Source organism: Sorex araneus, chromosome 1 (genome assembly GCF_027595985.1).
Source record: "Sorex araneus isolate mSorAra2 chromosome 1, mSorAra2.pri, whole genome shotgun sequence".
NCBI lineage: Eukaryota > Metazoa > Chordata > Mammalia > Eulipotyphla > Soricidae > Sorex > Sorex araneus.
Window position 1 is genome coordinate 19,715,490 of NC_073302.1, and position 62,991 is coordinate 19,778,480.

The 62,991-nt window shown below is 41.2% G+C and overlaps 1 protein-coding gene and 1 non-coding gene across 2 annotated transcripts; one reads left to right on the forward strand and one right to left on the reverse strand.

Moving 5' to 3' along the window:
* Positions 1-33,776: 33,776 nt before the first annotated feature.
* TNFSF8 (TNF superfamily member 8) lies at positions 33,777-60,402 on the forward strand. Its single transcript, XM_004621146.2, has 4 exons — positions 33,777-33,971; positions 43,432-43,474; positions 58,534-58,605; positions 60,008-60,402. Exons 1-4 carry the CDS (start codon positions 33,777-33,779, stop codon positions 60,400-60,402), a joined length of 705 nt encoding a protein of 234 aa, XP_004621203.1.
* On the reverse strand, positions 57,845-58,031 carry LOC129401109 (U2 spliceosomal RNA). The gene has a single exon (XR_008628115.1). It is a non-coding gene; the product is annotated as a U2 spliceosomal RNA (small nuclear RNA).
* Positions 60,403-62,991: the final 2,589 nt, after the last annotated feature.

The following is a 62,991-nucleotide window of genomic DNA, read 5'->3' on the forward strand; positions in this document are numbered from 1 at the left end:
GAAAAAAAGATGAGTAAAGAAAAAAACATGTATAGGCACAAGGTAAAGGATGCACATCAAATTGTTATTAGAGGTTGTCTGGAGGGCAAGATTAAAGCAGTAGGGGGTATTTTTTCTCTTATTCAAAATATTTCTAAATTTAATTTGCTTTTACTTTTTTGTGGGGAGCAAAGCAAGAGATTCCAGGGCTTTACACTGAGGGATCACTGCTTGTGAGCCCAAAGGTGCAGGGGATCAAACTTGGGTCAGTCACGTGCAAGACAAGATTTTACTGTTGCATCATTTGTCCAGCTTAACTTATGGTTTTAATTGACGTAAAAATTTCAAATCTTAGGTGAGCAATTTGATGAGTTTTCATGGATGTATGTACCTGCATGACCATCACCCAGAGAAAAATTTAGATTACTCCAATCATTCTAGATATTTTCTTTTTACTCAATTTTCCCAATTCAATCTATTTTTGACTTTCATCAATACAATGGTTTGGTACATTATGAACGTTTGTAACAATAATTGTAAATGATTGTATTTTTTTCATTCAACGAGGATAAGTTGGAATGTACTCATGTTTTGCTTCTTTGGCTTAAAATATTTCTGAGATTTATTCATACCATTGTGTATGGTTGTAGCTTTTTCTTTTGTGTGGAGCCCAGTGGCATATGTTATACCTTCATTTACTTTTTGACTGAGGCACATTTCAGTTTAACATCTTTAATGATATTCTTAATGACGCCAATAGATTCTTCAACTTGTACTTTTGTGGACTTATGACCTCAATTCTAGAACCATATTTGTGAATAGCAGTGTCAGGTCATAGGACAGGCATATTTTTAGCTTTAGTAGTGATTGCCAAAGAGTTTTCCAAAGCGTTTGCAACTTTTTCACTTCCCTCAGGAATTTATGATATTTTAGATTGCTTCACATTCCCACTCCCACTGATATAGTCAGTCATTTCAATTTTGGCAACTCTCATGCATGGGCAGTGGTATTTCATTAGGATTTTAGTTTTCATTTCCTGACTACTAATGACAGCAAATACTTTTCCATATACTTATTAAAGTATGGATCTCTCTTTTGCCCCTTTAAAAATTAAACTGCTTATCTTTATAATTAATTTATAGTATAGTTAGCATATTGTAGTTATGAATAATATGTCATATTATTATAATATGTCATATATAGACAATGAATATTTTCTCTGATGTCTCTTGATGAAGAAAAGTTCTTAATTTCATTGTTGTGGTGTGTTGGATAACATTGGGTTGTCCTTGCTCCTCCCCCAGGTACCTTTAGGTTTATTGAGCCACTCCCACAACAGTGCAACTGAGGCACACCCAATTCCATCAGGCACTAAGAATCCTATATTGCTTCTCTCTTTCCTTTATATCATTTGCATAGTTTATTTAGCAATGTCCCTTTTGTGTAGACACAGGAAGACAGTTGATGTTATGCTATGTAACATGAGAGTTAATTGACTCCAAAATAATATTTACTCCTGGGCATCCATATTTACTTGACTTAAGCCTCAGTTGCCCTTAGTTCCTAGTATTCTAAGAGCAGGGTCCTGACGAAGGACTGGTTGGATCCAAGGAAAACTGTGAGCTACCCTGGCATCGAAATGGGCCAGGCCAAGCACCATAATATTTAACTATAGTTAAGAGCACAGTCTTGGACAAACTCTGTCATGACCCCAAAAGAAGTGACTCAATAAGGACCCTGCTGGGGTTAGGAAAGACTAACCTGGCCTGAGGACTGTTATCTGGAATATATAGCAAGATGTCCCCAGGAAGAGCCAACCTTTTAGCTTAATATATCTCTTACTCTGTTCATACAAAATGACATTGCTAGAAATATTATAAGAAGTAAATTCACTATGATTGTTCAAATGGATTACTAGCTGAGGAAAGGAGAAAGCAATATATACCCTGGATGGATTCCTGCCCTTGAGTGGATCTCCTACTAATCTGGAGTAATATCCTCAAACAAGCTTTTGTCCTTGAGTTAATCCCCTGTAGGAGTGGATTTACATCTCTTTGTTGTTATGATGATGTTCAACCTTACCTTTGTATCCCCACCCTCCATGATTTCTATATTACTAAGCTGTAAAGGGTAAGAGGAGACGAGATGTTGGAGATGCTGAGGAGGAGATGTTGAAGATGTTGGGGACGAGATGTTGAGGATGCTGACGACTAGATGCTGAGGACCAGTTGCTGAAGATGAGACATTGAGGACTAGAAGGTGAACCACGAGATGCTGAAGATGAGGAGGAGAACGGAGACTTTGGAGACTTTGGGGCTAGAAGGAGAACCAGATGACGACCATGACTGGAAGTAGGGAACTGTGAGACTCCGTGGAGACGAGGAAGAGGGTATAGGAAGGAGAGGACTTTGAGGAGAAGGACGATGGAACTCTCATGACTGGGACTCCGGCCACAACTACGACTATGACTGCACCGTAAGGGAGAAATCAGACTAGGCCAGTGAGGAGAGAGAAATAAACTGACGACTGACCAGCCCTGGGCCCGGTCCCTTCTCTCCGTTCCCCTGTCCTTCACCCATCCATTCGCCACCATGGACCAGCCCGGGGAGGCGGCTCTCTGCCACCGAATGCTGGAGTCCTGCATGTGGGCCTCAGTGCGCCCTTTTTATTTTGGAAACTTATAGTGGTGGGGCTACCGGTCCTTTTCCAGGGGTGCCCTAGAGGCGAACTGACATCAGAGGCTGAACCAGGGCCTTTCCCAGGCAAAGCACGTGCTCTGCCACTTGAGTCACAGCTCTGGAAGTTCTTCATTTAAATGAATATTAATTTATCATTCTTTTTATCTACTTTTTGCGTTTTGTTGAGGGGGGCGGCAGGGTCACAACGTGTAGTGCTCAGGGCTTACTCCTTATTTTTCAGTCACACCTGGAAATTCACAGGGCTTGTTCCTGGCTCTATGATCAGGGATCACTATGGTGGGGCTTGGCGGGACCATATTGAGGGTTCAAAATCAGGTTGGCCACATGCAAGTCAAGTGTTCTATGTGCTGTACTATCTATTACTCTGGCCCCTAGAGAACATAGCACTGTAGCACTGTCATCCTGTTGTTCATCAATTTGCTCGAGCGGGCATCAGTAACATCTCCATTGTGAGACTTATTGTTGCTGTTTTTGGCATATCGAATACCCCACAGGGAGCTTTCCAAGCTCTTCCCTGTGGGCGAAATACTCTCGGTAGCCTGCCGGGCTCACTCAGAGAGACGGAGGAATTGAACCCAGGTCAGCTGCATGCAAGGCAAATGCCCTACCCACTGTGCTATTGCTCCAGAAAACATATTTTTATAAATTAGTTTTCAAGTGCTTTACAAACACATCTGAGTCTCGCACTTTTTTTGCATTTCCTTTTCTTGACTAGTCAAGTTTACTTTCTTTAATAGAATAGAGTGGTGCTAACAGTGGGATTTTAGAGTTTTTGTATTTTAAAACCTGTGAATCTAAAAGACAAGTAAGTTGATTCTTCTTCAGGTGGTGATATTTGGGGAAGGATATATGTTATTATGTTGGAAATTTGCGGCCATGTGACCTCTTATAGCCTAGTTGTCCCTCTCGAGAACCTGGCAAGCTACTGAGAGTATCCTGCCCACATGGCAGAGCCTGGCAAGCTCCCTGTGGCGTATTCGATATGCCAAAAACAGTAACAATGATGGGTCTCATTCCCCTGACCCTGAAAGAGCCTCCAATGCGGCACCGTTGGAAAGGACGAGGTAAAGAGAGGCTGCTAAAATCTCAGGGCTAGGATGAATGGAGATGTTACTGGTGCCCCCTCGAGCAAATTGATGAACAATGGGATGACAGTGATACAGTGATACAGTGATGTTAGGAAATTTAAGTACTCAAAGGGTGCGATGAAGAGAGCTCCTGAACAGAATGATAACTAATTTGAGGGTTGCAGAGATATACAGCGGAGATGCACTTGCTTTGCACATGGAAGACCCAGGTTAGATCTCTGGCACCACATAGGATCCCCCAAGCCCCACCAGGAGTGATCCTTTAGCAGAGCCGGAAGTAAGCAGCATGAGCACTGCTGGGTATGGCCTAACAATAAATCATATGAACAAACAAAACTAACTTTGTGGCTGAAAATCTAGATTGACTTCTTTTATTTCATTTGTTATTTAGATAGTCTTCAACTCTGACTCTCAGTGTCTCTAGGTCTAGGAAATGAGGACAATAATCCCTTCGTTTTAATGTATTTGCCTTTCTTGTATTTAAGAGAGTCTCTTGTCCGGACGCCTGGCTGTCTTCCCCAGGGCCCCTTGGAGGGGATGGGCTCCAGCTTCCCTCCCCACCCTGAGCAGAGTTCCCGGCAGCCGTAGACCACCGGAACCTAGCTACAGCCATGCTCGAGGGCCCTCTCCACACGTTCAAATAGGCCTCATGCATGAAGGTACTGTCAGAGGAACCCAGGTGTGTGTAATCCCATCAACCGCCAACATCCAGAGACAGACTTAAAAGCAAGCTCTCAGAAGAGCGTGGCCGCAAGCGACCATGTGATATCTTTAGCCTACTTCTCCCTCTAGGAGAACTGGCAATCTTCTGAGAGTCTCCTGCCCCTATGGGACAGCCTTGCAAACTCCCCATGGTGTATTCATATGCAAAATCCAGTAACAAGCTGGATCTCAGTCCCCTGACCCTGAAGAGCCCCCAGTGCAACATCGTTAGGAGAGCCAAGTCGAAATAGACTTCTACAATCTCAGGGAAAGGACAAAATGAGATGTTACTGAGCCCGCCCGAGAAATCGGTGATTAACGGGATATTGTGATTGATTGTGATTGTGAAGCTTTCTTCAGGGAACCTCTCCCATTCGCACAGTTTCTTAGCAGCTCATGGCATCTCATTTTCTTATATGTGTTCTCCTATTAAAGCTGCCTCTATAACAACCAGAAATTTTTTTCTGAAGTTGTCTTTACTAAAATAGCCTCCTTCTACCACCAAGCAGTAAAAAGTATATTCCTTGAGCTGGAGCAATAATACAATAGGTAGGGTGCTTGCCTTGCACACAGCAATCTGAAACCAATCCCTGATACTCTATATGGTCCCTTGATCTCCACCAGAAGTGATGCCTGAGCACAGATCCAGGAGTAAGCCTTGCACATAGCTGGATGGGGCCCAAAATATGTTGCTTCCCATGCTGCTCTGCTCGCTGTGCTCTCAGACCATGGTCTCAGCTTTTTCCAGCATCACCTTCCTAGGACCTCTGCTGCCATGAAATCACCTCACTCATCGCAAATGCATTCTATCTATTACATGCTTGTGGCATACTCATTTTGAGTCAGACAGGATATACTGGGTGAATAGACAGATGCAGTTCTCTATGAGTGAAGGAGACTAGCTTTAGAAAAATAACTATAAACATATAAGTGCAGATGTCATTTCGACTATACTTTTTTTTACCTCTCTGGGATATATTCCCAGAAGTGGTATTGCTCATTCAAATGAGAGGTCAATTTCTAGTTTTCTGAGAAACGTCCATACTGTTTTCCAAAAGGGTTGAGCCAGTCCGCATTCCCACCAGCAGTGTAGGAGGATCCCTTTCTCCCACATCCATGCCAACACTGGTTGCTTTTGTTCTTTAGGATGTGGGCCAGTCTTTGTGGTGTGAAGTGGTATCTCATAGTTTTTTTGATCTGCATCTCCCTGATGATTATTGATGAAGAGCATTTTTTATGTGCCTTTTGCCCATTCATATTTCTTCCTTGAGAAAGTTTCTGTTCATCTCATTGCCCCATTTTCTGGTGGGGTTGGGTGTTTTCTTCTTGTAGAGTTCAACAGGTGCCTTATGTCCTTGATATCAACCCCTTATCAGATGGGTATTGGGTGAATATCCTTTCCCATTCTGTAGATTGTCTTTGTATTTTGGTCACTATATCTTTTGAGGTGCAGAAGCTTCTTAGTTTAAGATACAGATGACTGGTTAAAGAAACTTTTGTACAATGGAATACTATGCAGCTGTTAGAAAAGATGAAGTCATGAATTTTGCATATAACTGGATCAACATGGAACGTATCATGCTACATGAAATGAGTCAGAAAGAGAGAGACAGACATAGAAAGATCGGACTCATCTGTAGAATATAAAGTAACAGGATGGGAGACTAGCACCCAAGAATAGTAGAGTTAAGTACTAGGAGCATTACTCCACAGCTTGGAAGCTGGCCTCACATGCTGGGGGAAAAGGCAGCTCAGATAGAGAAGGGAACACCAAGTAAAGTGTGATTGGAAGACCTGCTCGGGATTGGAGATGCATGCTGAAAGTAGGCTATAGATCAAACATGGTGGCCACTCAATACCTCTATTGCAAACCACAACACCCAAAAGGAGAGAGAGAACAAAAGGGAATGCCCTGCCACAGAAACAGAGGGGGGGAGGGAGGGGCGGTGCGGAGGGATACTGGGATCATCAGTGGTGGAGAAAGGGCACTGATGGAGGGATGGGTACTCGAGCATTTTATGACTGAAACACAAGCATGAAAGTTTGCAAGTCTGTAACTGTACCTCAAGGTGATTCACTAATAAAAATTTTTTTAAAAAAGAAAAAGAACTATAATAATATATTGTGACAACCTGGTTAAATAGGACCATTTGGCTACGACATTTATATCTTTTTCTTTGTCCAATAAAATGAACTAAAAAAAACTTGCTTAAACTTAATTTGATAAGAGAGTATCAAATTATTCACCTTTGGAAGACATATTTTGGATTGACTTAGCAGAGAGTAAGCATTTATTTATTCTAGAGAGGGCCTCGAGAGGTATACACTTAGCATAATCAATCAAACATAATCAATTTAAGCAAGGCTCTTGGAGACCTGATGACCCATAGAAACATGAACCAAGACATGAAGCTGCACACTTAGACACAAGGAGAGTTTCCATGTTCAGTCCTGCTTTGATTCCACAGAGGCTGAGGGGCCATCTGCCAGCAGAACTTGTGTCTGGAGAAATTGAGGAAACTCCAGACACATACATCAGGCACAGGACACCCATGAGGCAGGAAACTTAAGTGATCACATCCAGACACAGCACCATGACATTTTAGAACTTTAGGGATAAAAAGATGATTTTAAAAGTTTCTCAATGTTGAGGGGGCAGGGAGGAGGAATGTAGGTACAAGAAGAGAACTTACATAAACCAACAGGAATCAAAATTGCAACCAGAATTTCTTACTCCTGGAAATGCTGGAAACTTTAGAATAACTGGAGAGATCTTTCAAGATTCTAAGGAAAATTTAAATATAAAACTGATCACTCAGTTCTATCTTAACAAATGGTGCAAAACACAGAGATATTTTCAGACATAGCAAGACACAGGACATTTGCCTATCTTATAATCATCCACTTTTTTTACTGAATCACCATAAGCTATAGTTACAAAATGTTCATGTTTGAGTTTCAGTCATATAATGATCGAACAGCTATCCCTCCACCAGTGTATAATTTCCACCACCAATATCCCCAGGATCCCTCCCTCCCAACCCCTGTGCCATCTGTCCTCCTGCCTCTATGGCAATTTCCCTCTCTCTTACTCTCTCTCCTTACTGGTGTTATGGTAACACAGCTATTAAGAGGCTATCATGTTTGGTCCTTTATCTACATCTCCCATCCCGACTGATCCCTCCAACCATCATTGACTGATTTCCTTTTGAATATCACTTGAGAATATTCTTCGGTCAAGGAAGGAATAAGAAAAAAAGAGGAAGTTCAGACACCTCAAAAAAAGGAGTCCAAAATAGCAAAGCAGTGAGAAGAAATTCCAAGATGGTAGCAGTGTGTGATAAAAAGGGCAATTAGAATGGTCAGCAGCAGAGTTCAGGACTCCAGAGCATGGACTACAGGAAAATGAATCAACTCTAGCCCCTGGTCCAAATCCTGCTAATCCTTTTAATAAAGTTTTATTGGGACATAGCCATGCCCATTTTCATCTGTTGCTCTGTTACATAACTATGTTCCCATTTCCCTGCAGCTGTCACATCTAGTGATTGCGACAGAGATCGTCTAAATAGAAGGATGTAAATATTTCCTGTATGCTCCTCTGTAGAACAAAGTTGTCAACGCCAAATTTTAAGAAAAAAAAAACACTGATGAAATAATGGGGAAAACATAATAAACATAAGGGTGAAAAAATACTTGAACTCAGGGTGAATAAATAGCTGTGAACTCAGAAATTCAAAATTGTATAAGAAGCAGGTTCTGCTTAGAGTCTTCCATAAGCAGTATTGGTCTGATCATAGAAACATAAATGCTGATTCTGAGTGGTCAAAAGTACTGCTGTAAGTATAACAAGAACAAGAGAAAAGAAACTAGATGTGCGGAAGGTATCGATTTTCATCCACTAGAGTTAGAAATCAGTAGAGATCTGATATGGAAAAAGTCAATGATATTGAAAAAAACAATATCAGAAAATCAACCCTGGTTATTAATATTGAAAAGTAACATAACCTGTTTTAGTGAGAAATACAGAGCATATGCCATTAGAAGTAGCTAATAAAATTCAGAACTGATTTGTCAGGTGGGCAGAACCAAATCAGACAGAGGCTGATCAATGAGGCACTGCTGTTTCCTTACAGATCTTTCAGTATTGTCCATTTCCTTGGCTATTGTGACATACTGAGTCACACGCCTGGCTGAAGTGCTTTCATGGCCCTGATTTTTGTGCACCAAAGACCACACACATGTGGTTCTGTGATCCCAACAAGCAGTGCAGCTGGGTCTGTACTCACCAGTGTTGGGTGGTGCTGGGGATCAAACTCATCAGCCTCAGTCTAACAGCAAGGCGGACATTCTGCCACACAGAGTGTCTAAGTCCCTCAGTATTGTTTCTTAAAATCTTACATACATCATGTTTAATGATTAACTTTAAAAGCCACACCCAGATAACAGAGCTGATGAAGTCCCCAAACAAAATAATCTGAATAATAAAGAAGACAAACTATAAATACAGTTTAGTCTTCAGGAAAAAAAAGTGCTAAGATGCCATTTGTTGTGTAAAACCCTTACAGTATCTAGATTGCAAACCATAATGTCCAAAAGGAAAGAGAGTGGAACAGAGAAAGATAGAGGTAGAGAGAGAAAGAGAGAGAGAGAGAGAGACATTGGGGGTGGGGGACTGAAGGAGGGAAACTGGGGACATTGGTGGTGAGAAATGTACCCTGATGAAAAGACAAGTATTGGAACATTGGATGGCTGAAACACAATCACGGACAAATTTGTAACCTTATTTCATGTTAATTTTTGTTTGTTTGTTTTGTTTTGGGGGTCACACCCGGTGATGCACAGGAGTTTCTCCTGGCTCTGCACTCAGGAATTACTACTGGCTGTGCTTGGGGGACCATTTGGGATGCTGGGAATCAAACCCGGGTTGGCCAAGTGCAAGGCAGACACTCTACCCTCTGTGCTATCACTCCAGCCCAATTTCATGGTAATTTTTTAAAGAAAAGAAAATGTAAAAAGAAAGTGACATAGTAACATTTTAGAAAATACCATAAGTGTTGGTACGATGCTTGGAGACAATAGAGTCAGCAAATACTGTTATGTTTGTACCAGTTACTGGCATTGTAATACAAAATAGAGCAAAAATAAAGTTTCTGAACCCAGAGGATAAAGAGTAAAACATGACATTTAGACTGAGCCTGTCGGTCTATCTAGGGAGAGGAGCCAGTAGACAAAGGAAGTAGCATAGACAAAGGCATGGAGTTGAGATAAAGACAAGTAGGGTTGGCTAAATAGTGGATAGAGAAGGACTACGAGCAAAACAGCAGAGATGCCTTGTTTCCTTGAAAGTGTAATAGCCAGAATATAGAAACTATCCAAATGTTCAACGACAGATGAATGGATAAAGAAGTTGTGGCATATATATATGATGGAATATTATACAACTCTATCAAAAGATGATGCTCCAACTCTGGTTTGATTCTGACACCACACATGATCCCTCAAACACTTCCATGGGTTACTCCTGAGCACAGATCCATTAGTGACTGAGCACAGAGCCAGGAGTAACCCTGAGCACTATCAGGTGAGTCTCAAAAATGAAAGAAAGAAAAGATGACTTTTTTTTTTTTTACTGCAACTTGAGGGAATCATGTTAACTGAAATAAGTCAGAGGAAGAAGGAAAATACCGGACAGTCTCACTCATCTATAGTACAGAGACGAAACAAGGAATAGGCAGTGTGAAAAAATGACAAACCCTTGGCCTTGAATTAAAAAACTAAGATTAGGGGCTCGAGTGATAGCAGGTAGGGCATTTGACCCTCAGCATCCCATATGTTCCCCCAAGTTCTTCCAGGAGTGATTTCTGAGTGCTGAGCCAGGAGTAAGCCCTGAGCACCTCTGGGTGTTCCTCCCCACCAAAAACAAAACAAAACACTGTGAGAAAAAAAGAGGCATATTAGAATGACGTTAGGACAATAGGGGAGGCTCTTGGACACTTGGAGGCACTTGAGCACTTAGGTAGCAACTCTGTGTATGAAAGCATAAATGCTAGTGCTATTGTGACCATATTCCCTAACATATAATTAAGTTTTAAAAGAGCGGGAACATGCAGGAGAGAGGCCATATTTCAGCCATGGAACATGTGTATCCTATCAAAAAAGCCATGAATGGGAAGTTGAGAGATGAATAAATTCACAAGAAGGTTTTGCAAGACTGTGACTAACGTTCAGAGCATGTCTCTCTTGCATAATGTTTGCATAAAAGCAGATTAGCCTCACCAACCTGTCTTAAGAAGCTGCTGTGATTAGAAAGTTAAGTTAGACTGTTTCTGCTTCCTTAAAGTTGACTTTTCGAACTCATCCTTAAGCAGTCAGGGGAACTTCCAACATATCTGGTGGTGCAAGAAGTGACCACCGTTCTCAAATAAAGTCTTTTGTTTGCACAATTGTTTCCGCCATCGACGGAACCACCACTCCACTAGGATGTGGTTACAGAACCTTCTCCAATCTCTCCTGGCCTCCCACTTGCCTCTCAACTGCAATCCAACTCTTTGCCATCACTTGATTTGGTAAACGTTCTATTCTTTACACTCTGTTCCAGACATCTCCAAATGTGGAACTCTCTGGAAAGAACCAGAAAGTGTTTTTTCTCGACCACGAATAGACAGAGGGACTTTAGGAAAAGAAGCAATTTTCTGCAAATAGATGGCAGAATGACTGTGATTCCAACTGTATCACTTTTGGTCTCTGAAATCTTTCCTTTAGGTCTTCAGGTGGGAAAAAGCCACTACATATCTGTGGGCAGGAACCTTACGCTGTGGAATTTCAAGAAGTGAATATTTCCAATTTTTTGTTCCACTCTATTAATGAACCATTGTCCCTCAAATAATCGTGATTAATACTCGCGAAAACATGTTCTAGTTACATTTTATAATTCATGCCCTTGGGTTAAAGTGTGCCCAGGTGTAATTATTTTTGTAAAATTGTACTTAATTCTCTGCATATTAACTCTTGATTCCTGTTGAAGCAGCAGGAAACCTCCACTTTATTACTGCTGGCATTTTCCTGTAGAAATTGCTAAGAATTAATTACAAATTGTTTTTATTATACTGGGACTTGAAGCTTTAAAATAATAATGTCACCTACATGTTAATTTATTCAATAGTTCGCAGTCACTTTGATTTTAAAACTTTCTAGCTTTAGAATATTGAGGACCCAAGAAAATCTTGAATCTACATGCGTTTTTTAAGTAATTATTAATTATGCGATAGCACAGCTGGTAGGACATTTGCTTTGCACACCACTGACCCAGGTTTGATTCCTTCGTCCCTCTCAGAGAGCCCAGCAAGCTACTGAGAGTATCCCGCCCACACAGCAGATCCTGGCAAGCCACCCATAGCATATTCGATAAGCCAAAAACAGTAAAAACAAGTCTCACAATGGAGATGTTACTGGTGCCCGCTCCAGCAAATCGATGAACAACGGGACAACAGTGCTACAGTGCTATTAATTATTATTAAAAATTAAAACCTAAAAACTTTAAGACTTGTTATGTATTGACATTTTAAAGTTCAAATAATAAAACTTAAAAATTACATTTTAATTTTTAAGCTAAATTTTTTTTAATTTTAGCGTTTTATTGTATTGCACTAAAGGAACAGCAGGATGGTTATACAATGTTCTCTCTAATTCAGTTTTGAACATCTAAAGTACTTGCAAATTCTTAAGACTACCTTTACCACCAGTTAGAACAGTATAACAGTATAGTAACCAATTTAAGTAATATCTTACAACTTAAAACACATTTAAAATAGCTTTAAATACTTGCTGAATAAGCTAATTTTTTTTAATGCTGTGAAGAGAAGAATGGGTTTTGCACTTCTGCAAATATTTCCTAATTTGCTTCATAGGAGAGATAGCTAGATTCTCACAGTGGAATCTATCTCTCTTGCATGATGTCTTTCTAAAAGCAGATTCAACCGCCTGACTAAAGAAGTTACTATGTGATTAGAAAGTTAAGTGACTGTTTCCTTAAAGACGATTTGTCAAACTCATCCTTAAGCATCCAGGGGCCTTCCAACATACCTTGGTGGTGGAGGAAGTGACCGCCTTCCTTTGTTTCCATTTATATTAATTTTTAAAAGGCCAAACAATTATTGTAGTGTCTCGAGTAAAGCTTTTATTTTGCAGTTACATAAAAGTGCTCCAGGAATTCTCAAGGATCCCTGAACTACAATTTGGTATCTGTTGGACTAATTAAAAATGTTTACAAAGAGATGCTATAGCCATGCCACCGGACTCCACTCGGTGGATGTTTCATTAGGGGCAACCCGGAAGCGGGCAGGTGAGGCCCCCCTCACCCTCCCACCCCAAAGGAGCCAGACCTGGCAGCCGAAAACTCCCAGATCTCAAGGGCAGCCGTGCTCACAGCCATTCTCCAAACACTCGGGTCAAGCCTCATCCATGAGTGAACCTATTCTTGGACCACAAGGTCATATTTGTGGCCATATGATGTCTCATACCTCATACCACAAATATTCCAAGAGTAGTGCACCACATTTTATGGGGGTTAAAGTAGAAGGAAAACAATCTTGGGGGGAAGTATATTTTTACATAGATGGATAGATAGATAAATAGATGATAGATAGATAGATAGATAGATAGATAGATAGACAGACAGACAGACAGATAGATAGATAGATAGATAGATAGATAGATAGATAGATAGATAGATAGATAGAAGCACACGAGGCTCAGTCTTTAACAACATGTTAGTAATCTCTTATAGAAGGGCTTAATGGCTCCTGGGTGAAATACAACAATCTTCTCATAGTTTCCTCTAAGAAACCTCTTTTGGATCATTTTCGGTGGATTATTCCTAACAAGAAATACAAAATAAATTATTTCAGTTCTGCTTTGGGACAGGCGTTGGGGCTCATGATGGAAACACCCAAAATATGATAATGGAAAGGTATAACAGTGGTGGGATTGGTGTTCAAATATTACATGTAATTAAGTATTATGAACTGTATCACTGTATCACTGTCATCCCATTGTTTGTCAATTTACTCGAGGGGGAACCAGTATCATCTCTATTCCTCCCAGCCCTGAGATTTTAGCAGCCTCTCCTTACTCGTCTTTCCCAATGATTGGGGGCTCTTTCAGGGTCAGGGGAATGAGACCTATTGTGAAAAAGCTACTGCTACTGCTGACTGAAAAAAAATCTGCCTCCAAACCAATTGTGAACTACTTTATAAAAATAAAATAAAATTTAAAAACATGTTTACAAAGCAAAACCTATTTACATTCCCCATGAAGGTTTTTGCTCAATCGCTCAACCAAACAGGGAGAAGATATTTTTGTATCCCATTTCATATTTTTTAAAAGTGTTAGTACGAACATAGATGCTTTTGGTCTTAAACAATTGGATGCATAAGCTCAGATCTGTGGGTCTCTTTGGGTGAACATCCAATGGCCAATGCGATGTCATTGATAGTGATGTGCTTAACTTAGTAGTTTTCCTGTCTTTGAATAGTGAGCAATTCATTTAGATCTAATGTTAATCACCTAGCAATTCTATTCCAGCTATATAGAGGGACAGTTTCTATTTCAGAGAACAGAGTATCTAATTTGTGATGCCTCATCTTTTCTTGTTTGTACTACTTTGGGAATGTATCTTAAGAGCAGAAGAAAAAATCAGAGCCACATCAGAATAATTTTCATTTTGCTGAGCACTGGAGTTGATGAAGAGGAGACCCAAAACAAGAGGCAAAGTAGTGTTTGGGATAGGAATTAAAATTGTGTAAAAATATCAATATGGCTTCCCTTCCTTCCAAATATTAACTCTACAACTTGAGTAGAGTTTATGTACTCAATACAAGAAGAGGTGTGATATGGGATTCTGTGAAGCCTCCATATGTTCATTGGTAAGACAGGGGTAGCAATTCCAGTCTCCCAGATAGTGGAAGTGTGATCAGGCAAAATCCTTAGATTTGGACATGTACAAAATTACAATACCTTTACATATGATATTGAGTCAAGAACACATGCTATAGGCCTAAAAATGTAAATCAAGGATCTAGGCAAGTGAAAAATCACGTGTACAAGATATCTATGGCAAATATAAGTGAAGTGTGACGTATCAGTTCTAGAAGAATTATGCCTAAGGCTGGAAAATAGTGTCAGGAGTGTTACATCTGATTACAACTCTTTTCCCCTGACTAAAACCAAATAGAACCTTCTGCATGGTCCTTTCACATATGACTAGAAAACTTACCTTTATTCCTAAAGATGTAAACTCTTAAGTGCACATTTTCAAGCATTTATGGGGTCTCCTCAGTATGCCAAGAACGAATTACTCTAAGCTTCACAACATCTGAGAAGAACGTAACTAAAAAGGCAAGAGGTACTGAGACAGGACTCTAGGAGACAGAGGTTGTTTATCTTGGGTGTGCCTTAGCTAACTTAACGTTTCCCAGAGAACCCACAGATATCTGAGATGATTTTCAATGCCACTCCCGAACAATCTCCTCAAGGATGCAGGACAATCTGAACAGTTTGGGGCAGGAAGATGACTTAAAGGGCTAAAGTACATGTTTGGCATGCACAGCACCAGGTTTGGTCCTAGTACCACTTGGTCCCCTGAGCACTTCCAGGTATGACTTCCCCTCTTCCCTCCACCGAAAGAAAAATTATCATCAAACACACTGGGCTGTTTGATTGATGACAGCTGATTTGTTTTTCCAGAAAATGTGTCTGAGGTTCACTCCTAAACTGTGTGTAGTAGTTTGGGGGAGTTCTTTCTTTTTCATAAACCTGATAAATCTTTGTCAATTTAAGTAATCAATCCTATTTTATCTATAAATTAGTAAAATGCTGGTAACTGACCTAGTTTTACTTATATCTTTGATACCACTCTGAAAGTTATGAGACCAACTAAACTCACGTAAATGATCAAGATCAGAGATCACAGATTAGATAAACACACACACACACACGCGCGCTTCCCCCAAATGAGCAGATTACCGCTTACTTTTTTTTAAAATATCTTAAAGACACCTAGCTTGGTTTCAGCATAATCATAAATTAATCACTGTATCACTGTCATCCCATTGTTTGTCGATTTACTTGAGCGGGTACCAGTAATGTCTCTATTCCTTCCAGCCCTGAGATTTTAGCAGCCTCTCCTTACTCTTCTTTTCCAATGATTGGAGGTTCTTTCAGGATCAGGGGAATGAAACCTATTGTTACTGTTTTTGGCATATCGAATATGCCATGGGTACCTTGCCAGGCTCTGCCTGTGTGGGCAAATACTCTCTTGCCGAGCTCTCCAAGATATATAATATATATGTATATATATTAGATATATAATATATATGTATATATGTGCATATATATGTGCATATATACATATATATTATATGTAGTATTCTCTATGATTTGTTTCCTACTGTCTGAGCTCCATCAAATATGGTGTGGTAATTATGGAAAATGGGTAGGAAGTGTCTTGTAATGTGTTGGAAAGCAGCCTAGAGTATGGCAGCAGTTGGGTAGTGGAGGTTGGCTGCTGGGGCTGGGTCCCTTGGGGTGGAGAGGGTACTTACTTGCGCCCTTCTAGGGCACCCCGAGTGAAAATAGCCTGGTGCAGAGTCCCTTAATATGGAAAGGAAACGAGTGAGTAATAAACATTATGAACTACAGCCATCATTTTAAGGATAAAACATCCTGTTAAATTAATAACACCAGAAAAGAGGGAACTCAACTTTCACTGTGGCTTCCATGGTGGTTCTCAGATTACTGCTTCACACTGTTCGTCCAGGTCTATCTAATCTCGCCATGTTAAATAATGTGTCAAGCTCTAAATTAGTGGGTCTTCAAAAAAATTCCCAATGCCTCGCCATTTGCTCACAGTCTATCTTCAAATTTTGGGCTGCTTTTCTGCTTCCTTCTATGACTAACTTTCTGTCATCTTACCTTATCTTTCTCTGTATTTTTCTATCTTCTACCTATAAATGCCAGATGTGTTATTACAAGATTCAATGAAGGAGGTATTTTATGAATTTGCATTCAGGTGTACATTTTGTATCTCATGGACACATGAACTACTGCTACTCTGAATTACTGTTGCCTAATGCAGCTCGTTTCTTGGAATGCCTTTCCATCACCAGTATCTAAAATCTATCCTTTAAGATTCTGGTGAGCAACGCGGCCCGGAAAATGCTCCAGACCCGAATTGGGGCCAGCAACACTGGGGAGCCGGACGGAGGAGGTGCAGCCAGCACACCTTCTCCAGATGGAGCCCTGGCGACACTGAGCAGCAACTAACACGGCTCCGGGATTCGGGACTGGGACACATCCGAGCCTTTTCTAAAACCTGAAAACATACAATCTTTTAATGGAAAACTAATTATCAAATGCTTCCTTAGTAGGGCTACCTTGTTTGGGGGTATAACTCCCATAACAATAGTGAGTTTTGTATTGAAATATGGAACGTAATCAAGGTAAAGAGAAAATGAAGTGAAATTCATCAGTTATACAGTTGGGGTGGGGGGCGGGGAGTATACTGGGGATTTTGGTGGTGGAATATGGGCACTGGTGAAGGGATGGTGTTTGAATACTCTATAACTGAGACATAAACCTGAGAACTTTGTAACTTTCCACATGGTGATAAAATAAAAAAAATAAAAAATAAAAAAGATAAAATCTATCCTTTAACATGTCACTTAAATGTGATAACCTCTAAGAAGTCATACCTGTTCATCTCCACTGAAAATAATATGACATTGGTGCTCCATCCTTCTGACACTATTTTTATTAGTATTCTATGGACCTTTTTGTCAGACCCGAACACCTGAAGAATCTGCCACCAGTACTCATCAATACACTGGCTTGGCTCTTCACATGCTACCTGTCCAAATGCAAGGTTCCGTCCCAGTGGAAAATCGGCAGTACCATTCTGTTGTACAAGAAGGGAGACATGCACGACATCGGCAACTATTGCCCAATCTGCCTGTTGTCTGTTGTCTACAAGTTGTTTACTCGAGTCATCCTGAATAAAATAGGCAGAACACTAGACAAAAGACAACCATGCAAGCAACCCGGTTCTGGAAAGGATTCAGCATGATCGACCATATCCACACAGTGACCAAGCTCATTGAAGTTTCGCGAGAATTCAAGATGCCACTCTGTCTAATGTTCATCAATTTAAAGAAGGCCTTTGATTCTGTTGAGACTGAAGCGGTCATCGAAGCCCTTGACAAACAGGGTGTTCAAACTCAATACATCAGGATCCTCCATGAGCTGTATTATGGATTCAACACCAGGATCTCAACATTCTACAAGGAAGTAATCATCAACATAAAGAGAGGAGTTCGGCAGGGTGATACCATTTCACAAAAATTCTTCAGTGCCACCCTCGAGAATATGACAACTGGAATGGGAAGGAATAGGAGTGAAGATAGACGGTCGGCAACTACACCATCTCTGCTTTACTCATGACATCGTTCTAATAACACCAAACATTAGCCAAGCGGCACAAATGCTGGCCAACTTCGACTGTGAGTGTGGAAAGGTTGGACTGCAGCTTAATCTCAGCAAAACGATGTTCATGAAAAACGAAATGACATTCCTTTTGCTCTCAATGGAACAAACATCTCTAAATGCAGCAGTTATGTGTACCTGGGTGAAGAACTCAACATAAGGAACGACTTGGTGCCAGAACTGCGCAGGAGGAAGAGAGCAGCATGGAATGCCTTCAAGAGCATCAAAGAAGTGATTAAGAGGACAAAGAACCTCTGGCTCCAGGCACATCTTTTCGACTCCACCATTCTTCCTGCACTAACATATGCCTCAAAGACCTGGGCCCTATGAAAACAAGACAAGAACGCTATTCAGGTATTCCCAAAGAGGAATCGAAAGAGCTATGCTTGGAATATCACATTTCACTCAAGTGAGAAAAGGAATCCAGAGTTCTGACCTCCATCGATGATAAAGAATGAGGGATGCTGTCTTGTTTGCCAAGGTGTTGAAAATCAGATGGGCCAGACACATAATGCGATTCAGAGACGACCGCTGGACTAGAGCTGTTACCGACTGGATTCCACGAGACGTCAAAAGACCGTTTGACCACCCAGCTACGAGTTTGTCAAACTTCTTTGTCAAAACACTGAATGAACGGTTTGAGGCTTTTCGTGTTCCTGGAGCAAGCAGATACCATTGGGCTACAGTAGCACATGGCAGGGATGAATGGAGATGTTACTGGCACCCACTCGAGAAAATCAAAGATCAATGGCATGACAAATGATACAAGTGATTCCATGGACTCATATACCAACTCTTCCTGTAGGCTATGTAATGAATCTTATGTGCCATATTTGCTTCAATATTGTTCTCTCTGTGCTCATATCCCATACTGGTCCCAGAATAGAGTGACCTTAAACAAATTAATGAATTGGTCAATTCTGATCATGACACTCTTTTGCATAAACTCCTGATGTTGCTTCCTTTGTGCTCAAGTTTAATCCAATTTCCCTACCAGAATCTAGTGTCAAGTATGATTGTGTCTCATCTGGCACCACTTGTCCTTTATATGTGGATTCATAGACAAAGATGTATTGAGAAAAGAGAAAAGATAGAGATAGAGATAAAGATATAGAGATGCCATTACATGTATATTTTTTGTCCCTTCATATCCGATCTAATTTTACATTTTGTATATTTTGGAGTGCCTGAAATCATCTTAAAGCTATACAGTTCATGATGACTTTGAAGATGATTGTTGGAGGGGCTCACTGCAGCATTTCCAGAATCTACAGTACATACTAAGTCAATGACTATAGGCTAGCAAATGACTTCAGGCACACAAATAAGTCATAGGCACAATAGCACATAATTAAGCACATACACATCTCTGTTTCAAAGAGAGAACCTTCCTCTGCAGACTTTAAGAAATGCCAGGAAATTTTACATCAAAGTCAATTCAATAAAAACAAAATGCTGCCTAGCATAGAAAATCAAACTTAAACTTCAAAAGATCTCATCATTTTCTAAGAAGAGAAGAAAGAGAGCCTTTCCTATTAACCTTCTGTGAAAGTACTGTGAACCAGACTAGATAAGTTAATTCTGTATTATACAGAATTGTTATCTTCCCGAATCCACACTAATTTCAGTAAGGTTAAGTGAAACTATTCCTCCTTGAACTCTGTTCTCTACAAAACCTTGACTATTCCCACATAAAAAAAATAAAATGCTAAAAAACCCTAAATTCCCTCCTCCCAATTTTGGAGTTTGTGTATCTTCCAAAAGTCTAGATTTCTCTGTATTCATTATGAGGAATTCAGACACAAAACTTTTAAATCAGATTCTCCAAAATTTCATATAACCAGTGAGTGCATCTGGCATCTTCAAGACAGCCAACTACCTAACTGATGTATGTAGGATAACATTAGGTTTGTCCTTTCAGCCTTACCACAGGGAACTTAGTTTACCTTAGAGAAATGGCCTTTCTGTATGGACACAGGAAGACAGTTAATATTATGCTTTGTAACTTGGGAGCCGATTGACTTCAATAACATTTGCTCCTGGGTTCCTGCTTTCTCAACTCAGTTGCCCTTAGTTCTTAGCACCCCAAAAGCAGGGTCCCAAAGAGGGACAAAATAGACCCAAGGCAAGCTGTGAGCTACCCTGGCATCAAAACGGGTCAGGCCAAAGTGCCACAATAGTCAACTATAAGTTGAGAACATGGTCATAGACAAATGCTGTCATGATCCAAAAGTAATAAGGAGACTAGGACCCTGCTGGGGTTAGGAAGACTAACCTGACCTTAGAACTGTGGTCACAAAAATACAGTGAGATGTCCTCAGAAAGAATCAAACTTTAAGATTGATACATCTCTTACTGTGCTCATACAGAATGACATTGCTAGAAATATTTGAAGTAGATTTACTACAACCATATAAGTGGATTACTAGCTGAGGAAGGAAGAACAGGACACACCCTGACACACCCTTGTTTGGACTCCACCCTTGATCGGGTCTCCTAGTAATCTAGAGTAATCTCCTTAGATGAGATTTTGTTAATCTCCTGGAGAAATGGTTTTACCCCTCTTTGTTGATTTGTTAATGTTCAACACACCTTTGTGTTACTGCCCTATGTGACTGCTATATAAACTAAGACTGTGACAGAAGTAGAGAGAAGATACAGAAAAGAGGGAGAAGAGACAGAGGCAAGACAGAAGCAAGGAGAAGACACAGAAGCCAGGAGACAGAGGTCAGAAGAGACCAGAGGAGAGACTACAGAGACAGAGACAGAGATAGAGAGACAGACAGAAGAGAGCACAGCGACACACACAGAAGCAGAGCACAAGGAGGAGCTATCCCGATCCGGTCTATACACAGCAGCTCGAGAGCACCAAACGTGAGCGGGGGTGGGGGAGAGAGAGAGAGAGAGAGAGAGAGAGAGAGAGCACTGCCCCCAGAGCCCTCGAACAACGACACATCATCACACATCACCCCCCTCCCGAGCACGCGTATTTGTAATTTTTACACATGTAGATCTGCGACGTTTCCATTTTTGCCTCTCTCCTCTGTCCTTGAACCCAACACTCAACCATTCACTTTGATGAGAAGGGGGGACGGTCTTTTTCTTTTTAGAATTTTGCTGAATATACCTCCACGCACTTCATCTTTCTTTGAGTTTCACAAATATATATGTTCCATATTACCTCTCATTACAGGTACTTTATATTTACTGCTTCCTTTACTGGATGATGCATCTCCTAATTTTTCCAAATAATTCCGTAAAACCAAAGTAAATCTGCTGTCGATTACATTGTATATAGTATAACAATATTATATTATTACATAATGATTCATTATATATAACATAATATTTTCTATTAGTGTATATAACTATATCTTATATACAACTATATATGATATATATCATATTGGCCTAGACCAGAGCTGGTGGTCACAGAGAACAGTGGCCATGAGCCAGTTCCTGCCACTCTTACGCAGCCCCCACTCCTTACAACTCAGATCAATAGTGGTGTTTGTTTTCTTCCTTTCGTTATTTCTAGTTTTTACTATGGATTATGGTCTATGAGTCTATCCCACAAGTAATAAATTAAACCTCAATCCCAGTGCATCATGGACAATAGCTTCTACAATGTCTTATAGATATTAACTTTTCAGCATTATTTTCTCTCTGCTCCAAACAAAGCCTCATCACATCAAATCAAAGGGAAAAGAAAAGAAAAGCAAAAGTCATGTAAACCCAGGGGTAGAGATTCTCTTAATGTCATCTAGTGCAGAAGAATTGTACCAGTTTTGTTCAGTCTGGATCCTTCAAAGGACATTTGAGGGCAAAAGAAAAGCAAGATGTCACTCGAAAGCAGCGCGCTACACGAAGGCTAGATTGTACTCTTCTAAGGTCAAAAGAATCCTTTTGTTTAGTTTTGTTTTGTTTGAGGGCCATACCCAGCAATGCTCGGGGCTTACTTCTGACTCAGGAATCACTCCTGGGTGTGATTAGCAGTGCTCAGGGGACTATACAGGATACCAAGAATCGAACCCAGGTCAGCTGTGTCCAAGGTAAGCATGGTGCCCACTCTACTATCACTCCAACCCAGGTCAAGGGAATCTTACTAGGTTTTGTCATGCTGATAGATGAGTCCCTTGAACAGACACTGATTCTCAGTTCCCACATTTGACTTATTGACTGTCCAATGATTTGTCAGTTATGCTAACATTTTCCGTATTAAAGGACAGAATGGGATACCCCAAAACGCAACTTTCCAGGGGAAGAAGAAAAAGGCACAAGGGGCTGGATCAATAACTCTGTGGGCTGGAAAGAAATTTAATTTTATGCCTTGTATATTCCACTTTCTCTGAAAGAGGTAGTGAAAGGTAGTATGTGGAACTCAGACAAGAAAATAGATTTTTCCAAGAACTATAGCTTCCAAGATCTATGCACACTAAAGAGAAAAAGATGAATTATCCAATGCCTTCCCTAAAAAATATAATACATAGTCATCATGAATTGCTTTCATTCATTATCCAATGCCTCCCCTAAAGAAAATAATACATAGTCATTATGGATTGCTTTCATTCATTATCCAATGCCTTCCCTAAAGAAAATAATACATAGTCATCATGAAGAATTTGTTTTTTAATATATCTATATTTATTTAAAATATTTTTATATGAGAAAGGAATGCCAATTTTAGAAAACTAAAAAATGCAGAGCAAGTAGAAAAGCAAATATCCCTCATGAGCCAATTACTAGTAGATGAATGTATATAACATAGTTATATGTAGATAACATATAAACATAGGGAATTTTAGTTACTATCCTGTAAATTCTTTTACATTGAGAACATATGTTGAGAACATATCTGCAATGATTTCTCCTGTGGTTTTTGCTTGGTTTTAAAAACATCATGAAGAATTTGGACCAATAACAATTACACACACACACACACACACACACACACACACACACACTACTGCAAACATATGAGATCAATATGCTTGGTAAAAGTGAAACCAAGAAATCAGCAGGAAGGACTAGAAGAGCCAAGGATAAATAGAAAAGAAAGCAGGACAAAAGAGGGATAAAAGAGGTCTTTGGTGGTTGGTTTAGAGAAATGGAGGAGAAATTGCTTAGACGTGCCCAGTTGAAATTGCCCAGTTGTTCTTGGGCTAAATTCCTGCAGAACATTTCAAATCAACAAAGGAAAGACTCATCCTTTCAACAAATGTGAACCAAGAGCCACTCGCTGTGTGCCAGGAGGTATTCTACAATGCTTTAAACACAATGTCCCTCCCATAAACACCCTAAAAGTGAAAGTGCTTGGCCTCGTATTCAAACAACTGAGACTTAGGACAGCCTCACCTCAGTTCCTAGCTCCCACCTGACTGCATTTGCTCAACAGATATTTGTTTTGAGTAGAGGGAAGGAGGAAAACACTTAAAGTCAGATCCCTCTTCGACACTTGTCCTCTCTTGAAGGTGAATTCCTCAGCAAGCCACATCTCCATGGTTTCTCCTTTCTTTAATACCTGCTGCATTCCTCCCTTCCTACATTTTCACCAGGGTCCATATCCTCTTCATCTGCACAGCTGAAATTCTGAGGTTAAGCAGGCCAAGCAGGACTGGGACTTTTCTGTTCCCTTTCCCAGTGAGAATAATAGTGACAAAACATGAATGGATGTATTCTGAGGCTCCTCTGTTTTCTATTCTGCTTGCCTGACCCCAGCTGAAACAGGCAGCATGGCCTTATTCAATCTGAAATAATTTATTCTGTGGATAAATTAATACATACTTCAAAACTAAGTCATACCAAGCTTCAAATTTCAAAGAAACAGAGAAAAGAACAAGTTAAGGAGAAAAGATCACTTTCTGATTCATCTAACCTCAGGAAAAAAATAACTGTAGGACATTTTGAGGTGTCAACCTCACCCACAAATCTATCACAACCAAAGGAAAGAGGTTGGACTCCATGGGGAAGAAAGTTATAGTAACTCTGAAATGAGTTGACCATTCTTCCCTTGTAACTAAACAAACTTTGAGCTTACACTGTTTCCAGCTTTCTCTTGCCCTCTCTCTTCTCATCCCCTCTCCTCTACGGCCTCTGTCTCTTCTTTTCTCCAAATAACATTTGTTTATCTGATCTTTTGTATACCAATTCTTTTCCAGTCACAGTTCAAAAAATAGTACTGATATTTTTAGACTCCCATGCGTCATAATTTCTGTCACTTTAAATTTTGAGGAATGTATGTGGGGAAGAAGGTGTTTAGACTTGAAGGCTAAGGCTAGAGTAGAAAGAGAAAGATAGGAATTTGGAGGATGGAAAAGAGTGAAAGATAAACGATGTAGGGAGGGTAAAACCAAACCTGAGACCACTTGGGGGGAAGTAAGTTTACACTTAGACCACATCTGTAAAAAAAAAAAAGAAAAGAAACACGTAAAATTAAAATATCTGTAAGTCTTAAAGCAAATGTTTTCCTCAGTCTTGGGTATTTTCAATAACTATGTGTATAAATAAATCTAAGCACTTAGTGGCAGTCAGCAAGGGTAGATACCTGCAGGTCATTTACTCCAATCACCTGGCATGTTCTCAGAGTACTTACTAAGCAGTGGGGAGACAGAACCTTTTGTAGCTATTTAGAATATAGGTGAAAAAACCTGGCAGACCTGGGCCAGAATTTCAATTCCACCACTAAATAACTGTAAGAACTTAGAAAAGCTACTTGACTGCTCCGAGCCTCAGTCTCCTTGTCAATCAAATGAAAATACTCTCACTAGACTGTTGTAAAACACTTGTCAAGCATATGATATGCATAATGATATATTGAATATCACTCATAATGAGCTTGGCACACAAGCTGAGTTCACATTGTGTATAGGAGGCTGCTGTACTCATGGTATAATTATGATTATTCTTATCCATATTCATTGGAGGGAGACGTGTGCTTGAAACCCTACAGAAAAGAAGGACATATTTCTTACTAGAAACTGGGAGTTGGTGCTCAGAGAAGAGACAATATTTAATTAGCAACTGAGATGTGTTGAATTTGCAGAGCAGGCAAAGCCAATTGGTGAAGATGCAGCCTACACAGAGACAAACATGTATGTGGGAAAGGGAGTAGCAGACCACCACAGACTGAGAACTAAAGTGTGCCTACAGTGCAGGTGTGTTAGTGGAAGGGCTTTGCAAGGTAATGGGACCAGGAATCCACAGGTAACAACAAAATGCTGTACAAATTTCAACGGGAGGAGCAAAATGACCTAGTAGAGTCAGGCCAGTTTCCTTCATTCGACTCATGGCGAGGTCAAAGAATTCACCTCAAGGAAACCCCCAGAAAAATAATAGATCCCCTTGAGTTTTTCCATTATGTATGTGCAATTCCCTGTAATTAACATCAATTACATTCTATCTTAATTGTTCAATAAATCACATACTTGCTCACCCAAGCATTCCTTTGCCTTTGGCATGTGAAGTTACCTGGACCATGCCATTAGGGCAGCTCCCGATGGCCCTGTGGAATACGGTCCAGTGTGCATATTATCCTCCTCTCTCTTTATCTATGTTATTGACACGGAAGGACATTTTCTTTGTTTGTCAAAAGGGCTGGCTCATCTCTCTTCTTGGAATGACAGTGGAGTTCTTTCATCTCACCTAATTTAAGAACTTTGTTTCATTCCGCATCACTAAAAATTTTTTTAAAAAAACCTGCTTGTCTTTTAAAAATACTAAAGTATTTTCACTTAGTAAGTGAAAATATTCTAATCATTACTTATCCTAATCATTCCTGTGGTATGCATCGAATTCAATGAAAATCCTCTGCATTTTAGAACATAGTTCGAAACACCCATGCAATTCAGCAAAGGATCCATTTTTCCTTTAGAACCCATTTACCTTTTACATTTAAAGAGAGTTATGCAACCCAGTGTATTTTCTGCTTTGTCCTGGTTACCTCAGACAAACATACATGCTATGAACAACTGCTGAAATGGTTATCAGTCAGGGTTCCTTAACTCATTGGGTTTACTCTCTGCATTCTAGCTTGGTTTTTACCTTTCATCTCATTTTAGTGACTTCAGTTCCTATATGCATTTTAAATTAGCTCAGACTTTTTTAAAAGTAAGTAGAAATTATATATGTGCACATTTGTGTATACAACATCCTACTTTATGTACATATATTAAGTATACATGTAATGTATAACATATATACTTATATTACACATTATTTATAAACACACATATTCAATACTCAGTGTCTCTTTTCCAGCTGTCTTCAGCAGGACGCCTCCCTTTGGCACTTGTGTCCTCTCCATCAGAACTTTTTTGTCCTGAAACAATTATGAAACATAACTCCTGCATCATCTTGAAATAATCTTCCCATAGGGGACCTGAGAAATACTACAGGAGGTAAGACACTTGCCTTGCATGCCGCCGACTACAGTTCAATCCCCAACGCTGCCAGAGGTCACTCCTGACCACAGAGTCAGAATTAACCCCTGAGCACTTCTGGGGTTAATCTCCCCAAATCTTTCCACCTGGAAATACGAGTTAGTCATAAGTCAAGATCCCCAAGAGGAAATTAAGAAAGACTTCTTTTACCTTTTACCCTTTTTTCATCATCCTGCCTTAAGTTTATTTTAAGACTCTAAACCAGGGATCATGAAAATCTTTTTCTGCTGAGAGCTAAACAGCAAAAAATCCCTTAGATTCTGTAAATTGTGATTCCCTGTGTCAACGCTTCTACTTTGCATCACCATCCGGACATCGCCAAAGACAAAACATAAACCAGCGGGCATGACTGTGTTTCAGAACAATGCTCTTCATAAACAGAGTGGGCGTGCCGTATTTCCCCACGCTCCTGTTCCCTCAGCGAAGTGTCACTCTGGTCAGCCCCAATGTGTCCAGGCTGTTCAGTTCAGCCCCAGCAAAACCAAAACTGCAACCTTAGGGGGACAGTCTCCTGCCTCATCAGCAGGGACTTGAGCTCCAGGTTTCGCATTTTGAGGAGACCTTGGGAAAATCTGTCCTGTTCTCACATATACCAATAGTCTTATATATAGATAAATACACAATATTTTGTCATATATTTTATAATATAATTCATATGTAAATATATGATTTATATTATACATGTATTTATAAATACATGCATTTATAAACATATTTTTAAATTCATAAATTTACAAAAATTCAAATTTTAATATTTGATTTTAAAATGTTTTTAAAATAACATTTATAGATATATAAGTATATAAGTATATAATTTGTGTATAAATAAATATATGACACTTATGCAAAGCTTGCTTGTGGAGATAACTAAATGTAGTGGAAGACAATATGTATTTTATATACTATCACTGTCATCCCATTGTTCATCAATTTGCTCGAGCAGGCACAAGTAACATCTCCACTGTAAGACTTGTTACTGTTTTTGGCATATCGAATATGCCACGGGTAGCTTGCCAGGCTCTGCTGTGTGGGCAAGATACTCTCAGTAGTTTGCTGGGCTCTCCGAGAGGGATGAAGGAATCGAACCTGGGTCTAATGCCCTACCCGCTATGTTATCATTCCAGTTCATATATTTTATATGGAAAATATAATTTATATACTTTAAATACAAACATATTAAAAATACCATATACATATACACACACCTAAGTGATTGTATTTTTATAGTCTGTAGTCTTTTCCGTGGTTAGAGAGAGGACCAGAAAAAAAGGAGGTTCGTGCCAACATGAACACAAAATTTTCTGTGGCTCAATATTTCCATCTGCACACTTTACGAATGCACTTGCCACAAGAGCAGATCCTTGCAGATTCCCTCTGAAAATTCTTTTTTCCTAAACCAAGAATTTCCAAATGGCTTCAGGCATAAGAATTCCCAGAGGTTCTTGTTGAAACACAGATTTCTGGGTTTCCACCGGAGTTCCGTTTGGCAGGTCTAGAGAGGAGCTCACAAACTTGCAGTTCCTCTCAGCTTCGCTACTGCTGGGTTGGGGACCACCCTCGAGGAAATAGCAGCGTCTGTGATGGGGACCTCTCAGTCCCTTATGTGGGGAAACTAGATTGCCCTCTAACGGGTTCCTCGCCAGTCTTTCAAAACAGCTTCTTAAAGGCATGAGTAGTTCTGGACCACTGAGAGTCAAATGCTACAGTCACGCCACAGCAACATGAAGGCTTCAAGGTGGTTCCTATCAGAGGCCAGTCTGAAACAGAAAGATCAAAGAGTAGAGAAGCAAGCCACTCAGAAAAGGAGAGGGAAACGGGGACCACTTAAAGTTGAGATGAAAATATGCCAGAACACAATGAATTCCTTCCTAGAAACTAATAGTTTAGAAGTCTCCTCTTCCACAGACACAAAGCCAACACAAGCATTGATGGAGGTTGGTCGTACGCAGGAAATGCAGAGCACGTACAGGGAAGGGGGAGATTAGCTGCAGACAGTCCTCGGGGCCACTCATTCAGATGGAAAAGGAAGATTTCAGACTTACTCCCTTGAAAGTTCCACGTGAAGAAAGAAATGAAAGGTGGAAGGAAGAAGAGCTAGATGGGCAGCACATCTGTGGTGTAAAGAGGTGGTCTAACTAAATATCCAAGACACAGAGTCAACAAAACTGAAAACGAGAGGTCCAAACTCTAACAACCAAACTTAAAATGTGCCTTTCAAGGTGGCAGGCTAGGGATGTGTGGGGCTGGGTGGGAGGGAACTTGGGAACCCCAGTGGAGGGAAGAAGACACTGGTGGTGGGATTGGTGCTAAAACATGGCATGTCTAAAACCCAACTATGAATAACTTTGTAAATCATGATGTGTTAACAGAATAAAACTTAAAATAAATTTTTAAAAGGTAAGTAATTACATGCAACTATATGGATGGAGAAAGGCAGTGGTTTGCACCTGCGGATCAGTAAAAATTGAGAAATGTTTCTTGAACTGTAAGGCAGAAATAAAGTTACTACTTATAATGTGGGGCTGGAGCGATAGCACAGGGAGTCGGGTGTTTGCCTTGCATGCAGCCAACCCAGGTTTGATTCCTCTGTCCCTCTTGAAGAGCCCGGCAAGCTACCGAGAGTATCCTGCCCACATGGCAGAGTCTGGCAAGCTACCCATGGTGTATTCGATATGCCAAAAAACAGTAGCAACAAATCTCACAATGGAGATGTCATTGATGTCTGATCAAGCAAATCGATAAACAGCAGGACTACAGTGCAACAGTGCAGTGCTACTTATAATGAGAAATTTCTATGTCGATATTTATAATAGTACCGCTACATGATCTAGGCATACTCTGTGTTAAGCACCTGTAACTTTTCCACGGACCAGCAGGAAATTTCTGTAGACTTGCACCACTAGTTTGAAAACCAATGAGACAGAAGGTTCTAGACAGAAGAGGTGGTAGGCTTGAGAGTTCTTCAGATTTTCCTGAAAGAAGTGAAGCAACATAGCAGGGCTTGGAGTTCCAGAAGGATCCCCGTGCAGTGAAAGGTTAACCAAGTGTGTAAAAAAAAGTTTGTGGGGCCAAAGCCATCGTTCATCTGGTAAGATGCTTGCCTTGCACATAGCAAACTGGAGTTTGATCCCTGCCACCCCAAATGGCCCCCCAGGCCTGCTAGGAGCAACCCCTGAATGCAAAACCAAGAATAAGTCCTGAGAAGCGCACTACAGGTGAAGGAGGAAGAGGAGGGGGAGGAGGAGAAGGGGGAAAAAAGGAGAAGAAGGAGAAGAAGCAGCAGCTTGTATGTACCTGCAATTTTCACACCGAGAGGGTGAGATTAAAGACAGGGGACTTCTAAGCCAGTCTTGGTGCCCTCCCCCACTCCAACACACACCTGACTTATATTCTCTCAACTCATTCCATTTACATGTTTTTCTTGAAGGCAGTTCAGGAACTATATCTAGTGGAGGCTGCCCCCATCTCTGGGGTAGCTCCTGGCAATGCTCTGGGGACCATGAGTTGTCAGGAATCAACCCTAGGTCACCCACGTGCCAGGCAAGCTCCTTAACCCCAGTACAAACTCTCCAATCCCCATTTCCACTATTTTTAGTCTGCTTTTTTTTATTGGAGATATGCGTTTTCAGCAAAATCATCAACTTCCGAATGGAATCTCTTCTTGGACAAATCTCAGACCACTCCAATGCAAAGGAGCAGTTGGCAGCTTGCCTGGTCAGTAAACCTCTGAAGCCCAGAAAATCTCCTCTTCCAATACTCCCTCCTCCATGGATGGTTTTGCTTCCAGAAAGGCTTTGAAAGCCACTCAGCCAGAAATGCTGTGAAGGCTCTTTCCATTTCTTGAAGAGAGAGCAGTCCGCGATTGCAAAGTCTGGGACCTGCAGGTTGACAGGGCCCATTTCTGGAAGGTCTGACAGCACAGAGCAATCTAGAACCATGGAGAGGAGAACTAGGGACCCCTTGAGTCTAGCAGGGACATAACTTCCCAATGACAAGACTGACATGGGGCCTCTAAGTGCCTAGAGAAACAACCTTGAAAATCTCAACTGTTCAAAAGTTCTAACTAAAAACAAATGGTGATTTTCCCTCTTGTCAGCCTTCCCTCCCAGGACATTGTATTATATGCAAAACAGGTAATATGCAAGACAAACATTTTTTTTCCATTCGCCCCTCTCAGCCCCACAGGCCTTCAGGAAGACCTGCAGTTCAAGCAAAGCCCTTTTATTTTTGAACACCCACAGCTTCCATTCAACAATCACAAGTTTTCCGTTTTCATCAAAGAGCCCGGAGAGAGAGGCCAAGTTCTCAGCAGTGAGTTCTCAGCAGTTCTGGGCAGATGGCAGAGTCCCCCCTCTCCCCCTCCCACTCACTGCCCATGCCCACCACAAGATGGGTTTTCTCCCCACATCAGCCAGGCACTTACCCCTCAAAAATACTGGCTTTCTTCCTTCCTACCTGTAACACTAGAACAAATGGATGTGCAACTTTACATCTTCCAATACCAAGCCTAATCTGGCTCTATCTTTATGTCTTGGGGGCCACACCCAGCAATGCTCAGGGTTGACTCCTGGCTCTGGGCTCAGGTATAATCCTGGCAGGCCGTGCGATCATATGGGATGCCAGGGATCAAAGCCAGGTTGGCCATGCATAAGGCAAGTGCCTACTGGCTGTACTATCTCTCACCACCACCCCCCTTTCCCAAGCTTACTTTGGGAAGCAGGGGCCTTGACTTGTTGGACTGTGAGAAAGGCACACCACTGCCTTCCCCTCTCTCGAGCCCCGGAAGACCATTAATCTCTTTGTGGATCTCCCATCTCTGATTCTACAGACTCATTGGGAGAAAAATGTCCACACCCACTCAGTGTCTGACCCAGTTTAAGTAATGTTCAGCAGTTTGGAAGCTCTGTATAGGGGGTGCCAGTTATAATCTACTGTTCATAATAAGTCAGTTTGGCTTCGAGAGCAGCACACTTACTAAGGCACACTTGACATTTCTGTTTGCTCTCCAAGATAGATTTTAGCTAGTCTATTTGCAGTCTAAATCTATGCACAGAAAGGGGGAGGGCTTCTACACAGAGTTAGATACTTCTAAATGAAGTTTTCAAAGTGCTGTGTCTGGAGTTACCAGCCATGCAGTGATTCGCATATTCTAATTGACGTTTTGGAGAGGAGATCATTAGTAGCCTCAGATGTAACCAGTTCTATTCCACAGAGAGATTTTGTTGTTGTTGTTGTTGTTGTTTTGTGTTTCTCTAAATCCCAGATTCTGTCCAGGAGGGTATTTGGAACCAATATGACTGGAGTCTCTTGCCCCCATGCCTAGCTGTCATCATGGGGGCCCCTCAGAGGGGGTGTGTTGAGTTTCCCTCCCCACCCTGAGCAGAGCCCCAGCAGTCAAAGACCTCTGGAGCTCAGCCACAGTCATGCTCAAGGCCCCTCTCCACATGTTCGGACGAGCCTCACACATGAAGGAACCAGCAGAGGAACCCAGGTGTGCGGGGACCGGGGCCGAGATCTTCAAGCCTGCTCAGATCGGGACTGGGCCTCTTCCGCCCAGATCCCCCATTTTCCAGTAGCTAGGTGGTCACACTTAGAAACTGCCCCCAGCACCATGTAATCCCATCAATGCCCAACACCCAGAGACTATAAAACTAAGCTCCCAGAAGTTCTCTACATCTTACAGCCTAGTTCTCCCTCTCGAAGAACCTGGCAAGCTACTGAGAGTTTTCCTGCCTGCACAGGAGAGCCTGGCAAGCTTCCTGTGGCATATTCCTATGCCAAATACAGTAACAATGATGGGTCTCATTCCCCTGACCCTGAAAGACCCTCTAATGCAGCACCATTGGGAAAGACGAGTAAAGAGAGGATACTAAAATCTCAGGGCTAGGATGAATGGAGACAATCCTGGGACAGCTTGAGCAAATCAAGGATCAATGGGATGATAGTGATAGGGATCGTGATGACCAGAGACCATGGTGGAGTCTATCCCCGCTCATGAAGTACTCTTACTCCACAAGGTTATTTGGGGACAGTCAATGCAGATGGAGAAAGAGCATAAGAGGGGATTGTCCAAGGGTCCAAGGTCAATAAGAAAAGGGTCAGATAGACCTCTAACTTGAAGTCTTAAGTGCAGGGATGATTGAATGCTCAAGCTTGTGTTCAGTCATCCAGGTATGGATAGTCACTCCAAGTTATTTTACTGATCAATGTTTTCGACTTCAGTTGTGATCATTTCCAACCTTCTTCCCCATCTATAAAAGAGAAATGCCAGCTGTCTCAGAGGAAGAGAGTAGGATAAAGTATAGAGCTCTTAACACAACTTCTGATGCCTCAGAGGTCAATAGCAGTAGATACAGTAGATACACATACACACAGTTACATGCATACCACACCACAAAGAGATGCACCACAAATGCACACAATACCCCCACCATCCACACTCAGCCCATGCACAAAGATCACACCCTCCACACACACGCGCTTTCTGTACCACACCACTTCCACTTCCCCACCCCCTACCCTCACCACTAATTCCTTCCTCTTTTTACAGCAGATCCAAGTTTATCTGCAAGTTTAACGGATCCCAATATACCCTGCACAAATTTTATTATTCAAAAGATCAGCACTTCCAGATTCCTGCTCTCCTGCAATGTCTCTGAATCTCTTCCTGCCCCCGCCCCCCAACCTCATACTGCTAGGAGCTTCCCCACGGCCCCCCTTGGAATAAATCTCTACATTGGTGGACTTTTCCTTGCCCAGTAGGAGTCGAACTTCGACATCTCAGCAGAAGCCAGAGTTATCAAATGGAACCCTTGAGGTGATTCACCTTTGGTGCAAAGAATCCAGCCTCCCAGTGGCCTGGCCAGGAGGCATCTCCCAGAAGGTCCACTAGCTGGGGCTTTGCTAAAGAGAAGGTGCAACATCTGGAACAGGAAGGCATTTGGTGGCTGCTGAGTCTAAACGAAACAAAAGTCTTTGTGGGCAAACGCGCGCGCGCGCACACACACACACACACACACACACACACACACACACACGGGAAACTGTCATTTTCCTACTCACCCTCTGACATCAGCCACCTTCTCTGTAGCTACAGTTTCTCTGCACTCGAATGAATCCCTGGCGATGAAAAATGAGCCTCTCCCCCACCCTCGCTGTCGCCTTTCGCCTCACGCCCCCGGAGCAGAGCCTCTCTGCAAGGCAGCCCATGAAGGTTTTTTTCCAAGTCACATGATCCAGGATGCAGGGGGAGAATCCTTCTTGGAACAGAAATGGGCCCAGAACCGAATCAGATGAGGAGAGATAAGGTGTGATATGGGGAAGACTATATAAGAATGGACCCAGGTCTCCAGCAGGCACTCCACCGAGTAGCCCCTTCTCAGGACACAGCCATGCATGTGCCAGCAGGCTCCGTCACCGGCCACTTGGGATCCACTAGCCGCAATTATGTCTGTTTCACCACAGCCACGCTGGCTTTGTGTCTCGTCTTCGCTATGGCCACCATTATGGTGATGGTAGTTCAGAGGACGGTAAGTGAATTCCCCGCTTCCTCCCCTTTACTTTTCTGCCTTGTGTATGTTTATTTCTCCCCTACAACAACAACAAAAAAATACAAAAAGTCTTGGAACTGACATAATACATTAGTTGAGAGACATAGAGATAAGGGAAGGAAAATAGAAAGCTATGCATCATGGTAGGAAAAGTAGGGGGAGAGAGGGACAAGGGAAGTTCATGCTCTAGTATTTCGGCTTTTTGACCAAAAATAAATGTGAGCCATTTTCTCAAAGCGTTCCAGTTATATGGGCCAAACACCAGATATGTTAGCATTGAGAAATTTAAGATCTAAATCTTGCCGCGTCCTACACCCATGTCAAGGAGGAAGCAATAGGAAAACCTGATAACAAATTGCACGACTTGTTATCATGTCTCCAAAGCCTTTAGAGCAGATTCTGAATTTCCATATCCTCAATCTGCAAGTTCCTGAGACTTCATGTCCTGCCAAAATCATTTTGAACCAAGGGCTATGTTTCAGAGCCAAGGTCTTAAAGGGAAAGTCGCAAGAGAAGATGGGACATCTTAGTGCTTTGTGTATTTCAGCATTAAAGTCCACAAGATAAATTGACAGCTTCCTCCCCAAAGACTTGGCTTTGAAGAGCCTGGGGTGTCACAAGAAACATAGCGCTGAGGCAAAAAGTAGAAATGTTTTTAACACCTGCTCCCTCTAAAACAACTAAGAAATTGAAAACGATAAGCATTTGTGGGTACACAATGTACAACCAAGCTGTCTTCCAAGATTTGTTTTGTTTGAAGTAAACAGTGTCATTTGTTATGAAAGCTTCTTCCTACATGAGGAAATTGGTGTTTACAGAGAATCTACTAGTGCATATTTTACAGAAAATATTGCATTCATAACATATATTTCTTGTATGTCTTTTAAGGGAATACAGTTTTTGTTCATTTTTATTTGACTCTGTTTCCTGACACATACACACACCCTGCCAAAGTGTAAACATTTTCTTTCTGTTCGTTCAGAGCTGCCTTTTCTCAACTGTTGAAATTGGTCTAATCTTCTGGTTATTTGAGGTTCAGTGCTCGTTAACTTACAAATTGCTAAAAAGAACCAATTTTAAATGGCTTTGGCATTGGGGTTTATTTCTCAGTTGTCATCAAGTTTTGAAATCTAAGTAAAGTTTTGAGTTTTATGTCTGCAGAAAAATGAAAGAAAGTAAAGCTAATAACAATTAGGCTGTAGAGTATCTGAAACTCCTAATTTACTGGTTTGATCTACACCTATGAGAAGAACAATCATGAAAACTTTCCAGGGAACCTTTTATTTGTATTGAGACTCTACAATTTCTGTAATTCTAATTTGAAGTAAACTTAAGATATACGATTTTATAGTGATAATAAAATAAAAGAAATTATTTTAAATCTTTAAGAAGTTCTTTAGCTAAAAATTATGACTAGAGCAAGAAATAAAGCAAAGAGAAGGGATAAAAGAATACAAAAGGAAGGAAGGAAGGAAGGAAGGAAGGAAGGAAGGAAGGAAGGAAGGAAGGAAGGAAGGGAGGGAGGGAGGGAGGGAGAGAGGAAGGGAAAGAGAGAGAAAGAGAGAAAAAGAGAGAGAAAGAAAGAGAGAAAGGAAAGAAAGAGAGAAAGAAAGAAAGAAAGAAAGAAAGAAAGAAAGAAAGAAAGAAAGAAAGAAAGAAAGAAAGAAAGAAAGAAAGAAAGAAAGAAAGAAAGAAAGAAAGAAAGGAAGGAAGAAAGGAAGAAAGAAAGGAAGAAAGAAAGGAAGAAAAGAAGAAAGAAAGACAGGTGTGATGGTGGAGTTATGATTATATAAACCTAGAGAGACTTCTAAAATATAACTTGCTAAAATCTCACATTTAATTAGTAATTTCTCTCCTTCAAAGAATAGGATTGAGTCTTTCTTCCTTGCTTTTGCAAATGTGGAAAGTGAAGAACGGAAAGGGAACAGGTCTTAAACTAAATCATTCAGAGAAAATGGAAAAGACTGTTTGAACGCGTTCTAGGAAGCATCATGAGAACATCATCTTTTTTTAATATGTACAGCACAGAAGCAACCAGAAATGTTGTTTCCACTCTTCCCTGGGGAGTCACATCTTCTTAGGCATCCATTCTCCTGACTTACTCTTTATGCATGGATGTGAAGATGTTCTGTACAATCTTATTCTCTTGTCTCATGAGCTGTGATTTCTCAGCCTGAATAATTCCATTTCTTCCTTAAAATTGTTGTGATATTAAATGTTTAGTATGTTATACATATGTATATATATGCATATATAATTTCTAATGATGTGTTCAGATATTAACTATTGTAAGAGCTAAAAGGAAAGAGACTCAGACTCAGTTATCAGGGAAGGTTTTTTACAGGTAGAATAAATGCAGGTTAACCTCAGGATAGCTAGAACTTAGACAAACAAGGGGACTCTAACAAGATCTCTGAAATTAATTAATAAAGACTCAAGGAAATTAAAACTCACACCTCACCTATTGCAAATAGAATGGGTTGTACTCTGCATATTATGGATGAGGGCGGGGGAGAAGAACATGAGAATAGTTTCACTAGCCTAAGAAAACACAGTTTTAAGCGAAAGAAGACATGGGTAGACAACATTTAGAATAGAATAACACATCGTGAGATATAACAAATGATAGAAAGTTGAAACTATCTCATAGAGCTACCAGGAGACCACAGAGCAGGAGACAGAGCTTTTTCCCAGACCAATCTAGTAAAAACTTTACTAGGGATTAGAGTTTCAGTGTGGCTGGGTAAATGTTTATGATTTCAAGTGGATAGAGAAAGTAACTCGGAGGAGAGGGTACCCTGCGCAAGAAGCAGCAGGAACTCAGGATGAAGAACAGAAATGAAGGGCCTGTAGGAAAATAAAAAAATATTGCTTAGAGATCTGGCATGAAAATCCGTAATTCAATGACAAAATTCATTAAGAGAGGCAAGAAGGGAATATGTTTTTTTAATCTCAAATATTTTTTGAATATCTACTATATATGTAGGACATTATCCTAAGCACTGTAGTACGCTGTCAGCAAAGTCAACAAAATATCTGCTTTCCTCTAGCTCATGGGAAGCGTTATTAAGCAATGTCTTTAAAGTATCTGTATTGGTTTTATTTTATTTCATTTAAACATAAGTATTTATTATTTTTATCACAATACTAAGGATTGAACCCACAGACTCAAATACACTTGGCATACACTCTACCACAGAGTCACATTCTCTGTCCCTGAGTCCATATATTTATTCTAAAATATTATATTCACATGACCCAAGAAAAGTAAACAGTAAATAAGATAAAAAAAAAAAGAAGAAAATACAAAATCTCTCACATCCTTTCCACCCAAACCATCAATCCCTTTCCCTGAGTTAACCACCATTAGCATTTTCTTCCTCATCCTTCAAAGAATCTGCACACATCTACAAATAGGGCACATATGTCATGCAAGTAAATTTCCAATTGTTTGCCTTTATTAAATTGACATAAATTTTGGAGATCCCTTCGTGCGAATTCATGGACAGACATATACCTCCATCTTTTGAAAAGTCACAGAGTATCCCTCTGTACAAATGTTTCCTTATTTATCTAATTGCATCTGATTTTTTGGTTTTTAATCAAGAATTTGTGCCCCCTATGTGATCATTGATGGGTGTCTGTGACTATATATACATAATATACATACACACATATATATGTTCATATATGCATATATATCTCATAAAATCTTACTGACTGAAACAGAATAAGAATAGAACAGTATATTTTTACTTCAGCAAATATTGTTAATCAACTTCCAGAGAGTTTGTTTCAGTACACTCTTGATGGAGTAAAGTCTTACCAATAGATACTTTTCATGTCAATATAAAACAAAAATTGATTTATTATTGGGTAAGCACAGCAGAGTGCACTTTCGTGTCAGGATTAAATCTCCCTAACTTATATAGCAAAGCAAAAAGAAAAATAAAATATTCTGTTGCCTATAAGAATAATTATTTCTGTAAGGACACATACACATTTTTATTTTAAAGGATTATGAGGTCTTCAATCTTAGAGATGTTCCTGTTAATAAACAATAGACTGGACTTATCCAGAATTTGGCAAGATTCACTTAAATCTCAAAAATTCAAAGCAAGGGCTTTCTGTCATTGATTTTTTAAAAGAAAATCTTTGTGGAAAGAAGAGAAAGCAGCTACATGTTTTCTTTTTGCGAGCAAGAAAATGTCTGTTGTTGTTATTATTATTATTATTATTATTATTATTATTACAGAAGCACTCTACTGATAAACAAGGTGGAGTATCCACTTCAGTGTGGTGATTGCTGTTGGTAGTTTTTTTGTTTGCTTTTAAGCTCAGATTTAAAAAAATAAATAAAAGGATGAATTGAAATATCCTATGTTGCTTCTCACTACCCAATTATTCTCTACAATGTATTCAATATATCAATTTTTAAATTACATTAAAAGTTTTCACATGGTGAAAACACTGATCTGGCCTATAAAATAGAACCCAACTGGACAGGGTCTCTCTGATTTCTGGGAATTCTCTAAATTGGGAAATAAGACCCAAATATCCAAGAGCTTGCATTTGGGGAAGAATGTCTGAGCCAAATTCTACACTCAATCTCCCATCTTTTTGTGGAAGAAAGATCTCAGGTTATCGGATTGTCCTTAGAGCAATGGCTTTAAGACCTTGTCATTCAAAACGTGATCTGGTACATCAAGTGTACCATACAGAAGCTCAATAGTAATGTAAAACCTTGGCCAGAGAGACAGTACAGTTGATAAGGTGCTTGTCATGTAAGCTGAGGACGCAGGTTAAATCCTAGACACCATATATTGTCCCACAAACCACTTCAGGAGTGATCTCTGAGTAGAGCCAGGTATGACCCCCAAGCCAACCTAAAACAAAACAAAACAAAACAAAAGAGAGAAAGAAAAAAAGAAATATAAACCTAAGGGCTTATACCAGACCTATTAAGTCAAAATTAGCATTTAACAAGATCCCCAGTGGGAAGTAAAAACATGATTTAAACCACTCTGGTCTGATTCCCACTTTCACTAAATAAATCAAATCAGAGGCTGCCAATACAGTCACTCTCTGGGATTTTCTCTGATTGCTCTATATTTTCCCACCAAGTTTCAGGAAAATTTTCCACCCCAGGTCAGGATAGTGACAGGATAGCATGATCTTGAGAGTGTTACATTCAGAGTGAATTCACCTGAGTCTGAACCTTTCCCCGCTATCTATAAAACATTCTACAATCATTAAATGACTCTTTAAAGAACTTTATCTCGTGGGAAGATCGAGTTAGTTATTTAGATTCGGAGCATTAAACTCCCTCAGTAAATGCTGAATCATGTTAGTTGGAGAGTCGAGTGGCATTTCCCACCATGGCCCACATTACAGGACAATGAAGGAAGAAGATACGAAATCCCCCTGGCAAATATTTCAAATATTCCTTGCCTTTGGTTATTTTTCATCAGAGAGGACATCTTTTGTCAATGATAAACCTATGAGATGACTATCCCTCTCACTAATTGCTCTATGGGGGGAAGAAGCCTTTTAAGATATTGATGCAAATTAATCACATAATTAATATCAAGAGAGAGAAACCAAACTATTATGTTCCAGCCCTTCTTAATATTTTGTGTACAATATTTTATTATGTTCAACATAATATAGTAAAGGGAGTGGGCTGGAGCAATAGCACAGTGAGTAGGGTGTTTGCCTTGTATGCGGCTGACCTGGGTTCGAGTCCTCCACCCCTCTAGGAGAGCCTGGCAAGCTACCAAGAGTATCTCACCCCCACGGCAGAGCCTGGTAAGCTACCTGTGGCATATTCGATATGCCAAAAACAGTAACAAGTCTCACAATGGAGACTTTACTGATGCCTGCTTGAGCGAATCAATGAGCAACAGGATGACAGTGACAGAGACAGTGATAGTAAAGGGAAAGATTACTAGCATTATTATAGTCATTCAAAGAAATGATGCAATGGAGTCCTGGGTAGAGTATATGATTGGAATGATGCTTTCTAATTTACTGAGAATGAGCCTGTGGAACATGACAGTTTCTCCAAGCTCACCCAAACCATATAGAAAAAAAATGTGCTAGGTATGTCCATCAGTCACCAAGAACCTGACACAAAATTAGTACACTTAGGGACATATAGCTGATTTAAAACTATGGTGAAAGGTCATTGAAATGCTCCATAGAATTGAGAAATTCCTATGTCTACCTTGTATACTATCTCCCTCAGAGCCAAATGACTGAGCAAGACAGCTCACAGTTCTCTAGAAAAGACACAGATATTCAGGAAAGATTTCGGGGAGAATTCCAGGATTAAGAAACATCTTGAGAAGGAAGAATTAATGAACAGCATTTAGGCATGGTTCCTAGGGCACGGAGTGATGCTTCTCTAACTCCAACTCCAAATCCAATAACTGCCAAGGGAGGGAAGGGGCTGTGAGACCAGAAAGATTGTAAAGAAGTTAAAGTGTTTGTCTTGAATGTAGCCTACCCTGGGTTGACCCCCCAGTACTACATATTGTCACCCCAAACTTTGCCAGAAGGGATCTCTGAGAACAGAATTAGGAATAAGGCCTGAGGAGCTCAGGGCACGTCACACATAATCAAAGGGAGAGAGAGGAAGAATTGGCTTGTCTATTCTTGACTGTTGAAGATAGCATCTCTCCAAAGGCAGTGGAGAGCCAATAGACAATCTCAGCACAGAGTCTGTCTGAATTAGAAATGCCTTTATTTCATCCTCTGTAAAATTAGCTTCATGGTCTGAAAGGCATCTTGTTCTACCTCTGGTTAGGATGTTCTGGCCTTGTCTATGAGTGGGCAGCAGGCAGAGGCTGTGGAGACTTGTCCCCAGGGACTAGTCAAAGTAGATATAGTCACGCTTTTCACCTTGGGTAGCCAGAGTCTTTCCTTCCATACTAAGACTCTTTGTTTTTGGCATGCTCCAGCCTAAAGTTAGGAAACCAGAGAATCTTCAAAAGACAGACAGAGTCCTCCTGACCCCACCCTTCCCCAAACATAGATTTAGATCTTCCTCCAGATATTATCTCTTACCATCTTTGCCACTCAAAATACATATTCTGGGGGCTAAGAGCATCAGTGTCATCTGCTGGTCTAAAGCATTCTCAGGCTTCCCCCAATCCAAGTGAATAAATCAGAATCTGCGTCTTAACAAACTCCCAAGGCCACTAGGATACAGGTTTAGGGTACCGAGCACTATCTTAAAATGCTCCATCCCCCCACCCCACACCAGCTCTTGCAATAACTTGCCATTCTAATTAAATATTGATTTGCATTTTTTAATACAAATGCTTTCATGACTAAGTCATCAATTCCATGGGGTGTTGCCCAATGACTAATTCAGAGTCTGGCACACACCAATTGTTTATTCAATATGTGGTGAATATATGATTCCGTGGTCTTTCCCCCCAACTCTCATGGCCGCTAGGGTGACTCCATCAGTTGTACTGTTCTAGCCTTCCCTCATCGGCCCTGGATGCCTTCCTAGGAAGCTTGTGAGTTCAATCATCCTAGTACCACTTTCAAATGTAGGTGTTTTTCTTTGTGCACTTGCACGTCACAGGAATACTTGACAGTAAATTGGGTGTTTATTAAATTTTGAAATGCTATTTATTGTCGCACGGAAGCGGGGAATTTTGTGATGTCAAGTTTCCTATGAACTGCCTGTGTAATAGAGAGACCACAGTATTATTAAGCTAAGATCTTTCAACTCAAGGAATCAAGTCACAAAATATTAGATCAGAGATCTAAGGTCCTTCCCAGGCAACTTCACTTCCTCTCCTCTGAAAAGGCAAAGCTCAAACATATACTGAACTCCTCATTTCCAGATCAGTGCTTTATCTTCTGGAGACTCCCTCACTTCCTTACCAGCTCTTAAAGTGGTGGGGGGAAAAAACAGTTTGTTGGAACAATAACTGAATTGTTGGTGGAAGGCAAAGGAAGAGCCCCTGAGAAAGGTAGAACTCAAGGGAAACTTCAGGCAGCTCTTGGTGCCCCTCCAGAGCCCAAGAAAAGTGAGAGGTGGGCAACAGCTCACTTCTTGCTCAGAGAGATTGTAAAGATATTTCTATCTAGGTAAATGCTCATAGCACTCTACATTCTTATTCATACTTCAATCCAACACAGTGTAAGAGATCTCAAGCTGGTCAACAGATGATTAAATACTTCATTCCTTGACAGGATATATGATGAGTCTCCATAGATGAAAGGAAGAAAGGAGATTGGGATGAGGGAGCTAGTTTCTAAGGAATTTATTAGGTGTGAAAAACCATATCCAACTGCTTTTGTTGCCTGTATCCTCAGAACACATTAAGATTTTCTTCACATCCACTCCACTATCCCTGTTCGGGAAACTCACCTCTCAGAACACAATCTCTTTCTATCACTCTCTTACTTCCTTGTGTAAACAGCTGTGTATGTTCTTAAATTTATTATGTCATGTTTCTGTCACATTTATTACAGAATAAATAATAAAAATATGAGGTGAAAAACAAAAATGAGGTGAATTTATAAATATAAAATAAATATTTGAATTTATTTATTTATGAACATGTATACCACTGTATCACTGTCATCCCGTTGCTCATAGATTTGCTCAAGCAGGCACCAGTAGCATCTCTTGTGAGACTTGTTACTGTTTGGGACATATCAAATAAGCCACAGGAAGCTTGCCAGGCTCTGCCATGCAGGCAAGATACTCTTGGTAGCTTGCCAGGCTCTCCAAGAGGGACAGAGGTATCCCGGGTCAGCCACGTGCAAGGCAAATGCCCTACCCACAGATATAAACTTGAAATAAATATTACCGTTCAAGGAACCCAGTTTAATTATTTCTGGTATTTTGTATTGCCTGGAAATCAGTTAGTTCAGAATTTCCAACCACAGAAGATATATAAATAAACACATAGATATATTAATAAACACTTTTCTCATATATGTTTAACAACATATCTTCCCTGGTTGATAAATCAAAAAATAAACACATGTATTTGTATACCACACATGATGTTTCTCATGTTGGGCAGACTAAGAAAAATCACACATGTGGAGATGAAAAAAATTGCCGAACTGGGAATTCAGAACCCCAAATTCCTGCTTCTGAGGTACCCTTAGTTAGTCCTCTCTCAGCAGCCTGCCCCCCAAATAAAGTTCCTTGCCTTTAGAAAAAGTGGGTAGTGACCTTCAGTCCTGCATTTCTGGTGGGCAGTTTGTCAAAGCAAATCAATGAGAAATCCCATTGCAAACAAAGTCGGTGAAATTCATTTATTAAAGTTTAAGTAGTAGATGAAATGTGAATTCTAAGTTAACCCACTCTTTGAGAACCATCAAAACAAAATAATTTTGTTTTAGATGTTCTTCCATTGGATCGTCTCCTTATGCACATCTTTGTCTTCTTCTTATTTTCCAGGACTTAGTTCTGAACTCACCAGACAATTTCCCTCTGAAAGGAGGTAAGACCTGGGAAGTAGGAGCAAAAGTGCAACAAATGGGCCATTGTTATTAACAATCAGACACATCATGGCGGGGTCCAACAGAAAAATGGGTGGAAGCAGAGGAAAGGGGCTGATTTGGGCTGGATTGATTGATGTATCGTGTTTGTCTCTTCTGAGGAGCCTCTGAAAGGTCCCTTGAAGTCTTCCATAAACACTAACAATCCCACTAACACACTAAGGAGATGTGTTCCCCTAATGTAAACTATGTTGTGTTCAGAGCTTAAAATCTGGAGTCAGACAATCTTGAGTATGAATTTTTGCCTCTATATCCTACTTGAAACCCTCAGTTCTTACCTTATAAAATGAGAATAATGAACCCTCCTCATGAAGGTACTGGAGAAACCAGTCATTCCTTATAGCTAGATTTCTTGGCAAGGCAACTAACACATAAGAATCATTTTTAAGAAACTGATAGTAGTCAAACTGTATAGCAGAGTTGGGGAATTATGAAAACATATTTTCTCCTTACCTCCCACCATTCCAATCATTGAAGTCACTAATTAATGCATGGGTCTCCACTATGATAGAGAGCTGTCCCTAAGAGATACCAGAATGGTGACATGCAGCTACCTAGTATTGAAGATGAAAACTTTGAGATGATTTTATGACTATTTCATTGTATATAGGAGAAAAATAACAAGACTTATTAGATGCTCAGGTCCAAGATATAGAGTCAGACCTAGAACCTAGATGTCCTCAGTTAGAAGTTAGATGTCCTCACCTCTAATCCAGTGCTTCTGCACAAGAATGTTAAACCCATCTCAGTCAGGGGAACCTTTAGAATCTAGCTATGGAGGAGAACTGGGAAACAAGAAAGCTTGACGAAAATTAATAAATAAAAGGAATATTATCATAGACATTTGCATAGAGACCATAGGAAATCCTTGAATCCAGAAAACACAAGTGTCTTGATATAGCTTCTCATATCAATCGCATGACACTTGATTTTCTTTCAGGATATCCTAAACCATCCTTTTTTCTGCTATCTGTGCCTCAAGAGTGTCAAGATTATTAGCTAAAGACCCCCAGATGGGTCAGGGAGAGAGATTCAAGGGCTGGTGAGCATGTTTCCCATGAGAAAGGTCCAGGTTTGATCCCCATTATTTCATGGTCCCCAAGTTACAGTAGGTATGAGCCCAAAGTCATGTACTGGGAGTAGCTCTTAAGCACTGCTGGATGTGACCCCAAAATAAAATAAAATAAAACCAACGAAAGTTCCAAACAGGGGTGAAAGAAGGTAAAACTGGGGACATTGGTGGTGGGAAATGTACACTGATGAAGGGATGGGTTTTTGGAATGTTGTATGACTGAAACCCAACTTTGTGTATTTCAGGGTTTTTTTTAAATAAGTAAATAAAAGTTAAAAAGAAAAAAAATAAAGTCCCCAAACAGAGACCTTTGTCCCCAAACAAAGGTCTTGTCCCTATCTTTGGAGGCAGAATTATAATTATGTAGTTATGCCAGCTATAATCTTTGTCAATAATATCTCAATTCCCATAAAATATCTGGAGTCAGTTGCATTCATATAAAAAGGAATGGAACAAAATTCATACTCAACATATTTTTTTCTGCAAAGAACCAGACAGTAAATATTTAAAGCCCTTCAGGAAAATAGTACTTTGTCAAATCAACTCTGCCTCAGGATAGCAGAAGTAGGCGTAGATGAAGAAAATGAGCAGGCATGGCTCCAAGCCCTTAAAACTGTAGAAAAAAGTGTGGAGGAGGCGATGAATCTGATCTATGGGCCAGTGCAAGCACTGGATCAGAACAAAGAGCATACATTCTCATGGATCCTTGCAAAAAGCCAAATGCACTGGATACATGTCACCTGCCCTTCCCACTGTACCATTCTACCATACCCCCACCCAGATTTTCCAAAGCCAGCTGGCATTCTTTCATGTTCTGAGTAGGCAGCTGTCCTCACTAGGCACATGTTTTTAATGACAGGATACCCTTGGCTAGGCAATGTGACCTCAGCCCTTCTGGAGGTTAGTTTCTGCATGAGAAGAGTCTTTGCATCATAGTTGTGCAAGTACAGGGACTTTAACTTCAGTTCCTGCCCTATAACAGCTTTTACTAATGTAGTAAAGATCAAGGGGAAAGCTGTTCTACATGCTTTGGTATTAAAATATTTTTGAGTGGGATACAGGGTATCTCCCAAGCTGTGTTCAGGAGGCTGCCAAGGTTTTTCAGTGCTAGGGATTACCCAGGTCACTCCAGTGGTGCTCAGAGATTTTTAGGACTACACCAGGAAAGCTCAGGCACCGTGCAAACACAAGGCTCTGACTGAGGTCAATCACATACATGACCTTAAACCCTAGAGTATCACTCCAGCCCCATATAATTATCTATTCCTTCACAACAAGAAGTAGATATTAATGCATGTGGTAATTTTGGCCATTTTGTGGTTATTGGACTGGAGCAATAGCATAGCGGGTAGGGCATTTGCCTTGTATGCAGCCGACCCGGGTTCGATTCCTCCATCCCTCTCGGAGAGCCCGAAAAGCTACCAAGAGTATCCTGCCTGCACGGCAGACCCTGGCAAGCTACCCGTGGTGTATTTGATATGCCAAAAACAGTAACAACAAGTCTCACAATTGAGATGTTACTGGTGCCCGCTTGAGCAAATCGATGAACAATGGGACGACAGTGGTCATTTTGATTGTTTGTTTTAATAAGCACAATCGACAAAGTAAAAGGCTTCCAATTCAATAGCCATCACTGAATTTGAACTTGGGGGTTGATTTTATTTACCCAGGAAATTCAACATTGTGAGAGGAATCCGAGACTAGATCACATATTAGATCCCTTCTTATCTGGGCCATCAAGGTGGATCTCAGAACAAAGACTAATCCCCAAACCAACCTCCATATACAATTTCATGTTTGGCAACCAGAGGATAAACTGCTAATAATAACAATCCTCACTCAGTCTAGGAAACTTTGCTAAAGACCTCCCCACACCACCGTGGGTGGTGACCTCAGCCTCAGTCCTGAGAAACAAGATTCCTCCTTCGCAAATGAGGATCTGAAGCTGAGGTAATCCAGGAAATCAGCATTAAGTCATCCCAGGAGCTAAAAGTAAAGCAGAATTCTAAAACAGAGAATTCCTCTCCATGCCCTTGCATCACTCCCTTCTGGGCATCGTAATAGGGAACCTGAGTCATTAAAGAGACTGCATTAATTAGTGATTTCAATGAATGAAAGGTTGGGTGAGAAGATTTGTTGTCACAAGTGGATTGCAGATTTTGACTACCTCACACTGATGATTCCTATGTGTGGAATGCCATGAAATGTCAGTGACTTATTGTGAGGGGAAGTGGGGTGTGGGGAAGTGGGGTGTGGGAAGGGCAGGGAAACTGGCTGACTTTCTCTTGCTTTTATGTACTTAATATTTTTATGGTAGTTGATGTGCAACAGTGTTTATGTTTATGCTTTGGGGCTACAAATTTATTACACCTCCTCCAAGTTTGTGCTTTTAATGCAAATCTACACTGCTCTTACATCAATAAATTGTTAAGGCAGTCGTAGGTCAAGGTAGAAAGATTGTCAAGATCCCTGGGCTCCAGAAATGACTCTTGCTTGACTAGATTGTATTTCTTTGGGCAAGTCTTTCTTCTTTAGGTCTCATTTATAACACACAGGCAAGAGACTAAAGGGGCCAGAGGGCTAGGACAGAAGGTAAGCCATTTGCCTTGCATGCTGCCAAACCTGATTCGATCCCTGGCACTGAATATGGTTCTTTGACTATCACCAGGATTCATTCCTAAACACAGGTCCTGAAATAGCTCCTGAGCAATGTTGGCTATGACACACTCACTGGGGCCCCCCTCATATTCCCCCCCCCACCACAAACACACACACACACATAATGATACTACATGAATTGGTATAATCCTTTGAGTTTTGCCACTTTCCAATACCATAGCACACTTACTTAGTATATAAATATGAAAAAGCAAATTATGATCTTGAGGAAGTTCAAAGCCACAGCCCCCTTTCCAACAAATCCCTCTAAAACAGGCACTGGGAGCACACAGTCCTTTAGAAAAAGTTATAAAACTTTCCAGACAGAGGGGAATCAACCATCTTCCAGAAACTTCTAGAAGGAATCCAGGGGCAGTCTGTGTTTTTCACTGGGATCAAAGAGGACTAAAGCAAGATGTTCTCCTGGGAGCCTCTTGCCACCAGTGGCTGGAAATCATTCAGCCACCACCAGACACAAGCAGTAACCCCAGGTCTGGGAAGCAGGCCTTTGTGCCTTTGTGAGCAGATCAGTGTTCCGTACCACAGGAGAACGCTGAGCTGCAGGAAACCCACAGAAATGAAACTTATGATGGAGAGCAAATCTAGCCCTTGACACCCCTGCCATTCAGAGTCAGTAGAGGGTCCCAAACAACTGTTATCTCCTACCACACCCTGGGAAAGGGCACTTGGGGTTCTGTTTGAAAGTAGGACTGAGAGTCAGGAAGTGTAGGAAAGCTTCCACTACATCTTCCCCTCATCTAGAAAATGGGGATGAGAAGAACTGCACAGAAACTCTGCAGAGAGAAATGGGACGGCAACCAAGACCCGTCAGCAAACTGGCTGAGCCCTGAACACAGAACCCACTTTGTTCTTTCTCATCCAAAGGCGATGGCCTCATCCCATCCCTCACGCCACCATGTGGAGGAACCCAGGAGGGCTTCAGGAAGCCTTTGGGCCAGTTCTGCCACAATCTTCTTTCCCCGCGCTCTGAATCTCCCATGTGCATGTCATATATGACTCACTGCACAAATCGCCTAATTCAGACACTTTAGTCTTATTTCTCAGAATTCCAACAGCACCCAAGTGGACCTCAGAGTTAAAGAGAAATAAGGGTATCTAGCTACTGGTGGGGAAGATGATTCTATTAGGATTATCAGAGTAGGCTTCCCCGCTCTTTCTGCCTCTCCAGTTAGGGATTTATCAAGGGCAGTTCTCCTTGCATTGGGTTTCAGTCATAGGCAGTGGGAAAAGCGCTCTCCTTCCTATCTGATTTTATGTCCTTCTCTCCATATTCATCACCACCTCATACCTCACAAACTGCAGAAATTCAGTTCTACTCACTTGATCTTGCAGAGGATGATTTAGGCTCACATGGTCTCACCTCTGGGTCTTTCCAATAGCCCATCAACCACAGGACAGTTCTTCCCTCTGCTAGAGGGGGTACTGGAAAGAACTTTTATATTGGCTTTCCTTTATTCCCTCCTTATGGCTGAAGGAGTGTCCAGCAAATGGAACAGAATGAACTTAGACATCCATGATTCGAGCTCTGATCTAGAATCCTAACTTGTGCCTCCAGTCCTATTCTATAGGTATGGAAACTGGAAAACAGAGTTCTAGACTCACCTAAGATCACAAACCTAATACACTCTGGAGCAACAGCACACATCCAGGCCAACCTGCCCTAGAGTCACTTCCTAGGAAGATATTGTCAGTGGCTGGTGAAACTCGGGGGTGTAATTCCTGCCCACCTCAACCTGTTCTTCAGGCAAGGAATCCTTCCAGCAGCTAGACTGCTTCCTCACGCCTGCTCTCATGGTTGTTTTCTTGCCTGAAACGGTGCTTTCAGCATGGAGTTCTGGGGCACTGAGGGGCACTGGGACACTGGTATGGGTTTGTGGGAAAAGCAAGGGACAGACATAAAAGCAGCCTGGGGAATGGGAAGCAGAGGCCGGAGTTACGCCCTGGCTTTGCCTGAGATGGTTGCTCCCTTCCACAACCTGCCAATTACAAGACTTTCCTAGGAATACCCTGTGGCCCCTGCTATCCAAGAGTTCTAGGATGCCCCTAAATATCTCCTGAGGATGTCACACACCCTCCATCCTCATCTGAATTCAGCCTCCGACTAACATCAAGACACCTGAGGCAGAGATTGGTGCTGCCTATTCGAACATCTTGCCACACATGGTGCAATTTTTTGCACGACTAAGATGAAATAAGGTTGGTTCTCTAATTCTACCTAAGAGAGTCAGCCCTAAAGAAATAATCAACACTGCCCATAGGAAGCCCATAAAACTAAAGTCACGTGTTGGGCCTAGCAATGCCCAGCTGTCCTTGACACCGAAGGCCGTGACTCTGATGGTATCACTCCACCAAGACCACACAGGGGCAGGAGAGCAGGACCAGAGCTGCTCTCCTAGAAATAAGTAAGAGAGCACACACCCTGCTTGTGTCAAGTGATTGGTAGGAACTTAGATGCTCCCTTTTCTATCATTCCTTTCTTCTTTTTGAAAAAAAAAATCATGGTAGGAGGGCACTTTGACTCAATGGGCTAAATTGCATTCTGGTTGGTCCCTAGTCTCAAAGAGCTGATTTGCCTTCCCACTTACTTTAAGTATATCATTTAAACCCCACTCTTTCATCATCTTTATTTAAGACAGAGTTAGCTGGAACCAGAAGTCCTCTCTCCCTCTCCCTCTCCCACTCCCTCTCTCTCTCTCCCTCTCCCTCTCCCACTCCCTCCTCTCTCTCTCTCTCTCTCTCTCTCTCTCTCTCTCTCTCTCTCTCTCTCTCCCTCTCCCACCCCCCCTCTCTCTCTGTCTCTGCCTGAAAATGTGTCACTCAAAATAAAGCGAATAAGGTCCTGGGAAGGTCATCCAGAGTTCTAAAGAGATCTTAACCTGACCCCCATTGTCTGCCACCAAGAGAAGAGAGAAAAGAGGAAAGAAAGGGTATGGGAAGAAGGGGGTGTAGGAGGTGAGCAGGAAAGGGAGCAGATATAGCAAAGAAGAGGAAACTGTGACTCTTCTGTGGGAAGAGGAAGGGAAGAAGAAAGGAAGGGAGTGATATAGGAGGAAAGAAAATGGGATTAATTGAAAAGTCAAACGAAAAACATTCAAGTTATAGCCACAGAGGTGGCCCAAGGGTCAGTGTGCACGCCCGGCATATGTAAAGCCTTGGGTCCCGTCTAAGAGACCACGTGCTTCATCTCCTGCAGCAACAAGCTCCCGAAGAATGATTCAGGAAGGAGGGATTTGGTATACACACTAATAATCTTATAAAATGCTCATATTACATATTGGCTGGAGCGATAGCACAGCGGTTGGGCGTTCGCCTTTCACATGGCCAACCCGAGTTCGATTCCTCCACCCCTCTCGGAGAGCCTGGCAAGCTACTGAGCATATTGAGCCCATGCGGCAGAGCCTGGCAAGCTACCCATGTGTACTGGATATGCCAAAAACAGTAACAGCAAATCTCACAATGAGAGACGTTACTGGTGCCTGCTCAAACAAATCGATGAGCAACGGGATGACAGTGACAATTACATATTACATATTTTCATATTACAACGGTTTATAACATACTAAATAACAATTTGTAGAATGTAAATAAAATATAGTAAATAATATATAGTACATGTTAAATGCAAATACATTGCTCAAATGGTGAATATTATTAGATAGGATTTGCAATATTCTGTAAACATCTTTAAAAACTGAAAATATAATACTGATGAAAGAAATTTCAGAGCTGGTACAAGGACAGCTTAACTATCACCCTTCCTTAAGTCTGAATCTTATGATTCTGTTTATACATGAAATTAAAAAGTATATTTGTGACAAAAATCACTGTCATTGTCATCCATTGTTCATCAATTTGCTCGAGCGGGCACTAGTAACGTCTCAGTTGTGAGACTTGTTGTTACTGTTTTTGGCCTATCAAACACACCATGGGGAGCTTGCCAGGCTCTGCCGTGAGGGCGGGATACTCTCGGTAGCTTTCCGGGCTCTCCAACAGGGACGGAGGAATTGAACCCGGGTCGGCCATGTGAAAGGCAAATGCCCTACCCTCTATGCTATTGCTCCAGCCCCGTCACAAAGATATTTCATTAAAAATTTATTGTAAAGCTTTCTCCTATCTCTAACATTGACTCAAGCCAGGGTAGAGACAAATTATCAATCACTTCATTGATAAATACATTTGTTCTAATCCTCCTTAATAAAATTGAAATAAATCACTGAAGAAAAAAACAATAATTATTTTTAAATGATAAATTCACTGAGATAGAGAGAGTTTTACACTTAAATTTAGTACACACAAACTACAATGGTGTCTCTGACTCTTTCCTAACTTCCACTTCAGTGAAAGAAGGAGGAGGAAAAGAGAAGAAGAAGGGCTTGAAGGAAGGAGGGAAGAAGGAGAAAGCAAGGGAAAGGTAGCCGGTGGTCAGATTGGCTTCCTTTTGACTTTTCTCCAGGTTCTCTGGACACTGCAGACTTGTCGCAGTTGACTTCCTCACCAGCAGGGTGAGCCCTCATCAGGACTGTGCACTGAGCAAGTGCTTAGTCTACTTGGGGCGATGGCCACAAGGCTCCTTCTTATGCACTGGCTGCTTTATTCCCTTCACCTCTCTTCAAGATTGGTGATTATTATTTTCATTTGAGGGAGAATTTTAAAAGGCCTAATAATTCAGGCAAAGCCACACAATCTCGCTAGCACCAAAAGTAGAATTTGAATCTCCTAGCCATTTGAACTTATTAGAAGCCTAACTTCCATATTTCTGCATCTAAGCTTATTCAGAAGCATATTTTTAAGCCGTTCAAGATATTAGATTTAACCCTACAACTTCAGAATGACTTTAAATTTCCCTTTTCAATGCCCTCAATATCAATTCAACCTGCGTTTAATATGAATGAATTCCAAGGAAACAGCCAAACAGACAGAGAGACTTAATTCATGTACAGCGAAAGGCCAGGGTTGGGAAGACCCAAATCCCAAAGAACATCCAAGAAAATTCCAGTGAATTTTAGCTAGAACTCCATTTGGCTTCACTGGCTGCTGTTCAACAGGAAGCACATGGATGCACATTTCCAAAATGCTGTTTGTAAACCCAGAGTCATCTGTTCATTTCTTCCCTGCTCTTTTTAAACAAACCATCCATCCCATAATTCATTTCTCCATCACTAGTTGGCCTAGCTGCATCAAGGAAAAGATTAAGTTGAAATGGGTTAAGATGATGCTTAGGTTAAAGATTTGCATTGATTCCAAATTTTACTGGTAGTGGAGTAGCTCTTCCCTGAATGTTTCTGTCGGACTCTCTCCTACACAATTCATAAGAGGCTGGAAGTAATGAGCCAGCACTCAGCAGATAGAGTGTCCTGGGATCATTCTTCTCCTTCATGGAAGGATTGCAATATCATCAACACAGGGAAAGAGGATTCTGTACGCTTTCCCAGAGTGTCAGATAGCTTCTAACACTTACGTAAACAATGGAGAAACTCAATCCATTCATTAATGCCTTAAGCGTGCTTTGAATAGCACATTTCATTAATCAGAATGAATGCTAAGTGGCATTAAGTCGGCTCAGCAATCAGGAAAATAGAGAGGAAGAAAGAGACCACCACTTTCTGGGTGTCTCCTCCAAGTCGTGTTGCAGAGGCATCCTTGAGTCTATTGGGGCTTTTCTTTACTTCGAATTCACCTTCCCCACATCCAGTCATGGGGCTTGATTGTTGTTAGGCCCACTTTATAGATGTGGTAGCTGAGAATGGGTACCAAGAGATGACAGGCCAGAAGCTAAAAGTCTTAACTGGAACGTAGGCGCCATTTGTAAGACACACCGTGTCTTTCTCTTCCTGAGGTCCGTGTTGATGCAAGCAGGCAGGTAATCGTCAGTCACATCACAGACCATCAGACTGGAATGGTTAGCATGGTTGGCTTTGGCACCACGGACCGTCCTTAGGAACGCTTGTGCTTTCTATAAGCCCAATTGACAATAATTTATGACTGGCCATGGCTCTACACACATGTCAAAATTGGGTGCTGGCATTTTTCCACACAAAGGACAACTCCTGAGAATGAGAGCTGGTTTTCAAGTACCTCCCGCTGTCTCATATGCTTTCAGACCAGAGTTTATTGTGGCTTCCAACCTAAGTCTTCTTGTGTTTAAGCCTCTCTGCTCTGTGGGAAGACCGAAAGACAGATGATGAGGGTAGAGGCCCAGCCTAACTCAGAGGCCCTGTGCTCTGGACCAACTTCACTGCTAACCACACTCTCGGCATCTCTAGGTCAGGTTTCACCACTCATCACACTATGGTCTCAGTTTGACTTGGCTTATGATGGCCTATTCAGATCTAACATTTTGAGATCTCAAGGTTTCCTGTCTTCAGGCTGCCATCACTCTGACTCTACAGCACTATCCTCTCAGCTGCTTTAAGCTGTCTCTTCCTCTGTCTCTCTTCTTTCTCTGTCTCTCTTCTTTCTCTGTCTCTCTTTCTTCATGTCTCTCTCTAATGCGACAAATTCATGATCCTTCTAGAAGAAGTTTAGAAAAACAGCTTCCAAATCTTGCCCATCGTAAGGTCTCAGTCCTTAGGAGGATTGTGTTTCATAGTTAGCAAGTATCCCTCAAGGGACCTCTTGAGTCATTCCATGTCTACAAACCAGGTTAATCTCTATAGTACCAGGATATTCATAATTTACATTGTCCCTGGAGCTACAAGTACCCTCCTTTAACACTTGGAGGGGTGGAAAACTGAATGTGTGAAGACTCTCTCTCTCCTAGGGTATAGTTACATATTCATAAGTGACAGGAGTTAGAGCTGGAACTCACTGGCTTTTTCCCCATCTACAGCAGACCTACCTGGTAAGGTAGAGTTGTCTGCACAGCCTGCTAGAACAAGCTGGAAGATTCCTTCTAGATTATCAATCCACCCTGAGACACAGAACCCAGAGAGGAGGTTTCCTTGATTCTAACTCCCAGGACAGTTCTCTTTTTCCCACCCAAGTATTTACTCCTTCACATTAAACCTTTCCAGGCTTCACATTTAGTTGGTCAATGAATGAAGCAGGACAATAATTGCCTTTCTGCATTCCCAGCATCCAGGCTTTAAATAACAACATAGGAGTCCAGCTGTGTAGAGGATTATCTCTGTGTCAGTCACTCCTCCCCGACTGAGTACCGAAGACAATCCTTTCCTGGGCTTGCTGGAAGAGAGGAGACTCAAGATAAATGTCTCGCACCCCATGAGAGGTGCATCTGCTCTCAAAGCACATCAACACATCTTCAAACAGAAGCGACAGGCCACATTTTTGAGCTGCCAGTTCTGTGACTTACAATGTAAATTATGTGTCACTCGAAAAGCCCTTCCATCTCTCACCTGAAATATGGAGATGGGGGCAGAAAGTGTCATGTGCTGAGTGCCTCATCTTTCAAGCAGGGCCTCCATGGACCTGCCTTAGTGTTTGGGCCCAGGGGCTGTTCTGTTTTCCTGCTGACATCTTTTTTCCAGTGCAAAAATCCAATGACTTGTGACCACCCCCCCAACCCTGACCCCAATTCCACTGTCAACAGTGCCTCCAGCGTTCTTAGCCCCAGCCCCCAGATCAAGCAATGTCATTCTTAAAGGGTGTTGCCCATGTTTTCCTTTTCACTTGAAACCATATAGAGGATTCTTTAAGAAAAACTAAAAGTCACCATGCCCTTTGACTCCAGGAAATGCAAATGCCTCAAGACAGAGTCGTTCTTTTTTCCATCCTTGCAGTTTCTCAGAATTACAACTGAGGTCAACCCACCAAATGTTCAAACACCAGAGGGGAAAGAAAATAAAACAAAAGAATCTGCATGTGAGCGGGGCAAGCCCAGGCTTGTCCTTGTACCATCACCTGTATGTAAACACTCACCTGACAAATGTCTCTGCAAGCAGGATAGGGAGAGGGACGCTCCAGCTAATGAACAGAACTTGTTCTTGACTTGAAATGCTGACCTCCATCCTGGGCTTGAGTATTCCACCACCACCCCCATCCCGCCATCTTATCTAACATAACTGCAGAGCTGATGGGGAGTATTCCAGCTACTCCAGTCCCAGGGGGAAAGGCAAACCCACCAGCACCATTCTCCTCACTCACTGACGACCTTATCTGATATGCCCAGCTGGGGAAGGATAAGGACTGGATGAGAGGATTCAATTAAACACGCACCAGATGAGCAGGGAACACTGTCTGCCCTAAGGCTGGAGGGTAATGAACAACAGAGGGAAGAGCCAGGAATGGTTTCCCTGAGGAAATGAAGGACCCAATGCACTTTAAACAAGGAATAAATTATTCAGGGTGAAGGGGGACCACTGCAAACAGAGAGTTCAGGTGCCAAGATGGAAGTGAAAATCAGTGTGGTGGGTTGGGAGTACGCTAAGCCCCAAAACTCGGGTGACAAGGTTAGAAATTCTTTGAGACCTTCAAGTCATACCACCTCAATTTCGGTCCCATTTCACCAACTACTTTCTGTGTCAACAAGTCATTTCACTTTTCTAAGTCTAGTTCCTCATGAATAAGAAATTTGGGAGTAGTTTTTTCCATGGGGTGGTTGTGAGAATTATGTAGAACACATAACAGCCGACCTAAATATAGCCGTAATTCTATATGTATTTGCTATTATCATTTCCTGCACTCTTGCTGGGGAGGAGATAAGGGGAGAGATAGGACCAGAGAGAGTTTAGTGGGCTTCAGAGCACAGGAGCTTACGGATGCCCTGGAGAGGAGCTTAGTCCTACACCTGTAAGCATGGTAAAATCTTACAAAGGGAATCCTCAGAAAAGAGACACAATCAGATTCCCCTTTTGTCCTTGATGTTCCATCACCCTAACAGAGGGATCTGGGCCAGCAGATAGTCCAACAGCACATTTGAGAACAAGCAGTGTTTGGTTTTGTGGTTGGGATTCTCACGCCCAGGGTGTGGGCTGTGGGCTCAGATATGGACTCTAGTTGGAGTGAGAGATGAGATCACTGACCTTCACCATTGAAGAAACCTTCTTTTGAGTGGAGAGCAGGTGAGGCAGACACGTACCCCACTTCTTCTAAGGGTGCCTTTGTTAGTGAGCAAGTTCATGCAGCAGAGGGAGTTATTTTATTTTCTAACCCCGTGGAGCAGTGAGGAAGGTCTAGAAGCTTTGTCAGAGCTGGTAGAGAGGAAAATGGAGAGGTCCAACAGAGCCTTTTCAGAGACCTGGTGTGCAAACACATAAAAGATGCAAAGTCTTCAACTGAATGGGGCTCTCGCTCCCTCCTCACCTCATCTCTGATGGGTGGAATAAATGGCTCTCTCTGGTGGCAGCATCAGAAAGATTAAATGGCACATCACAGATGACCCAGTTCCCCAGGTAGGGAAACCAAGACCCAAAGGAATTTGTCAAAATTTTTGAATTTGTGATTCTTGCAATCAATACGTACATTGATTCTTTGCCTAATAAGTTAGGCAAAAATAAAAATAAAAAAAGTTAAGCCACTATCACCAGTGAATATATTAAAAATATTTTTGTCCTCATTCAAATAATGTAAGGACATAAGTTTGTGTCTTCTTCTACCAAGAACACTTTTTTTCTAGGTTCCCTTTAACACTATTTTCTTACCACTAACACAAAATGTTTGTGTCCCTTTGGGTGGGAAAAATGGCTCAAGGAGAAACCCAGCCTCTGGAATCTCTAGTTAATTTCTGCGTTTCCATAGACTTGCTTGACCTAATATCATTGATCATCTAGGCATCAGGGTAACCTTGAGGATTTCTCTGGGGTCAAGATTAACTAAAATATATCTGAGGGGGGCTGGAGTGATAGTACAGTGAGTAGGGAGTTTGCTTTGCTTGTGGCCGACCATCCCATATGGTCCCCTGAGCATCGCCAGGAATAATTTCTGAGTGCAAAGCCAGGAGTAAAACTGTGCACCGCCAGGTATAACCCAAAAAGCCAAATATATATATATACACGTATATATATACATGTACAAGTGTTAAATTAATAATACCTCCACCACCACCACCCCATAGAATTGCTGTAAAAGATTAAACAGGGGAAAATCTGTGAGGTGACAAGAATAGGTCCTGACATATGTAGGAATTGGGGTCATTTCTGTTCTCTTCTCCAACTTTCATAGCCTTCTATAATCCTAGTGGAAGCCACCATTGTTATAGGGAAAATCCCAGCAGCTCTCTGGAGCTACCAGGATTATTCCTGGCAATACTAGAGGTCAAACTAGGGGTCTAAGAAGGGGTCAAACTAGGGACTGACTACTCTAGCCAGTTACCTAGTCCCAAAGCAATCAGGATGGGGAAGGTTGTTGCTGTTGTTGATATTGTTGTTGTTGTTGTTTTAGAGTAACAAGGTGTACAGATCAGCTAGGCTCAATCTCCGAAGATGAAAAAGCAGTGAAGTTGCATCAGAGCATAAGACAGAAACATTCTCCTCCCACTGTACCCAAAGTTTTTAGGGCCCAAGAACACAAAACACAAAGCATTAGACAAAAGTGGAGGTAAACCCAGGAAAAGTTGTATGCATGCAAAAGAGAGGAAAAATCTGTTTTTGAAACCAAAGTATGAGAAAGGTGCACGGTTCCTAGCGGTACCGCAATATCAGATGTATTCATGGAGTGGGCCGAGCAAACTCCTATTCCAACTCTGCCCCAAAATTACATTTAATATATTGTCCTGGGATAAAGAATGTATCAGATATTAAACTTTATGAAAAGGTATTCACTTGATCTTAGCCGAAATGCAAAGAAATGATGACATTTCTTTTGCTTTGTTTTGTTTTGCTTTATTTTGATGTTTTTGGTTTTTGGTTTGGGGGCCACACCCAGCAGTGCTCAGGGGTTACTCCTAGCTCTGAGCTCAGGGATCACTCCCCGTGGGACTGGGAGTACCATATGTGATGTTGGTATCAAAACCAGGTTAAGAGCATGCAACACAAGAGTCCTACCTTCAGGACTGTCTCTCTGGCCCTTGAGGCAATCAGTCTTTTAAGAATACTTCAGAGATTGGAAAATGAGAAACAAAGGAGGTGTTTCCTTTATACCTCAAAGGAAAACAGAATAGTAACTGTCGACATCAAAGGGTTATGAGGGACTCAGAGGTCACTCAGTAGAGCCATGCCATGGGTTAGATCACTGTTCACAAACACATACTTAGCCCTACTCCTGCACATATGCAGAGGTCTTGGGGAAAGATCTGGTATTTCCAGTACCCAGAGTAGAGAAAGATATTTAATGTGCTATTTTTCTTATTTTTAGGAAATTGCTCAGAAGACATCCTGTGTATCCTGAAAAGGGCGCCATTCAATAAGTCATGGGCTTATCTCCAAGGTGAGTAACTGAGTCCAGAATCCCCACCATAAAGGGCCACCTACTAGGGCCTTTCTGAATCTCCTAAACCAGAAACCACATAGAGGCCCATGACCCATTGGGACCCACAACAGATGTGTTCTGTTTAGCACACATGCTGTGTTTGATCACTCACCTTCAAGTGCCCCACGGGAAAGAGGGAGAGCATGCTACTCCCTATCATCTTCTCTGATTGCCTGACTTATGTCGCCAGCCTGGTCTCTGAAAGTGTGTCCTTCCCCTGTCACCACCTCTGTTCTGTCACATACGAATGACAGCCAAGTGCACAGTACTCCTAACACAGAGAAAGACTTCAGCTTTGGTACTCATCAAGGAATTTCAAAATTGCCCTGCCCCAGATTGACAGCTTAATGAACATTTTGGCGCAGGGCCTCTCTGCTTATTGCAGCATGATTCAGGAAAAAGTCCCCTTATAAATGAAATAATAAAAAGCTCTTACTTACACTGGGAGAGTTTATAAATAAAGAGATGGCCAGGATTCTATGAATAGCCATTCTGCTCATTTCAGAAATTCCACTTTGCACTTAGATTAGTTCTCCCTCTTCGGTTGAATTGCAAAGAGAAAGGAAATTCAAAAAAGGAAAAACATGGAGGGAATTAAAATGAACACAGCAGCTTCCCAGTTTACAAAGGCGCCCTGACCAGTCCGTGAAGATTTCGCTTGTTAGAATCCAGACAGATGGCTTCCAGCTTGAACATAGTGGCTCCGAGCTCCTTCATTTTCCCCGCTTCTTTATAAATTCCAGATGGAAAAGCCTCTTAGTGTGAACATGAGGGGACTGCACAATTATGTTTGGTCATTCTTTTGAGCAGCAAAAGATGTTTAAAAATTCAGACAATGCATGGTTAAAGGATGCATTTTTGTGCGACTGTCTTGATGTCTAAATTGTTTATCTGTTAAACAAAATTAAATGTCATAACTCTGGTATTTTGTGCAATGCTGATTAAATAGTAGTTTCCAGGATTTCAAATGCTCACTGATTGATTAATTAAATGAGCATGGTCACCTAGAATTTGTGGAGAATATGATAGGAGCTTACATCCTGAAAGGGAAAAATATAAATTATAATAACAGAATAATTAAAAGACAAAGAAATCTAGAGAAGGTGAAAAAACAATATCATGTGTTTTCTGGCTCTCTGCCCTTGAGCACTGAGGAAAAGGAAGGGAATAGTTTTGTACTTCTGCCTTGAATACCACTTACCAAGAGTAATTTGAAAATTTTTACAGAGGGTTGGAACAACAGGTAATATTATGGGTAATATGGGTCTCGAATGAGAAACTCTACTGAATAAAGACTTTGAATTTTCCAACCTGCACCAGAAACTAGTCAAATAATTCCTTTATGTTCTTTTTCTCCCAGTGTCAAAGCATATAAACAAAACCAAATTGTCTTGGAACAAAGATGGCATTATCCATGGAGTTGGGTACCAGGATGGGAATCTAGTGATCCAGTCCTCAGGTTTATACTTCATCATCTGCCAACTACAGTTTCTCGTGAAATGCCCAGAACATCCTGTCGACCTGAAGTTGGAGCTTCTCATCAACAATGAGGTCAAAAAGCAGACACTGGTGACAGTGTGCGAGTCTGGAGTGGAAAGCAAAAACATCTACAAGAACCTCTCTCAGTTCTTGCTAGAGCACCTACAGGTCAACAACACCATATCAGTCAAAGTGGATAAATTCCAGTATGTGGATACAGAAACCTTTCCTCTTGAGAATGTGTTGTCCATCTTCTTTTACAGTAATTCAGACTGAGTCATTTCTCTGGTCTTCAGGGGGAAAAAAATCTGCTCCACAGTACCTTTTCCTTACACACTCTTGAGCTAAAGAAAATACTGGACCAAGGCTGAAATACACAAAGATAATTAAGTAGTGCATGTCTTCTTCTGTGTCTTGAGAAGATCCAGCTCTGGGGTTCAAACCTAAGTGTTGAGTGAAATATCTTTCAGACATAAAGCAGAGAAGAACCCTAGCATGGTGAATTCAACTCCACATGGAAATTATAGGGGATGGATTTAAGCCACAGTCCAACCACCAATTTACAGTATGCCCTGGAGTTATTCCTTTCTCCTTACTGGAACTCAAAATCTGTGTATCTCTGAAAAAGGTACTGAATTTGAATCTGTCCAAATTCTCTTCCATCTCAGAAGACCTGGCTCTCTCTTCACAGATCTGTGAACTGAGATTTCAATCTTCCAGAAAAAGAAAATCCCCACACCAGTATAAAACCATTGTAATAGCACCTGGCAGCACATCTCGTCAACAGAGTATGAATTTAGAGGTAAGATTTAGGGTACCTTACAAAAAGATATGAAATGAAATACCTAAGAGGTGTTAAGAAAAGGAGTTTAATTCTTTTAAACCCTGAGTTTAAGAGATTCAGGGGTACTTTGCAACCCATCTGAACATGCCTAACTCTATTCTATTAAAATTGACAGTATATTCACAATGGACAGACTTTGTTTATTTCTGCCAGAAAATTGCTAAGCATTCAGCAAACCCTCAATCAAGGCGCCATAATCAAAGGAATGAGTGTGGTCAAAAAGTCGAAGAATCACCACTACCATCTCCCACATAATTTCTTTCAGTTCCCTGCTGCAAACAACTCTGAGAAAATTGTTTCTGAGAATCATACTTTAGGGGCCACAAAGTTGTTGGAAGAACGTGATGATCCAAAAAAAGTAAGGGTTTCTGAGGAATGGCAACCATCTCATTTGTACATAGATTTCTCTGACTTCACTATTCCTTACTTTTGCCTATGACCTTCGAGGAAATACCTTATTGTTTGAAAGGGGGTTTGAGGTGTAAACCCTGAGGTTATGCTTCAGGGGTAAAGGGACCATTAATTGCTATATTTTCTTTTTTTTTTAAAAAAAGGAAAATTTTACATTTTTTTCTTCAAGAAGGAAAAAAGCAGGAATTCAAAGTTTGTCAGGAAAATACAAGAAAAGGTTTAAAGAAAAAAAATCAGCAGTGATGATGGATGAGAGGAACATGGGAAAAGATAAGAGGCTAAAGGAAAATTAAAAGTCATTGGCTAAGCCCCAAGTTTCTTCAGCCTACTCCTGGGTCTCTTCTTTGAAATAGTAAATGTTACATTTCTTTGGAGTGCTTCCTGTGAATAGACTATATGAAGAGAAATTAAGCATTGAAAATGTATAGAATTCAGCAAGCTAAGTGGTATATAATTAAATTAAGCCATGGGATTGAGTGTTCAAAGCAGAAAAATAATGTGGTATTGGAGTCCTACCCTAACTCTATAGGACAAATGAGTCCTATTTTAAGCAACTCATGCATTCCCAAAAGGTTATCTGCACCTCAGCATGTGCCAACCAGCAAATGTTCTTCCCTCTCCTAGTCTAACTTGAGAAATTTTCCATTTTTTATTTCTCACCAACCCTGTTGTAAGCAGAGATCTTGTCTGACTGAAAGTCATTCCTCCTCTCAGTCTGTGCTGAGCAATATGTTTAAGGAATAGTGTCAAGACAGAAAAAGGAGAAGAAAATAATCATTTGTAACTGGACTCATAAGATGTAAGGAGAAGAGCACCCAGGAGGTTAATACTCTCTTACTCTCTGTTACTCTCTGAAACCTTATCGCCTCCTGGGAATGGTATGAGCAAATGCTACCCTCTCTGAAGTAAAACAAATAATTCCTGTAACTGGGAACTGAGATGGAAAACACAGCAGTTATATGTCTGAAATGTATGTTTCTTTGATAAAAGCGCAGCCAGAGCTCACAGACTCAACCCTCTCCCAACAAAGCATAGACTCAGAGTATTCCTGAGGAACTTCTATCTAAGATGGATTATGAGTTCAGAGATAGTGAGTTAACATTGGGGAAATTTATGTTTTCTTCCACTTTTGATATGTTGTACTCCACCATCTCTGATTAATGTTGCCAGTAACTCCTTTATCCTTTTTATTGCTTATAATCCACCTATGTCACACAAAGTTTGACTTAGAGAAGGGTCAGCACCCCTAGGAGGTTGATAGAAAGAACCAACTTCCAAATGTGATCTAAGGAGAAGTGCTAAGGAAAGCTGGGCAGAATTTACCAAGCCAGAGAACTTCCTAGAGTCTGCCCTATTGATGACTATTCTGGCACACAGATTGAACAAGTCCTTCATAGAGGCAGAGAAGTCAGTCAGCAGCTTCTCTAGAAAGACGCTGAGACATACGTTAAGCTGTTCAAATGGAAGCCCAGTATGGGGCAGGGATTTCTAAAGTTGTCCCATGTGAGTTCACTCTCTTCTTTAAAGCTTTCTGTTTGTCTTAGGTCCACATCTTTCCAACCCTGTACTGAAACAGTCCTCAATATTATCCAGGGGTGCCCCCGCTCTTC

What these genes read in the sequence shown, in the direction of transcription:
- TNFSF8 (XM_004621146.2), top strand. Translation starts at nt 33,777, where the DNA reads ATGGACCCAGGTCTCCAGCAGGCACTCCACCGAGTAGCCCCTTCTCAG. An exon ending in TGATGGTAGTTCAGAGGACG is followed by an intron (nt 33,972 to 43,431) that starts GTAAGTGAATTC and finishes CTTATTTTCCAG; the next exon opens with GACTTAGTTCTGAACTCACC. An exon ending in CAATTTCCCTCTGAAAGGAG is followed by an intron (nt 43,475 to 58,533) that starts GTAAGACCTGGG and finishes TCTTATTTTTAG; the next exon opens with GAAATTGCTCAGAAGACATC.